Here is a 72,089-nt window from a genome sequence, read left to right on the forward strand (position 1 = left end):
AAAGAAAATGAGGGATTATAATAAAATGTATTATGTCAATCAATTAAAAAACACAAAGATCTTGTGATTTTGTATATTATTTCAACAACAAAAATTCGCCATGTCCAGAAGGATCAATGTAGGAAGTACATTATGCTTAAAAGCACTATAGACAATGAAGCAATATCATTATTAAATAGAAATCCACAAAATGACATAGAATCTAAATTCATAAATAGAAAGTTAACAAGATTGCTAAAAGACACAAATGGTAACACAATAATTGTAGGAGTCTTTAATGTTCCTCTTCCGGATAAATCTAACAGAGTTAAACAAAAAGGAAAACATGATGCTGAATAGATTGTTATAATGATTAGATTTTGCAAAAGCATGTTGTCTTCTGAAGAGTAGCATTAGATAATATAAATGTCTCAATGTCATATAATATTTTTATGAAAATTAGTCATATTCCAGAACACAAAGATAAAGAAATGTAATATGTTTAATATATTGAACATATCCCTTACATATTGCAACATAAAATTAATAATAACTATGGAAAGACAAGGAAAATATACGACTCAGAATGAGTGACAATATCATGAACAATCAGTGGGTATCGAACAACAATTATATAAAAGAAAACAATAAATATGAGTCAGAATGTCAAGTTTGAGATACAACTAACTAAAGAAGTATTCAGAGAGAAGTTCTGTTTGTGGAAAACTAAAGCTCAAAAGGTTCCATCAATGAACTTACTGTTAATAATCAGCCAATTAAAAAAAAAAAGAAATTATTTTTTACTCAATAAGCAGACTAAATTAGCCTTTGTAAAATATATTTGCAGAAATGTTATATTTGGGATTATGGTTTTAAAAGATTGCTCTATTGCAAAAATGAATAATATGTAAATAGATATAAGTGATAACATTTGTATAATCCAGTAGAAATGTTTATTGTATCTGGGAGGGGGAGGAGAGGGGAAGGCAATGAAATATGGAAACATGAAAAAAAAATTAAAAAAAGAAAAATTAAAAAAAGAAATAGTATATTAAGAAGTTGATACAAAACACCCTGGGTTCATGTTTTTCCACGATACACATAGCATTCATCGCAGCTATGTGGTACAGTGCTTTTTAGTACTTTACAACTTTATGATCCTAAGCATGTCCTTATCTGTCTTTGTTTCCTCAAATTGAGATAATAATAATAACTTTCTCACAGAATTTTTGTGAAGATCAAATGAATATTCTTAAAGTGCTTAGCATAGTGGTTGATATATGGTCGATTCTCAATAAATGTGTATTCCCTTCCTCTTCCTCTTTCCATGAGATGAGCGAGTTTAAAGAGAGGAAATAAAAAGAAACTAATAGAAACTACTATATATAGCTATATGACAGCAAAACTGAAATGTAAAAAGATACACATTATTTTCTATTAACTTAAAAATTATCAAATTATCAAAAATAGAGATTTTTAAAAAGCCAAAATTAGACAAAGGAATTAAATAAACCATAAGGAATTACTTGGGTGGGAGGAAAAACTGGGAATTGGCTCTCATTATTAAAAAAGGCAAAATGTTTAAAAATCAAGATAAATAATTATCAAAAATACATACTCAAAAACTAAGGGAAAAACTCTTTTTATAAAGTATAAATAGCTCTGACACTCAAAACATGGAAAGATAAAGTAAAGAAAGTGAATTATAGTCTACACTGATTAATAAAAATTTCAAACAAAATCTTGACAAATAAATATGGCAATATGTACAAAAATGTTCACTATTACAAAAAAATTGACACTAGACTTTGAAAGTTCACTAATTAATCCACTCATACATTTAAAGCTAATTGTTGACCAACAGTCTTCTCAATCTTCCTATTGATGTCTATCAATTGACAGGTCTATCAGGTCAAATGTCTCAGTAATTTCTCAAACCTCACTCAAAAAAGGCTGAGAGTTGCTGAGGTGGATTTCACATGCCACTCTCTGAGCATATCCCACATTCGGCATAACCACAGCTATGGCAAATTCTCCTACTCCTACTGATGGGTTTAGAATTGTAGACCTGAGGGAATAAGGGTAGTGCCTTTTCTGGGGTCTTAGAGGTAAATCTTTCAGTGGCTATTATTACTGTAGTTCACAAGATCCCAACAGAGTGCTTACCATTAACAATCACCCAGGATAGAACTGACCACCAATAAAATAAATAATTAATTAAAACAAAAAGTTTATGTGCCCATATCTGGTAAGGAAAATAGAGAACCAAAAAAAGTTAATGAAGAACTTGACAAAGTGTGTTATAAACCATATCAGCATGTTATTTGTAATTTAATGGTTTCTATGAACTGAATGAGACATCAAAGTATGAGAATATGTGAGTTTGAAGGAAAAAAAATCATTGGTCTATAATCAAGAAATACAAAAGGCTAAAGGTTCAAAAGCCTTCTATAATGAAGTTGACTGGTAAACAAACCTTAAAGCACTATGTAAGTGTCAGTGATAGGATGATGATTATTAAGATTGTATAGAAAGGATAAAAGTGAAAACCTGTGAAGAATTTGAGAAGATCCTATAATATGAATCAGTACAGGCTTTGATAATTAGTTACTTATTGTGAAGATAGGCATAAGGGAAGGAAGAAAAAACATGACAGAAAATATGACAGATCAAGAGATGAAAGAAGTTAGAGTGATACGGATTATTCAGAAGTATCACATCTCTATTTTATTAATATTTACTTAATACAGAGTGTTAGAAGGTACTTTGAATATACAATGAACAAAATCACATGGATACACACACAACTACTATATCTTAAAACACAAGATATGACTGGTTACTGATTTTGCAGTTATTTACAAATCAGTTGCCAAGTGTGAAAGGAAATTCTTTGTTCTCTATGTCTGTTCTGAGTTCACACTTGTGAAAAGGGAATTCTTTGTTCTCTTTGACTAGTTGGAGTTAAAACTTTGGTTAATGCTAAGTTAAGTACCTCAATAGATTGTGAAGATGGGATTGGCTCTCCTTTGTCTACCTTTTGATTGAATCAATACAACCTTGAACTAGGTGGAGAAGGTCTCAAACCACTTAGTGAATTCACACCCTACTTGGTGCTAGGTGAGAAGCCATCAAGATGCTTGGAGAACTCCACCCTTTTTTCTAACTAAAGCAACCAGAAACTTTTGAATTCTTTTAAGAGTTCACACACTTAGAAACATATGATTTCAAAGGTGACAACTCAGAAACCTGAATCCTAGGGGGAGAGTTAACACCTTTAGAGGTGATAAGTCAATCCCACAAACACTGCCCCTGAGCAGTGCTACACAATTTGGCTCCTGACTTCAACTTACACTATAACCTTTATAGTAGTACTATGAACTTGAGTAGAATTTTAATTTTTGTTCTACACAATGATATGACTTTGAATTGTATAAATATTAAATTTAATGGTTGAAGTTAAATTATGTGAAATAATGTTATGAAATAATATGGTCTCAGTTTATTTGCCAAAATAGAGGGCAAACTATAAAGTAGAGAAATGTGAAAGAGGTTAGAGAAAATACCTATACTAAGATCTACCCATTTAGAGCTAATCCCCAAAAGTGAAAATATCCTACTTAATCATAAAGTGGGAGGTCTGTGACTCACATGTGTGATAGTGGGTAATGAATCAGAATCGACTAATTTCCTTATAGGCAGTCCTAGAGCAGACCATCAGCTGTGATTGGTAGATGTGAAATTAGGGGAAGTGACACAAAAGAGATAATGTCTTTAAAAGTGGGGTTCAAATTCAAAGTGGGATTCTTGGAGCAGAGTTCAACTTGGACTTCCACTTCTGTTGGATGCAATTCTTCATGCTTTCAAGTTGAGGATGGTGAAGAAGGGCAGAAGGATCTGCTGACTAGACTGACAGGGTAAGTGAAAAAGCTGACTCTTAAATGCTGGTTTTTCTCTGAAGAGACAGGCCTCAGGAAAGACCTCTCCTCTTGAGAAACTGCCCAGTTCCTCGGCTTTGCCAAGGTTGGTTGAAACTAATTCTCCCTGCCCTAAGGGGCCAGGAGTAAATTACCTAGTGCTCAGGCTAGATATCTTACCTTTTCCTCGTTCTGATTTCTTGCTTCACTCTTTCTACATTTTGTAAATAAATTATAAATAAAAATGTCTTTGAAATTAAATAAATTCCTGATGACCGTGTTCTTAAATAATCAAGTACAACCCTCTAAAAATTAAACCCCTTTTCCCCCTTAACATCTCTTAGGAAAAATAGAAAGGGAGTCAGCCTTTTCACTCACCCAACCAAATAGTCCAGGAGTCAGAGTCTAAGTTGAAGTCACAATTCACACCACAGTCTCCAATGAAGTTCCCTTGAAGTAGTCTTCCAGGAGAGACACTCTCCACAAGACTCAACTTCATCAGTCTGACTCAGCAGAAGGATTTTGTGCTTTTATGGTGGTTTTCTGTTCCTGCCCCTTTTCACAGGAGCTAATCACAGTTTCAAAATTGTCAAAGAGAACCAAGAATTTCCGTTCACACTACTAAAAGTAATGGAGACCTTCTTTTTATTCTTTAGTAACTGAGTTTTTAGACTTCCTTGTAGGACAGAAAAATTCCTGAAGCCTGTCTGAATTTTGCAAATTGTAATTTCAAGTAGACAATATTTTTTCCTACCTTGGGAGGAACTTTTTATATCAAGCTCTGAGTTACTTTCTGCCCTTTCTGAAATGAAGTTTTACAAAGAGACTTTTGCTTTCAATTTTAGAGAGAGAATGACACATCAGTGTGCTTATAATGTTTTGCAACTGACTCTCCCAAAAAAAGTACACAAGACACACTTTAAAGTTTAATTTGCATTATTTTTTCATTACTTTCTTAAATGTAGACAGTCAAAAAACCAAGAAATCAAGTCTAGATTTTTAGAATTTTCTGATTTCTATGAGTGCTTATACTGAAATTTTAACAATCAGTTCCTGAGAACCAATTAGAGCTGGATCCAGCACACATCTGGACAGATGAAAGAGGATTAATGGAGAAGAAAGCAAGCAAAGCAGACAGACAGGAGACACTCACATGCTTGAGTAGCCTTTATACTATAGAGGTGGGGAGGTGCCAAGTCATTTTCATCCAGTCAAGAGCCCTTTTGAGACATGTAGCTGAACTGTTTCTCTTAGAGAGACCTAGGAAACCAATAAAATTCTTTAATTCTTTCTCTTCTGTCTCTACTTTTGTCCTCAGACGGTGAGAACTAACTCCATGGTTTCCCTGTTCTTTAAGTTTGTAATTACAGGAAACATATGTCCTCACAAGCATCTTACCTTTGATATAAAACTACTTGATTATCACTTTTTTTGTGACATTTTTGTATATATTAATTGGAAGGGGGGGGAGGAATATAATGGAAGACCAGTAAGTAGCTAGGAATACACATAATTAGAATGGGACATAAGGTCTAAAATAGCCTATATTTGATGGAAAAATGTTATCCACCTCCACATAAAACTGTTGGAGTCTAAATGTAAATCCAAGAATCCTTTTTTTTAACTTTATTTTTCTTGTTTTATTTTTTCTTTTTTGATCTGTGTTTTCTTTAATAACATGACTAATATGGAAATATGTTTTTCATGACTATACATGTATAATCTTATTGAATTGCTTGCCTTTCTAAGGGTGGAATAGGGGAGAGAGAGAAAAAGAAAGTATTTGGAGCTCAAATTTTTTAATAAAACAAATATTAAGATCATTTGCACATAATTAGCCAAAAACAAAATATAAAAACGTTTACATTCAAAAGAAAAATGAAATAAAAGAAACAGCCAGTATTTCTTTCTGGCTTAAGGGTTCTCAGAAGAGAGTCCCCTGAAGCCATGTAATACAACACCTAACCTTATTAAAAATTCCTGCTACAAATTACATGATAAATATTTGGTTGTCCTTTTTACATGTCAATAAAGAAAATTGAAGAATAAAAAATTGAAGACTTACTTTATGCAAATCACTATATCTACCTCTGGGAATACAAATAGAAAAGACATTCCCTACACTCAAAGAGCTGACAGTCTAATGAGGGAGACAACACATATGGAAGATTTTGGCTGTAAGTCAGATGGGAAAGTCCCATGGTTTTTAGCATACATTAACAAATCAAGTAAATCAGCCAGTCAATTAGTTTTTCTTAAGCATATATCATCAGATTCTGGGATAAATGCTTTGCATGAAGACTTCCAGTAAAGAAGCACCCTCTACTTTATAAGAACTCTTTCTATTCATATTTCTAATCATTGGGAGCCTATCCTAAAAAAACAAACAAACAAACAAACAAAACAACAACAACAAAAAAAAAACCCAAACCTCCTTATATTTAACTTAAACTGACCTCTGTATCTTCTACCTCATAGTTCCTAGGTCTGCTCTCTGTGGATAAATTGAACAAGTTGTCTAATCTAGCTACCATCTAGGGATAGAATAATCAGTCTAAAGTACTAAGGCTCTCAGCAGAAAGATTGGAAATAGAGTGTACAGGGCAAAAGTCAGCATAGCCTTACTTCTGACCAACTGCCATTAAGATGTTATAATTCCTGTCTCCTCAGCAGCCACATGTACCAAGGAACTGCAAAAGAAAGCTCATTACTACCAAAAAGTTCTTCCCACTGTCAAATAGTATAACATCAGAAATTGATTTAATTTTATCAGTGGAGAGGATAATAAAGAAAATGCATTAGCATTCGCTTTGCTACCTGGTCTAAGCACTATGTGACTTTCCATCTAACTTGCAAATGAAATTTCCTATCTATGTTGACATCCTCCACCCAAATATACACTTCTCAAGGGCAGGGAGTGTCTCTGCTTTTCTATTTGAAAAAAATAAGTCCAGTTAATATCAGTCACAATATATAATGATATACCATTTGTTTCTTAGTAGAAAATGGACAGATTGAAGCATTGGCCCTTTGAGGACCAGCTTCTTGTCAGCATTTGGCACTCTTCTGCATAGGAAAAAGAAAAAAAAACCCTTCATGACAGGTAATCTATGTTATGACACATATCTTCATGGATAAAGAGTAGAAGGAAACTTCATCAGCTGATGAGTATACCAATGAAATAGCCTATCTTTGCTCACAAGTGAATATAAATGTCATAACAGAAATCAGACCTTAGGTGTTATATGTATATAAGCCTCCCATGCCTCAGAGGCAGAACTTCTTGGTTAAAGACTATGGCAAATAGGTGCTTAGATTAGGAATTTTTGTGTCAATGTCAATATTTGTATATTTCTTTCAAGGAGAAAATATTACATGCAGTACTAGAATATGTACAGAGTGAGTGAGAGGGCCAAAGGAAGGACTGAAGACCAAAACATATGAGGGTGGGTTCAAGGACATGTGATGTTTAGCCCAGAGAAGATCAATTAATAAATTAATAAAATATTTATCTAGTGCCTACTATGTGTCAAGCACTATGCTAAGCTATGAGGATATAAGAAAGAATCAAAAAGATGTCTTTAATGAGATTGCAATCAAATTGGGGAGACAAATATATACAAAACACACTAAACACAGGTCAAATAACATGTACAGTAAGAACTCATTTTATATGACCAATCTATTCCAAGAACTTTTGTTCTTGGAATATGTGAAAATATCACATAATAGGGAACTATATTCATTAATAAGTATTTCTTCTATGAAAATACCTAGCACTTTATGATTTTTCTAGGCTTATCAGAGTAATTGGGGCCATTATTAATAGTGTTACTGAAACAAAGAAAACCAGTGCTCTGACTTGGACATAACTTGTTCAAGAAAGAACACTGGACAAAAACTGATGCAAGAGCTAATATTTGACACAAAACCATGTAATGACTCACACTAATGTTTCTCAGAGTAAGGATGAATGAGATAGTGAAAACTGCTATATGACATTCGAGAAGATATGATTTAGAGCGTAATTGAAAATTTTATTTTACACGTTTTTCATTGCCATTCTTGAATTGAATTTACCTGAGTTAAGTTCACATATCATGGAGTGTCCAACTTTTAGTTAACTGAGGGGAGTCACTAGAATTCAGAAGAGTTGGGAAAGGATTCTTTTAGAAAGTGGAATTTTTATAGAGACTTATAGGATATAGGCAATAAAAAAGGGGAAAGGACCCACTTGTACAAAAATATTTATAGCTACTCTTTCTGTGATGGCAAAGAAATTGAGAGGATGTCCATCAATTGGGGAAAGGCTTAACCAATTATAGTACAGGTTGGTAATGGAATACTGTTGTGCTATAAGAAATGACAAGTAATATGATTTTAGTAAAAGCTGGAATGAACTGTGGGAACTGAAGCAGAGTGAAATAAACAGAACTGGGAGAACATTGTCCATAATAACAGCAATATTGGATGATGAATATCTGTGAAAACTTGGCTATTCTTAGCAATGCTATGACAGAGAATGCTATCCATCTTTCACATCAGTATATTTTCTTTATTTTAGTTGGGGGTTTTGGCTATGTATGACTTTGCTCTTACAACAATGGCCAAAATGGAAGTGTGTTTTGAATGACAATAAAAAATGAAAAAAAATATTTAAAGCAATCCAGAGAAGACAAAAGGGGAAGAAGAGAAGAGAGAGGATTCCAGGCATGAGAAACAGCCAGAGAAAATGTTTAACGCCAAGAGTTGGAGTGTGTTGTGTGAGGATGAGCAAGACAGTCAATGTCACTGGATTGTAGGGACCATGTGGAGGAGGTGGGATAAGTGTAAGGTGTAAAAAGATGGGACAAGGTAGGAGATAGCAGGTTATAAAGGGTTTTGAATGTATAACAGGATTTTTGTCTATGATGCTGGAGACAAGAGTAAAGGAAAGGAAAAAGGACAGATGAACAGAAAGAACAAGGTAAGCCTTTATCTGATATTTCTATTTATTTGTGATATTTATATTTCTCTTCCATGACTGAGGCAAGGTTTGTTGTTTGTAAAATGTAGCATTATCTTCAGTTTATGGCAGCCTCTATGATTGTCTATATGATTTCCTTTAATTTATTGTATAGGGTTGTATTAACTGGAGCCAATTCCAAGATGTATTGTCTACCTAATGTCAGAGAATTATTGAGCCTAATCTAAGCAGCTAGGTGGTGCCAGAGATAGTGTCCGCCTGGAATTAGGAGTTCAAATATATCCTCAGACACTTATTAGCAGTATGACCTTGACCAAGTAATTTATTTTTGTTTGCTTCATTTTCCTCATTTGTAAAAGGAATTGGAAAAGGAAATGGCAAACCACGGTAGTGTCTTTGCCAAGAAAATCCCAAGTCAGACACTATTGAAACAAATGAATAATAATAATATAAATCCAATCTATAAAGACATGATGATTCCTTAAATGTAAAAATAAATATAAATTTAAAAATGAAATGACCTGCCTGTAAAGTTTTGAGATTTTCACCACTAAACCTGCTCACAAACATGCTGGATGACCAGATATAGAGAATGCTGTAGGGAAAAATTATATTTGAGGTCAAAATGGGACTAATTCAAAGATTCTTAACCTGGGAACCATGGATGTATGAAGCTTAATTAACTGGTCAAAAAGGTCCATGATACAAAAAAAGAAAAAAAAAAGGTTAAGAATTTCTGTACTCAGTGAATTTTGAAGTCTAAACTTATGAGAATAGCATTTAATCACTGAAGAAACTTTAACTCTGAAAAACATTGTGCTCGAAGTTCCATGAAGATGTAGCCTATAGGGAATCTAGTAAAGGGGAAAAAAAAGAAAACCACATATGTTAACAGAATAAAATAAATTCATATCAAGATTCATGGAAAAGATAACTTCAAAGTAGTGGTTGGAGGAGGGGAAGGAAAGATATAATCGTTGATCAGAAGAAACAGGATATTCCCTAAAGATCATATAGTTTAATTCATTCTTCCTTCTTTTCACCTTTTCACTTTTTTTTCTAATACTTGTAGTAACAATTTTTTTTTAAACCCTTACCTTCTGTCTTAGAATCAATACCATGTGTTGGTCCTAAGGCAGAAGAGTGGTAAGAACTATTCAATAGGGGTTAAGTGACTTGCCCAGGGTCACACAGCTAGGAAGTGTCAGAGGTCAGATTTAAAACCAGAATTTCTTATCTCTGGGCCTAGCTCTCAATCCAATGAGCCACCTAGCTGCCCCCATTTAGTAGCAATTTTTGACAACTGTTCTCTGGCATTTTGAAATTCAGATACCTCCTTCCCTTCCTACCACCCTCTTTTAGGCAATAAATTGTCTGATATGTTATTACAGTGTTTCATGCAATACATGTTTCCATATTCCTTATGTTGTGACTGAAGATATATATTACATACATAATAAAAGAAATCATAAAGAAAATGAAGTGAAGAATGTTGTGATTTGATCTGCAATCAAATTCTAATAGTTCTTTCTTTGGCTGTGGATAGAAATTTTTTTTTGTTTGTTTTAAATCAAGAGTCTCTTGAGGATGTCTTGAAATTTTATTGTACTGATAATAGTTTAATCTTTCACAATTGATCATCATCTAATATTTCTGTTACTATATACACTGTTCTCATGGTTCTGCTCACTTCACTTTCCACCAGTATATACAAATCTTTCCAGGCTTTTCTGAAGTCATTCTGTTCATTATTTCTTATTGCACAAATTTTTCAATTATAACCACATACTATGGTATGTGTACTTAAGTTTCTAATACTTTGCCACTACAAAAATAGCTACTAATATTTTTGTAGGTCTTTTTTTCCCTTTATCTCTGATTTATTTAAGACAAACTCATAAGCAGTATTGCTAGGTCAAAGGGTGTACATAGTTTTATGGTCTTTGGGGCATGTTTCCATCTTGTTCTCCAGAATAGCTTTATCAATTCATAGTTCCAACAATAGTGATTATTATCAAAATTTTCTAAATCCCCTCCAACATTTGTAATTTTCCTTTTTGGTCATATTATCACTGTGCTAAAAGGGAGGTAGCAGCTTAGAGTTATTTTAATTTCCATTTCTCTAATAAATAGAGATTTGGAGAATTTCCTCAAATGACTATATACAGTTTTAATTTCTCCATCTGAGAAATAAATGCCTGTTCATATCCTTTTACTATTTATAAAGTGGAAAATGGTTTATCTGTTTGTACATTTGGCTCACTTCTCTGTAAATCAGAGAAATGAGGTCTTTGTCAGAAACAATATAGTTTTCCCCATTTGTGTTTTCCCCTTCTTATCTTAGTTGCATTGGTTTTATTTGTACAGTAACTTTTAAATTTAACATAGTCAAAACATATCCATTCTTCCTTTATTCATAAGTCTGACAGGTAATATTTTCCATGTTGCCCTAATCAGTTCATGGTGTCCCCCTTTATTTTAACATCATGTACCCATTTTTACTTTATCTGGGTGTTTTATGTGAGATATTTGGTCTATGTCCTGTTTCTGTCATATTGTTTTTCAATTTTCCCAGAAATTTGTGTCATGTATTAAGTTTCTTCCCCAATAGCCTGAATCATAGGGTTTGTCCAACAGTGTGGTTACTATGGTCATTAACTACTGTGTGTTGATTTCTTAGCCTATTCCATCAATCCACTATTCTATTTCTTAGGTAGTACTGGACTATTTTTTATCGATTTAATTAATTAATTAATTTATAATATTTTTCCATGGTTCCATGCTTCATGTTCTTTCCCTCTTATTTTCCCTTCCCCCTCACAGAGCTGATAATCAATTCCATTTGGTTATATATCATTGTTTAAAACCTATTTCATATTATGCATATTTGCAATACAGTGATCTTTTAACACCAAAAGACCAATCCTATCCCCATTATACCATGTGATTGATCCTATGTTTTTCTTCTGTTTCTACTCCCACAGTTCTTTCTATGGATGTGGATAGATTTCTTTCTCATAAGTTCCTCTGATACTTCCAGGGATGGAGCCAAGATGGTAGAGTGAACCAGAGCTGCTCCATGTCACTACAAGAATCCTCTCTGACCAAGATTAAATTAATGCCACAAAACAAATACAAGAGTCAAAGAACCAACAAGGAGACAGGATGAAACAGCTTTCAAGAAAAGAAAAACCCAAAAGGTAGGCAGAGAACATCTGGAGCACTGGAGTGAGATGTGAGCAGAGGCAGCAAGAGACTGTAGCAAGGAAGGAAGAGCAAGCCAAGAGCAAGCCACAACCCTTTTCCCTCGCCCCTCCCCCCACATCTTCTGTCCCAGGTTTGGAACCTAAGATCAAGACAACATTCAAATCCTGAGATCTAGCCTGGGCAAATAGTGGTGCAAGCCAACCCACAGCCCCTGAAATTTCAAACCTGTGGATAATTCTGGAATCATAGTCCAGAGCATTCTGGGCTCTAGTAGGTTGATCCATGTGGACCCAGAGCAAAGCCAGGAATCCAAGTCTGGGCTTGGGATAAGGACATAATTCACACTTTGGGGTGAGGACACAGTTCACAGGGTGACCCCCAATATTTTTGCCCCAAAATAAGGGCAGAGTTCCAGAACAGGGCAATCAAAGATGTGCCTGAATAGATCAAGTACAAAGTGAAACCAAAAATTTGAGCTAGAGTCTAGGGCTAGAATTTGATCATCCCCTGACCTGATCAAGTTCAGAGTGAGATCAAAAGTTTATGCCCAAACCTGAGGCAAGTCCTTAAGCCATCACCATCTCAGGGTTCAATTGAATCATTAGGGGGAGATGCTCTCAGAGCTCTCAGCTCTCAGACCATCAAATCAGCCTCTAAGAACTGAAACTGGTAAAAACCCAGAAAATAAACTAAAAATAGCATCAAGGAAGGACTGAAGTTCAAGACGGTATTCCAACTTCACAGAAAACAGAGCCTACCTATAATTAGATAGGAAAATGAGCAATAGAAAAGCACTTGACTCAAAAAGAATTTTTACAGAGACAAAAGAGCAAGGTACAGATACAGAATGGGACAGTGAAAGCAAATGGAATACACACAGAGTCCAAAAGAAAAGATTGGACACAGATTCTGGAAGAACTCAAAAAAAGTCTTTAAAAACTAATTAAGAGAGCCTGAGGAAAAGAAGTAAAGAGAAATGAAAAGTGATGCAAGGAGAAATGGGCCAATTGAAGGACAACCAAAAAGTGACAGAGAACAATCAATACTTAAAAATCATAATTGACCCTCTAGAAACTAATAATTTCATAAGAAATCAGGAAACAATGAAGCAGAATAAGTTCCTCTGTATTGTTCTGGATCATTGTATTGCCCTTAGTAGAAAAGTCTGTTAGTTACTCTGCACAATGTTCTTTTGGTTCTGCTCATTTTGCTCTGCATCAATTCCTGGAGATCTTTCCAGTTCACATAGAAATCCTCCAGTTCATTATTACTTTCAGCTCCCCAGATACCACAATTTGTTCAGCCATTCCCCAATTGATGGACACCCCATAATTTTCCAATGTTTTTGTCACAACAAAGAGCTTGACTATAAATATTTTTGGACAGATATTTTTCCTTATTATCTTTTTGGGGTACAAACCAAGCAGTGGTGTGGCTGGATAAAAGGGTAGGCAACCTTCTAAAGCACTTTGGACATAATTCCAAATTGCCCTGCAGAATGGCTGGATTAATTCAGAACTCTACCAGCAGTGTTTTAGTGTCCTAATTATGCCACATCCCTTCCAACATTTATCACTTTCCTCTGCTGCCATATTGACCAATCTGCTAGGTGTGAGGTGGTACCTCAGAGTTGTTTTTATTTGCATTTCTTTAATGAGAAGGGATTTAGAACATTTTTTCATTTGATTATTGATAGTTTTGTTTTCTTCATCTGAGAACTGCCTATTCATATTCTTTGACCATTTGTTGATTAGAGAATGGCTTGATTTATTTTTTGAAAATTTGACTTAGTTCTTTATATATTTGGAAAAGTAAACCTTTGCAAGAGTATTTTGTTATAAAGATTTTTTTACCAGTGTTTGCTTTCCTTCTAATTTTGTTTGCACAAAAAATTTTAATTTAATATAATCAAAATAATTCATTTTCTATTTTATAATGTTCTCTATCTCTTTCTTGGTTTTACATTCCTTCCTTTCCAACAGATCTGAAAGGTATACTATACTTACCTAATTTATTTATGATTTCACTCCTTATATTGAAGTCATTTGCCCATTTTGAATTTATCTTGAAATAGGATGTGACATGTTGATCTAAAATTGATTTTCTACATGCTGTTATCCAATTTTCCCAACAATTTTGTCATAGTTAGTTCTTGTCCCAAAAGCTGGGATGGTTTATCTAACACTAACTTGCTGAGGTCATCATTTACCCCTAGTATATTCAATTGATCTTCCCTTCTGTCTCTTAGATGGTACCATAGTGTTTTGATGACCAATGCTTTAAAGTACAGTTTAAGATCTGGTACTGATAGGCCCCCATCCTTCACATTTTTTTCATTACTTCCCTTGATAATGTTGATTGTTTCCGAAGCTTGTTGTGTTTTTTTTTTCTAATTCTATAAAAGTGTTTTTGGGGGGCAGCTGGGTAGCTCAGTGGATTAAGAGCCAGTCCTAGAGACGGGAGGTCCTAGGTTCAAATCTGGCCTCAGCCACTTCCTAACTGTGTGACCCTGGGCAAGTCACTTGACCCTCATTGCCTAGCCCTTACCACTCTTCTGCCTTGGAGCCAATACACAGTATTGACTCCAAGACGGAAGGTAAGGGTTTAAAAAAAAAAGTGTTTTTGGCAGTTTGATAGGTATGGCACTGAATGAGTAGATTAATTTGTGTAGGATTGTCATTTTTATTATGTTAGCTCATTCTACCCATGAGCAATGAATATATTTCCAGTTATTTCGATCTAGGTTTAATTGTATGAAAAGCTTTTTTTTTGTAATCATGTTTAAAAAATTTCTATATTTTCTTGGTAGATAAATTCCTAAATAATTTATAGTCTAGAGTGATTTTTATTAAATGGAGTTTTCTCTTTCTAACTCATGCTGCTAAATTTTGTTGATAATATCCAGAAATGCTGATGATTTATGTGGGTTTATATTGTACCCTGCAACTTTGCTAAAGTTGTTAATTATTTCTACTAGCCTTTAGGTTGATTTTCTAGGATTCTTTAAGTATACTATCATATCTTAAAAGACTGATAGTTTAGTTTCCTCATTACCTATTTTAATCCCTTCAATTTCTTTTTCTTCTCTAATTGCTACTGCTAGTGTTTCTAGTAAAATATTACTAATACAAAATTAAATAAGAGACATGATAATGGGCACCTTTGCATCACTCCTGATCTTATTGGGAAGGCTTCTAACTTGTCCCCATTGCAGATCATATTTGATGTTATTTTTCTTTAATTTTTTAATTAAATTAATTTAGAATATTTTTCCATAGTTACATGATTCATGTTCTTTCTCTCCTCACCTCCCTCTCCCTTATGATTCAATTGACTCTTAAGATTCTGATAGCTTAAAGACTTGCCTCAGAATAGAAGGGCCTTTCCTAAAAATAATAAACAGTATTTACCTAAAACCATCAGCAAACATCATCTACAATGGGGAAAAACTCAAAGCCTTCCCAATAAGATCAGGAGTCAAACAAGGATGCCCATTATCACCTTTATTATTTAACATTGTACTAGAAACACTAACAGTAGCAATTAGAGAAGAAAAAGAAATTGAAGGTATTAAAATTGGCAATGAGGAGACCAAGCTGTCACTCTTTGAGGATGATATGATGATTTACTTAAAGAATCCTAGGGAATCGACCAAAAAGCTAATCGAAATAATCAACAACTTTAGCAAAGTTGCAGGATACAAAATAAACCCACATAAGTCATCAGCATTTCTATATATTTCCAACATAGCTCAGCAGCAAGAACTAGAAAGAGAAATCCCATTCAAAATCACCTTAGACAATATAAAATACTTAGGAATCTATCTGTCGAGACAAACACAGGAACTATATGAACACAACTACAAAACACTCTCCACACAACTAAAACTAGACCTGAACAATTGGAAGAACATTAACTGCTCATGGGTAGGACGAGCCAATATAATAAAAATGACCATCCTACCCAAACTTATATATCTATTTAGTGCCATACCCTTTGAACTACCAAAAAACTATTTTACTGAATTAGAAAAAACCATAACAAAGTTCATTGGGAAGAATAAAGAATCAAGGATATCCAGGGAAATAATGAAAAAAAATACAAAGGAAGGTGGCCTTGCAGTCCCAGATCTCAAACTATATTACAAAGCAGTGGTCATCAAAACAATTTGGTACTGGCTAAGAGACAGAAAGGAGGATCAGTGGAATAGACTTAGGGTAAATGACCTCAGTAAGACAGTCTTTGACAAACCCAAAGACCCCAGCTTTTGGGACAAAAATCCAGTTATTTGATAAAAACTGCTAGGAAAATTGGAAGACAGTGTGGGAGAGATTAGGTTTGGATCAACAACTCACACCCTACACCAATATAAACTCACAATAGGTGAATAACTTGAATATAAAGAAGGAAACTATAAGTAAATTAGGTGAACACAGAATAGTATACATGTCAGACCTTTGGGAAGGGAAAGATTTTAAAACCAAGCAAGACTTAGAAAGAGTCACAAAATGCAAAATAAATAATTTCGACTACATCAAATTAAAAAGCTTTTGTACAAACAAAACCAATGTAACTAAAATTAGAAGGAAAGCAACAAATTGGGAAACAGTCTTCATAAAAAAAAACCTCTGACAAAGGTCTAATTACTCAAATCTATAAAGAGCTAAACCAGTTGTACAAAAAATCAAACCATTCTCCAATTGAAAAATGGGCAAGGGACATGAATAGGCAATTTTCAGTTAAAGAAATCAAGAATGAAAAAGTGTTCTAGATCTCTTATAATCAGAGAGATGCAAATCAAAACAACTTTGAGGTATCACCTCACACCTAGCAGATTGTTCAACATGACAGCAAAGGAAAGTAATGAATGCTGGAGGGGATATGGCAAAGTTGGGACATTAATTAATGTATTGCTGGTGGAGTTGTGAATTGATCCAACCATTCTGGAGGGCAATTATGCCCAAAGGGCAATAAAAGACTGTCTGCCCTTTGATCCAGCCATAGCACTGCTGGGTTTGTACCCCAAAGAGATAATTAGGAAAAAGACTTGTACAAGAATATTCATAGCTGTGCTCTTTGTGGTGGCCAATAATTGGAAAATGAGGGGATGCCCTTCAATTGGAGAATGGCTAAACAAATTGTGGTATATGTTTTTCATGGAATACTATTGTGCTAAAAGGAATAATAAAGTGGAGGAATTCCATGGAGCCTGGAACAACCTCCAGGAAGTGATGCAGAGTGAGAGGAGCAGAACCAGGAGAACATTGTACACAGAGACTGACACATTGTGGTACAAGAGAACATAATGGACTTCTCCAGTAATGGCTTTACAATGTCCCTGAACAACCTGCAGCGATCTAAGAGAAAAAAAAAACCTATCCTCAAGCAGAGGACAAACTGAGGGAGTAAAAACACCGAGGTAAAGCAACTACTTGACTACAGAGGTTGAGGGGACATGATGGAGGAGAGACACTAAATGAGCGCCCTAATGCAAATACCAACAACAAGGAAATGGGTTCAGAGCAAGGACACATGTGATACCCAGACAAATGGGGTGTCGGCTAGGGAAAGGGTGGCGGGGGGTTTGGGGGGGGAAAGAAAATGATCTGTTTCCAACGAACAATGTATGAAAATGACCAAATAAAATAATGTTTTAAAAACTAAAAAAAGAAAAAGACTTGCCTCAGGCTTGGGCATAAACTTTTGATCTCACTCTGAACTTGATCAGGTCAGGGGCTGATCAAATTCTAGCCCTAGGCTTAGGCTCAAGTTTTTGGTTTCACTTTGTACTTGATCTATTCACTGTGTACATGATCTTTGATTGTCTTGTTCTGGAACTCTGCCCTTATTTGGGGGCAAAAATATTGGGGGTCACCCTGTGAACTGTGTCCTCACCCCAAAGTGTGAATTATGTCCTTATCCCAAGCCCAGACTTGGATTCCTGGCTTTGCTCTGGGCCCACATGGGTCAACCTACTAGAGCCCAGAATGCTCTGGACTATGATTCCAGAATTACCCACAGGTTTGAAATTTCAGGGGCTGTGGGTTGGCTTGCACCACTATTTGCCCAGGCTAGATCTCAGGATTTGAATGTTGTCTTGATCTTAGGTTCCAAACCTGGGACAGAAGATGTGGGGGGAGGGGCGAGGGAAAAGGGTTGTGGCTTGCTCTTGGCTTGCTCTTCCTTCCTTGCTACAGTCTCTTGCTGCCTCTGCTCACATCTCACTCCAGTGCTCCAGATGTTCTCTGCCTACCTTTTGGGTTTTTCTTTTCTTGAAAGCTGTTTCATCCTGTCTCCTTGTTGGTTCTTTGACTCTTGTATTTGTTTTGTGGCATTGATTTCATCTTAGTAAGAGAGGATTCTTGTGGTGACAAGGAGGAGCTCTGATTCACTCCACCATCTTGGCTCTACCCTCAGAACTCCAGTACCAGATTTGTTTTAATGATTACCACGTTGTAATATAGTATGAAATCTGATATAATTAGGCCTCTCTCCTTCATATTTTTTCTTTAATTTCTTTGATATTCTTAAACTTTTGTGCTTCCAGATGAAATTTTTATTATTTTTCTTGGTTTTAGGTAAGGGAATGAAGGAGAATATATTCCTTAGGTCTGTGGTAGTGAATTTATGACATACATGTGGGAAGGGCTGCTCTCTTCCTCCTCTCCACATGTGCCTAAGAACATTTCTCATATCACCCACTCCTCTGCCCAGAAGCCCAATGAAAGGAGATCCTAATATAAAATATCATCCTGAATCTGTTTGCATATCTATTGAGTTTATGCTCTGTTCTTAGAGTGGAAGGAACACTATTTCACACATGCACTGTAGCTTTGTCTGGTGTTGTGGTAAATTTGGCTATCTTTGAATCCTTCAGTGTGCTCTTTTGGGAATGAACTAGCTGTCTTCATATGGGTAGGTTTGTAGCAGTTTTTCCCAGATGAATTTCCCTATCCCTGCTTTTGGTTTCCCTGTTGTCTCCTGTGTTAGAGTGTTCTTCATTGTTCTTTCTTTACATCAGATCATGTGGAAGTGGATTGAGCTAGCTTTGGACTGTTCTTCTACTCTGCCATCTAATTGCCTCAGGCTCTTTCACAGTGAGTTGGGCAGCTTCCCACTCTGCCCTTTCATTACCTCAGAGCATGTGGGAATATGAATGGCTGGTGTCAGGTTGCTTCTTCATTCTTTCATCTCATTTCCTTAAGCCATTTTGCATCTCCTTGGGCTGTTACAAACTCTACCTTCTTATTACCTCTGGCCACATGGATGAGGGTAGGGCTGGTATTGAGTTTTCCCACTGATTTGCTGGATTCATTGCCTCAAGTTGCACATAGAGCTGCTCCCAGCAGTTCAGTTTCCTTTCCTCAGACTCCATAGGACTGATCTTGGGCTGCTCCTCATCTGCTGCTTCATTGCATCGTGACCCTTGTCAGAGAGTATGACTGTGCTGGAATGTTCTCTGAAAGCTCCCCTTGATTCAACACTCACTGAACTATGCTCCCTTTTTACCAAGTAAAACATACTGCTCCTGCTTTTCTTTGTTTTAAGGTACTTTATTTTCCATTTTTGGGGTGTTTGAAGGGTTTAGGAAAGCTGAGAATCCTTTACTCTGTCATCATAGTTCCCTGCATGCATCTCTCCATTCTTTATCTTTCAAAAAATAGAGGACAAACTCTTACTGAAATTGACACAAAGTGGTAAATATGATCCGCATTCTGGAATAGACTATGTCTTATCCATTAATGAAGTTAGAAGGGAGTGGGGGGAAGGGGAAGACAGACAAGAGGGAAGCAACTCAGGGAGGCAGGTAAAAAAACAGGGAAAGAGAGAGAAAGATAAACAAGGGGAAAATAAGATGCAATGAAAAAGTATAATAAGTACTCATAATTCTGGATGTGAATAGAATGAACTCACTCATAAAATGTAAAAGAATAGCAGAGTGGATTAAAAACCAGAATCTCCCACCATGCTGTCTATAAGAAACTCATTTAAAGAAGAAAGTTACACGCAACATAAATTTAAGGAATGAAGTAAAATCTACAGTTTTTCGGTTAAAGTTAAATAAGCGAGTAGCAATTATGAGCTCAGACAAAGCAAAAGTTCAAATTGATCTAATTAAAGGAGATAAGGAAAAGAATTATCTTTTGATCAAAGGGACCATAGATTATAAAGTAATATCAATATTAAATATATGTGCAACAAATGGCAAAGCATATAAATTTATAAAGGAGAAACTACATGGGTTACAAGAGGAAATAGATAACAAAAAACATTAATAGGGACTATTAATCTTCCACTTTCAAAATTAGATGAATAAAACTAAAAATAAATAAGATAGAATTTAAGTTGGTGAATAGAATTTTAGAAAAATTATACTCAATAGTCCTCTGGAGACAAATGAATAAGAATAAAAAGGAATTTTTTTTTTTACTTTTACTCAGTAGTACATGACACCTGCACAAAAATGGATCATCTAATAGGACACAAAAGCCTCACAACCAAATGCAGAAAAGTAGAAATATTAAATACAGTTTTTTCATACCTTACTGCTATCAAAATTACACTGAACAAAGGGCTGGAGAAAAATAATTGGAAACTAAATAACATTAAATAACAAGTCGGTCAAAGAACAAATCATAGAAACAATCAACAATTTCTTTAAAGAGAATGACAACAAAGGGATAGAATAGCAAAAATTTGGGGATGCAACCAAAGTAATGCTTAAGAGACAATTGATATCTTCTTAATGTTTACATCAATAAAACAGAGAATACAAAGATCAATTATTTGGTTATGAAAATTTTTTAAAACTGAAAAAAGAATAAATTAAAAACTCCTGATTAAACACCAAATTAGAAAACCTGAAAATCAAAGGAGAGATTAATGAAATAATAAGTAAGAACAACATTGAACTAATAAATAAGATAAGGAGTTAGTTTTATAAAAAAAATAATAATTAATTAATTTGATAAAAAAGGAGGAAGAAAAACAAATTAGCAGCATTAAAAATGTAAACAGTGTGATTAAAACGATGAAAAGGAAATTAAAGCAATTTAAAGGAGATATTTTGTCCAATTATATGCCACTATGATAATCAGAATGAAATAGGTGAATATTTAAAGGAATATAAATTTTTCAGATTAAAAGAAGAGGAAAGAGAATATTTAAACAATCCCATCTGAGAAACAGAAATTGAATAAGCCATCAATGATCTCCCTATGAAAAAAGTCCCAGGGCCACACAAATTTACAAATTATACCAAACAGTTAAAGAACAATTTCAAAACTAAATAAACCATTCATAAAAATAGCTGAAGATTTCTACCAAATTCCTTTAATGTAACAAATCTGGTGCTAATCCTTAAACCACCAAGAACAAAAACAAAGAAAACTACTGATTAATCATCTAATAATTATTGATTTAAAATTTTAAGCAAAATACTAGGAAGAAGTTTACAGCAGCATAGCACAAAGATCATACACTATGATTAGGTAGATTTTTGTACTAGGAATGCTGGATGATTCAATAACAAAACCAATAGAAACTATATAATTACTTTATATAAACCATAACTCAAAACCATTTTTCACACAATTGGAGACATATCAAAAACAATTAGAAAAATGTTAATTGCTCAAGGGTTGGCTTAGCCAATATTTTAAAAAATGGCAATTCTTCTTAATTTACTTATTCTGTGCAATATCAAACAACCCAAAAATTATCTCATAGACCTAGAAAAAAATATCAAAACCAATAGAAATCACAAAATTATTTCAATAGACATAGAAAAAGCTTTTTTTACAAAATACAACACTCATTCCTACCAAAAAAAAAACAACACTAGAGAACATTGAAATAAATGTATCATTCCTCAAAATGATGGCTAACATCTATCTAAAACCATTAGCAGACATCATAATGGAGATATAATAGAAGGTTTCCCTATAAGATCAAGAGTGAAATAAGGATGCCCATTATCACCACTACTATTCAATATTGTACTAAAAATCCTTGCTATAACTATAAGAGAAGAAGAAATTGAAGGAATTAGAGTAGGCAATGAGGAAATAAAGCTATTGTTTTTTTTGCAAATGATATGATAGCATACCTAGAAAATCCTAGAGAATTAACTAAAATAAAACTAATCAAAACAATTAACAACTTTAGTAAAGTTGTAGCATATTAAATAAACTCACAAAAATCATTAGACTTTCTCTATTCTACCAATAAAGCTTAACTACAAGAGACAGAAACAGAAATCCTATTTAAAATAACCGTAGACAATATAAAATACCTGGGAATCTGCCTGCTAAGACAAACCTAGAAACTATATGATCACAACTAAACATCACTTTTCATACAAATAAAGTCAGATCTGAACACATGGGAAAACAATAATTATTCATGGGTTCACTGAGCCAATGTAATAAAAATGAATTCTTTCTAAATTAATTTACTTAATCAGTGTCATACCAATCAAAGTGTCAAATAATTATCTCATAGAGTTAGAAAAAAATAACAAATTTCTTTTGGAAGACTAAAAGACCTAGAATATCAAGGGAATTAACAAAAATATCTGAAGAAAACTGGCTTAACTGTACTAGATCTTAAATTATATTATAAAGAAGAAGCCATAGAAAGTCTGGTTCTGGCTAAGAAACAGAATAGAAGACTAATGGGATAGACTTGGAAATCAAAAGACAATGGCAAATGATCATATTAACCTAGTGTTTGACAAATGCAAATACCCAAGCTTCTGGAAGAACTCCCTATTTGACAAAAGTGCTGGGAAAACTAGAAAACATTACGATAGAAATTAGTAATAAACTCACATTTCATGTTATTTATCAAAGTAAAATCAAAATGAATAAATGATTTAGAAACAAAAGATGATACCATTAACAACAAAGTAGTTTATCTGTCAGATCTATGGAGAAGGGAAGAACTTAGGTCCAAACAAGATTTAGAGAACATAATGAAATGTTTTATTTAATGACTACATAAAATGTAAAAGATTATGCACAAATGAAAGCAATATATCCAAAATTAGAAAGCAAATATCAAACTTAGGGGAAAAAAACATTTAAAGCAAGTATCTCTGACAAAGGCTTCATTTTTCAAATACATAGAGAACTGAGTCAAATTTATAAAAATACAAAGCATTTTCCCAATATAGAGAGATGCTAGGTCTGAAGTCAGAAATATCTCAGTTTAAGTCTGTCCTCAGATACTTATTAGTTTTGTGACCCTTGGCAAGTCCCTTAATCACCAATATTATATTACTTTAGCATGATCCAAAGTCATTGATAGTCTAAAGTTGCCCACTGAACAATGAGCCAATGCCATCACCAGATCTCCCAAGCAAAACTGCAAAACAAGCAGGTTGTCGTTGGTTCCTATAACTGTAGAATGTCAAACCTAGAAAGGTCCTTAAAATCATAAAAATAGAAAAAAATTTTAGTGCTCAGTTTTTATATATTATCTATTTAAAATTTCCATTTAATAGTTGAAAAAATTGAAATTCAGAGAGCTGAAGTGACAAACAAGGTCACATAGCCAATAATAAGAAGTAGAACCAGTCCTTGAACTGAAAGTTCATGATTCTTATTCCAGAGTTCCTTCCACAAATCTATACTCAGGAGAACCCATTACTATACTTAGCTATCCTTGTGGGGATGAAGGCAGGTAGTGTTTTGTAAACTACAGGTATTACTATTCTCTCATCTTTTCATTGAAATAAAAACCTCAAATCAAAAGCATCTGTCCTTTTCCTTGTATATGTCAAAATGTAATTGGCTACGGTTGGGGTTTGTTGCCTTTATTACTTTTAATAGCAGTACAGCCACTGATTGCCCAAGCTGATGGTTAATTTAATTTCTGTCAATACAATATTGGGGCTGTCTGCATATTCAGGCCATGATTAACTGCAGCCGAGTCCATAACACTAGTGTTATTATTACTGCATTTAACTACCTCTCAGGAGAAGACAAATTAAATTATGTTGAAAATGCTGTTGATTATCATTACGAACTTATTTGTAGAGCACAATTACTGATCTGTTGTAAAATAAATCAAATTTTTTATCATCTTCGTATAAATTAAATTTAATGTAGGAGAATGGAAGTGGTGACTGCAAGACTTCAGGCAGCTTTATGTAAGTCAACCAAGCACTGAATTAAAATAATAATCACAGATGAACATTATATTATATTTTAATAAAGAGCTACTCCATGACCAACTGTGCCTCATAGATTATGAGATTTCAGCAATAAAGCAGCAAACTTATAGTGGGTAGTGTGCTGTTGACTTGAACAAAGGTTGAAACCCACAAATGAATTATTATTATTATTATTACTTTGCTATTAGGCCAATCCAATCCTCAATCACAATTCCTATAATTTAAGGAAGACCACTTTACAAACACAATTACATTAACAGCTTACATGTGATCATCATTTTATTTTTTCCCTTTCCTTTACAATTTACTTGGCCTTCAGCTTTCTCAATGTAATGTGCTATTCTAATGCCCCAGTTAGTCAGAAATCACTGTGCCAGAGAGAGATGGCATGGTGTGTCACCTTAACAACTAGAACTAGAGGAAAGCACTTTGGGCATATGTGCAGAAATTTAATGCACACTAAACACTCCCTATCACATTCTCCATAACATAATTACCTCTAAGAGAAGGCTAGGTCTCTAGTTACCAATTAAGATACAGAGAAGGCAATAATAATGCCTACTCTTCTTTGTATTAAAGTAAGGCAACAAGCTCCCCCTCTTTTAAATAACTAAGCAGCTCAAATTGCTGAATAATTTGAATACAAAAAATTAAGTGTCCAGTTCTCCCTCCCTCTTTTTTTTTAATGAAAGAAGAGACAATTCTGAGTGCTCTCCTCCATGAAGCATAATTCCAGAGGAAAAGTAGTGCAATATAAGATTGTCAGAGCTAGAGTCAGGAGACCTGGGATGACTTTGTATTTTTCTAGCTAAGTGATGTTGGGCAACTCACTTGATCTCCCCAGAAATTTGTTTCTACATCTATAAAACTGGGATAATAATATTTTACTACTAAATTGTGACCAAAACACTTCTTTCAGTTTTGATATGCTACAGATGTATATGTTAATATTGACATTTGATTTATTTGTATATTGAAAATTCTCTATAGGTAAAGGATAATTTTTTTGGTGAATTCCTGAAGAAGTCAACATGATTTGGGCAGCTCAGGACCTGGGTTAAAATCTGGCTTCAGATACTTCCTAGTTGTATGACCCTGGGCAAGTAACCTAACCCCAATTGCCTAGTCATTACTATTTATATGCTTTGGAAACTATGCTTACTATTGATTCTAAGACAAAAGGTTTTAAAAAAAAAGTCAATTTGACCCAATGGGAGAAGTGTGCTCCTTTAAAGTTCATCTCTGCCACTAAATTCCTTGTGTGACCCTGGGCAAATTAATTAATGTATCTGAACTGCTTTCATCATCTATAAAATGATGTGTTTGGGCTAATGTATCTTTGACCTCTAAATCTATTACCTCCTCCTTGAAGATCCCATACACCCCAATTCTGATGTATTGAAAGTTTAAAATCAAGTTAAATATTGTAAATTAATGGCTTAATTGGTTTAAAAATAGATCATTTGGCAAGTTGTTGTTGTTGATGTTTGTATTCATTAATAATACTAACTAAACTTTATGTAGCACTTGCTATGTTCCAGACACTATGCCAAGAATTTTACATACTTTATCTTAATTGATCTTCACAGCAACCTGAAGAGGGTAGTGCTATTATTATTCCCATCTTACACATGAGGAAACAGAAGCAAACAGGAATAAGTGATTTGCTCAGGTTCATAGAGCCAGTAAGTATCTAAGGATAGAATTTAACTCAAGTCCTCCTGATTCCTAGCTCAGTACTCTATCTACTGTACCATCTGGATACCATTATTATTATATTATATTAAAACAAAACATCATACCTTATATTTGAATAAAAGGGCTATCATATACATTATTTAGCTTAATTTCTCTTAAAATTGTGAGATAGATACAGAATAAATGATTGTCTATGTTTTACATATAATTCAAATAGATTTTCAAATTTTATTAAATGCTTATTACATTTAATAAGCACAATATGATCAAAGGGGCTTCAGATATGAAGTCAAAATCAAAATAGACACTGACATTGAAAAGATCATTGGGGCAAAGTAAAATATGGATTCTGTATGAATATAAAATATTATTAAAAAGTGTACAATTTCATGATAATCTATTCAGGAGACGATGAGGGCCTGAACAAAGTTTGTGGCCTTTTAGAGTCCAGCAATTTGGAGGTGGTATTGATAAGATTTGATAATTTAATCAAAAAGCTCTTAAAAGGAGGGCGATGAGTCAAGAAGGATTCTGAATAGGTGAAACTAGGTGATTGGAAAGGTGGCATTGCTATTGCTTTTGACAATTATATGGTATTTATGATGAAGTTAAGGTACCAAAGAAGTATCAAGGTAGAGATATCCAGCTGCCAGCTAGTGATGTAGAATTATAGTTCAGGAGGAAGATCATCTTGAGTATGTAGATTTATAAGACATCAGAGTAGAATAGATAGGTTCACCTATGGGAGCTGGTCAGAGAAGTCACTTAAATGTGGGAGAAAAACCAAAAGAGTGCTTACAAGAAAGGAACTCAGAAAAGAGAGTCCAAGAGGAAATAGTGATCAATAATGATCCATGTTCCAAAGAACTCTAAAAAGAAAAAAAAACTGAGAAAATTCCAATTAATTTGGATCAGGGATTCTTAACCTAAAGTCCATGAACTTAACATTTTTTTGATAATTGTATTTTTATATAACTGATTTCATGCCTTTTTAAAAAAAACCCTTCTGTCTTAGAAGCAATACAATATCATTTCCATTAAACTTAAGTGATTTGATCAAGGTCACATAGCTAGGAAGTGTCTGAGGACAAATTTGAACCTAAAAGTTCCTTTCTCCAAGCTGGCTTTCTATCCACTGAGCCACCTTCCTGAACCTTTTCATATGTTAGCTTAAGAAGGGGTTTATACATTTCATCAAACTGTCAAAAGATTAATAATATACAAAATAAGTGTGAGAATCTTTCCATTTAGATGACTGGTAGCTTCAATGAAAGTAATTTTATTCAAGTAAAGGAATGAGAAACCAAATTGAAAGTTGAAAAGTGAATGGGAATAGAAAGAAAATAATCTATTTTTTCTAGTTTTGCTAAAAGATATTTATATCTGGGTTTGTTTATGCTTTTTAGAGGACAATTGATTAGGAAATGGTTAAACAAAGTTTGAGATAGGAATGTAATGTAAGACATGAAGAATATCAATGAGAATCTAAATGTCTGTGGGTCAGACACATCAGTAAGGTCTGGGGTTCAAGTGCAAAGAATGAGATTATTCATACTGACAAACTCACATTCTAATCGGGTAAGACAACAAGTATGTGTATGTGTTTATACATGCATTTGCATACACACAGAAATATTTTACTAAATACAAATATATACACACAAACACATAAAGTAGCTAAATAAAAGGTTGGGGATGGAAACTAGTACTTGGAGATATGAGAAAAGGCTTCATGCAAAAGGTGGCATCTGAGGAGTATCTTAAAAGAAGGGGAGATCTATGAGGTGACAGTAAGGAGAGAATATATTTTAGGTACGGAGGATAATCAGGACAAAGAAATGGAGAAAAGAGATGTAAGATCATGACAGAGAGAAGACCATGTTGGTTGGATTATAGAGTATAGCAAGGAAAGTAAATATTCAATGAGGCTGGAAAGGTAGGTTGGAGAAAGGTTGTACATGATTTTAAAAACTAAATAGAGAAGATTACATCTTATCTTAAAAGTGATAGACATTGGAGTTGGCCAAGTAGAGAAGTCACATGCTTAGATCCATGATTAAAGATACATATATGTATATATATTTTATATCAATATGTAAATATAGAATGGACTGGATTGGAGAGAGATTTGGGGTTGGGACATAAATTACAAGGTCATTGAAATATAAATGAGAGGTGATGAGGGCATAAACTAAAGTGATGTGTGAATAGAGAAAATGATCACTATTATAAATGCAGAAACAGCAAGATTTGACAACTGATTATATAAGTGACTTTGAAGTTTACTGAGATTATGACTATGAACTTGGCAGTGTGAAGTGATGATATAATTATGATATAATTACCAGAGATAACAAATTGAATTAATTCATTTTGGGGTATGTAAATTATAGAGGTTTCTAGAATATCTAGTTTAAAATGTCCAATAGGCAATTTGCAATCTGAAACTGAATCTTAAGATTTGATATGTACATCTGGCAATCATCTTCATAGAATACATAAGAGCTTATGTATTATTATGTATTATCTATTAAGAGTTAAATACATAAGAGCTTATGTCACCAAAAGAACGGAATGAATATAGAAAACCATCAAATGATGTATAGGAACTGATGCAAAATAAAGTAAGCAGGGCCAGAAAAATAGCACTTGGGACAGGATCTCACACATAGGTGCTTAATAAATGCTTATTGAATTAAATTGAATTTAATTATTCAGGTTAATGAACTATAGGCTTTGGCATTCTAGGGGAAATCAACACAAATTTTGAAGTCTCCAAATATGAGATCAAGGGTTGAGTTGGATAGGAATGCTATAAATCAGGTGTGAAATTTTTCTGAGAAAAAGAGAGAATGAACTGCAACTGATGGAAACTAGACACCAACCTCTTGGTGGGGTTACATAAATGGACTGAGTGAATCTCAAAAAAAAAAAAAGGTTAGTGAATGATGAGAGGCCAGGGAGAGTCAAGAAATGGAAGTGAGAAACAAGGAGTATTCTTGGTTTTCTTTTTTTTTAAGTAATATTTATTTTTCCCCTATTACATGTAAAAACAATTTTAACATTCATTTTTCAAAGTTTTGAGTCCCAAATTCTAGCCATCTTTCTCTTCCTCCCTTCTCCCCTTCCTGAAATGCCAAGCAAATTAATATAGATTTTACATGTTTAATCAAGTAAAATATTTTTCCATTTTAGTCACTTTGTGGAATAGTTCTCAAATAAAAAAAAAAAGAAAGAAAATGAAATATTGTGTGTTTCAGCCTGCTTTCAGACCTCAGTTCATTTTCAGAGGGCAGATGGCATTTTTCATCATGAGTCTCTGGGATTGTTTTGGATAACTGTGTTGTTGAGAATGACCAAGTCATAATAGTTGTTTACCAAGAAATATTACTATCACTGTTTCCAATGTTCTTCTGATTCTTATTTACTTCACTTTGCATAAGTTCACATATCCTTGCTTTTCCAATTCACCAAGGCATAAGGTAAAAGAGGATAACCAGGTATTTGTCATTTTCTTGAAGGAATTAAATATTCAGGTATGCAAGAAAATGGAAAAAAAAGATGAAAGAAATAAAATATTTTTGCTAATTCAACATTATTAACATTATTAACAATTAACATAAAACAATAATAAAAATTAACAAATTATTTGTTATTATTTTTCAGAGACCATAGTGGATGAAGAGGACAAAGCAGCACACACACTAGGGAGGTATTTAGAGGAGGTAGATGGATTAAAGGCTTATGGAATGACAGTTGGGAGAAGAGAGAATTTGATATCTGGAGCACCAGGATCTGGAGGAAAAGAGGTTAAAGTCTGTTAGTCTTTGGATTGTAGAACCCAGTAAACAAAGGTAGCTCCATCTCAGAAGCTGATTAAAGCTGTGGTCCTACACCAAGCACCAAGAAACCTAGTATTTGGGATCTTGAGGAGTCTAAAGACGTAAAATAATCTAACACACAACTAACTAACTTTCTCCAAACCCACCCCTATATTAAACTTTAAATTGTCATCTTTCTAGTCAAACATTTTCAGAACTTAAATACCATCTTTGGTGCTTCTCTCTTGCTCACTAATATAATCATTGCTAAACTTTTTCATTTCTTTCTCTACATTACTTGCATCTGACCTTCTCTCTATGGTCATATCCATTAATCTAGTTTGGGTGCTTCTAACCTCTTTCATGGACAATTGTGATACTTTCCTAATTATTTGCCACCTTAAGTTTCTCTTCTCTCCAATTCATTACTAACAAGTAGCTGTCAAAGTGAATTCCTAAAGTACAAATATGATCTCATGACTTTCTTATTGCAAAAAGTCCAGTGAGTCCTTACTCTTTCTCTTTGTTTCATAAATCAATATAAACAATACCTTCTACATGAGATTTTTGTAGAAAGATGATATCTATAACTCTTAAAAATTGTTATCAGTATCATAGTACTTAGAAGAAGTATACAGAAAAGTGTCATAGTAAGCTGTTTAGGATTATATGTTAAAAATGGGAATTTTTACTAAAAGAAATGGGAAGAGAGAAGTAAAATGTGATAAATTATACCACATAAAGATGAATGGGGGAAAATACTATTACAGTGGAGGGCAGGATGAGTATGGTAATGGGTAATACTTAAACCTTATTCTCATTGGAACTGACTCAGAGAGTGAAGAATAGCCAGATTCTTTGGAGTTTAGAATCTTACTCTATAGAAAAGTAAAAGGTGAATAAGAAAGAGGATGGTATGGAGGGTAGTAGTATAAGGGAGAAAGAATTTGGTGGTTGATGATTGAAAAGACTCTATAGAGAAGTAGGAGGGGAATAGGAAGGTTGGTTGTGGAAAGGGAAGTACTAAAAGGGAGGAGGAAGAGGGGAAGTGATTAAAAAGCAAACCCCTGGTGTGGAGGGAAAGGGTGAAATGAGAAAGGGCAGTAGTAAAAGAGGAAATCAAGATGGAGTGGAATACAAGACAGTAATCATAACTGTGAATGTAAATGGGATGAACTAATCCACAAAACAGAAGCAGATAACAGAATGGATTAAAAACCAGAACTCAATCATATGTTATTTTTAAGAAATTTGAGGCATTTACACACAGTGTAAAAATAAGAGGTTGGAGTTCATCTGAGATAAAAAAAAAACAGGAGTTGCAATCATGATCTCAGACAAAGCTAAAGCAAAAATAGATCTAATTAAAAGAAATAAGTAAGGTAATTACATCTTGATAAAAGGCAGTATAGACAATGAACAAAAATATCAGTACTTAATATTTATGTACCAAATGGTTATAGCATCCAGATTTTGAAGGAAAAACTAAAGGAACTTAAGTAGGAAATAGATAGAAAAAGTATATTAGTGGGGGCCTCAACTTTCCCCTATTAGAACTAGATAAATCTAACCAAAAAATAAATAAGAAAGAAGTAAAGCAAGTGAATAATATTTTAGAAAAATTAGATTTAATGGATAACTGGAGAAAACTGAATGGGAATATACCTTCTTTTCAGTAGCACATGGTACATATACAAAAATTGTCCATATACTATGGCAATAATGGTTAACTTTTAGAGATGGAAGGCTGGACCCTGCCCCAATACCAGCCCCCAGACTGAATGCCATGCAGTTACCCCCAAGACCATGTGCTTTTCTCCCCTTCTTATCCCACAAAGGGGAGGGAGGAAGCACTCTGATGGGGCTGCTGGGAAGAGGGGGGTGTGTGAAGTGGAAAAATGTCATCTGGCATGGTGGAGAGGGGAAGGGGAGTAGCTCCACCAGAGTCCCTCTGCCTTTCTATTAACGAAATTGGGGGCAGGGGTGGTGAGGGAGGCCGAGGGTCCTCAGAGAGTGCTCTGCATGCCATCTTTGGCACCCGTGCAATAGGTTTACCATCATTGTACTAGGGCAACCAAATTCATAAAAGCAGAAATAATAAATGCAACTTTTTTCAGATCATAATGAGATAATAATTATAATTAATAACGGTTCACGGAGAGGCAAGTTTAAGATCAATTGGAACATTTATTCTAATAACCTAATTCTTCAAAACTGATGGATCAAAAAACAAATCATAGAAACAATTATTGATTTCATTGAAGAGAATGATAATGAGGAGACAACATATGAAAACTTAAGGGATATAGTCAAAACACTACTTGGGGAAAATTTATAGCCCTGATTGCATATATCAATAAAATAGAGACAAAGAAGATCAATGAATTGGGAATTTAACTAAAAAAAATTGAAAAAGAACAAATTTTAAATCCCCAATTAAAGATTAAATTGGAAATCCTAAAAATCAAAAGAGAAATTAATAAAATTGAAAGTAAACAAACCATTAAACAAATAAATAAGACTTGGAATATATTTTATGAAAAGACAAATAAAATGGAGTATTGGTTAATTTGTGTTTTTTTTTTAAAGAAGAGAATCAAATTACCAATATAAAAAATAAAAAGAATGATTTTGGCTCTAATGAAGAGGAAATTAAAGGAATTATTAGGAGCTATTTTGCCCAATTATATGGCAACAAATCTGATAATCTATGAGAAATGGATGAATGTTTATAAAAATATAAATTACCTCTACTAACAAAAGAATGAACAGAATACTTAAATAATCCCAACTCATAAAAATATATTGAAGAAGCCATTCATGAATTCCCCATTAAAAAAAAAATCCCAGGGCCAGATGGATTCACAAGTGAATTCTATCAAACATTTAAAGAACAATTAATCTCAATACTATCCAAACTCTTTGGCTAAACAAGCAAATAAGGAATCCTACCAAATTCTTTTTGTGACACAAATGTGGTGCCTAAGCCAGGAAGACCAAAAACAGAAAGAAAATTACAGACCAATTTCCTTAAAGAACATTGATGCAAAACTCTTAAATAAAAAATTAGCAAAGAGACTAAAACAATATATCATAGGAATTATTCACTATGACTAGGTCGGATTTATACCAAGAATGTAAGGCTGATTTAATGTTAGGAAAATCATCAGCATAATTGACCATATTAATAATCAAATTAAGAGAAATCACATGATTATATCAAGAGATGCAGAAAAAAATCTTTGACAAAATAAAACACACATTCTTTTTGAAAACTCTAGAAAGCACAGGAATAAAGGGGCCTTTCCCTAAAATAATAAAAGTAGTATAAATTTAAAGACATCAGCAAGTATCATTTACAATGGAGATAAGTTTTAAGTTTTCCTAATAAGAGCAGGACTGATGCAAGAATTCCCATTATCAACACTAATATTTAATATTGACTAGACATGCTACCTTTAGCAATTAGAAAAGAAAACAAAATTAAAGAAATAGGCAAAAAGGAAACTAAACTATCCCTTTGCAGACAAGATGATGGTATACTTAGAGAATCCTAGGAAATCAAGTAAAAACTAAATGAAATAATTAATTTAGCAAAGTCACAGGATATAAAAAATCATAAAAATCACAAGTATTTTTATGTATTTCCAATGAAACTCAGAAGGAAAAGTTAGAAAGAGAAAATCCATTTAAAATCCCTACAATTTAAAAATATTTGAGAATCTATTTTCTAAGACAAACTCAGGAATTATATAAGCACAATTAGAAAACACTTTTCACCCAAATAAAATGAGATCTAAACAATTGGGAAAGCATTATAAATTGCTCATGGGCAGGCTGAGCTAAAATAATAATGACAGTTCTATCTAAATTAATTTACTTATTCTGTGCCATACTTATCAAACTACCAGAAAACTACTATATAGATAAAAAAATAATAATAAAATTCATCTTGAAGAACAGAAGATCAAGAATATACTAGGGAACTAATAAGAAAAATGTGAAGGATGATGGCTTAGCACTACCAGATCTAAAACTATAATATAGAGCAGTAATCATTCAAAACAATCTGGGACTAACAAAAAAAAAATAGAAGGACTGATCAATGGGATAGACTCTAGGGGTAAATGATCTCAACAGTCTGGTGTTTGAAAAACCCAACTTTGAGGATAGTAACTAACTATTTGTCAAAAGCTGATGGGAAAATTGGAAAACAGTATTGCAAAAATTAGGTTTACATTAATATCTCACACCCTATACCAAAATATGGTCAAAATGAATATATGATTTAAATAGTGACATTATAAATAAATTAGGGAAACATAAAATAGTATGTATGTCAGATCTATGGAGACGGAAAGAATTTATGATCAAACAAGAGAGAAAATACTACAAGATGTAAAATGAATAATTTTGATTAAATTAAATTAAAACCTTTTTGTACAAACAAAACCAATGCAACTAAGATTAGAATAGAAACAACAAACTAGGGATAAATGTCTCATTTCTCAAGTATATAAAGAATTAAGTAAAAATTATAAGAATCCAAGTCATTATCCAATTGATAAATGGTCAAAGAATAGGGATAGGCAGTTTTCAGATGAAGAAATCAAAGCTATCAATAATCTCATGAAAAAAAGGTTCTAAATCCCTCTTGATTAGAGAAATGCAAATGAAAACAACTCTGAGGTATCACCTCACACCTAGCAGATTGTTCATTATGCAAGTAAAATAAAATGATAAATGTTGGAGGAGATGTGGCAAAATTGGGACACTACTGCATTGCTGGTAGAGTTGTGAAACAATCCAAGCATTCATAAGAGGGCAATTTGGGATTATATCCAATGAGCTTTAAAAGAATGCATACTTTTTTAGCCAGTAACACCACTTTTGGGTCTGTATTCCAAAGACATAAAAAATGAGCAAGGGCTTGTTTGTACAAAAATATTTATAGCAGCTCTCATGAAGAGGAAATTAAGGCAATCATTAAAAACTACTTTGCCCAACTATATGGCAATAAATATACCAACCTAGGTGATATGGATGAATATTTACAAAAATATAAATTGCCTAGACTAACAGAAGAAGAAATAGTTTTCTTAAATAATCCCATATCAGAAATTGAAATCCATCAAGCCATCAAAGAACTGCCTAAGAAAAAATCCCGAGGGCCTGATGGATTCACCAGTGAATTCTATCAAACATTCAGAGAACAGTTAACCCCAATATTACACAAACTATTTGACATAATAAGCAAAGAGGGAGTCCTACCAAACTCCTTTTATGACACAAGCATGGTACTAATTCCAAAGCCAGGCAGGCCAAAAACAGAGAAAGAAAACTATAGGCCAATCTCCCTAATGAATATAGATGCAAAAATCTTAAATAGGATACTAGCAAAAAGACTCCAGCAAGTGATTAGAAGGGTCATCCACCATGATCAAGTAGGATTCATACCAGGGATGCAGGGCTGGTTCAACATTAGGAAAACCATCCACATAATTGACCACATCAACAAGCAAACCAACAAGAACCACATGATTATCTCAATAGATGCAGAAAAAGCCTTTGATAAAATACAACACCCATTCCTACTAAAAACACTAGAAAGCATAGGAATAGAAGGGTCATTCCTAAAAATAATAAACAGTATATATCTAAAACCATCAGCTAATATCATCTGCAATGGGGATAAACTAAACCCATTCCCATTAAGATCAGGAGTGAAACAAGGATGCCCATTATCACCTCTATTATTTGACATTGTATTAGAAACACTAGCAGTAGCAATTAGAGAAGAAAAAGAAATTGAAGGCATCAAAATAGGCAAGGAGGAGACCAAATTATCACTCTTTGCAGATGACATGATGGTCTACTTAAAGAATCCTAGAGACTCAACCAAAAAGCTAATTGAAATAATCAACAACTTTAGCAAAGTTGCAGGATACAAAATAAACCCACATAAGTCATCAGCATTTCTATATAATTCCAACACAGCTCAGCAGCAAGAACTAGAAAGAGAAATCCCATTCAAAATTACCCAAGACAAAATAAAATACTTAGGAATCTATCTCCCGAGACAAACACAGGATCTATATGAACACAACTACAAAACACTTTCCACACAACTAAAACTAGACTTGAACAATTGGAAGAACATTAACTGCTCATGGGTAGGACGAGCCAATATAATAAAAATGACCATCCTACCCAAACTCATCTATCTATTTAGTGCCATACCCATGGAACTCCCAAAAATTTTTTTTACTGATTTAGAAAAAAACATAACAAAGTTCATTTGGAAGAACAAAAGATCAAGGATATCCAGGGAATTAATGAAAAAAAACACAAAGGAAGGGGGTCTTGCAGTCCCAGATCTCAGACTATATTATAAAGCAGCAGTCATCAAAACAATTTGGTACTGGCTAAGAGACAGAAAGGAGGATCAGTGGAATAGACTGGGGGCAAGCAACCTCAGCAAGACAGTATATGACAAACCCAAAGATCCCAGCTTTTGGGACAAAAATCCACTATTTCATAAAAACTGTTGGGAAAATTGGAGGACAGTGTGGGAAAGATTAGGCTTAGATCAACACCTCACACCCTACACCAAGATAAATTCAAAATGGATGAATGACTTGAACATAAAGAAGGAAACTATAAGAAAATTAGGCGAACACAGAATAGTATACATGTCAGACCTTTGGGAAGGGAAATACTTCAAAACCAAGCAAGAATTAGAAAGAAGTACAAAATGCAAAATAAATAATCTGGATTACATCAAATTAAAAAGTTTTTGTACAAACAAAACCAATGTAACCAAAATCAGAAGGGTAGCAACAAATTGGGAAACAATCTTCATAAAAACCTCTGACAAGGGTTTAATTACTAAAATTTATAAAGAACTAAATCAATTGTACAAAAAATCAAGCCATTCTCCAATTGACAAATGGGCAAGGGACATGAACAGGCAATTCTCAGCCAAAGAAATCAAAACTATTAATAAGCACATGAAAAAGTGCTCTACATCTCTTATAATCAGAGAGATGCAAATCAAAACAACTCTGAGGTATCATCTCACACCTAGCAGATTGGCTAACATGACAGCTATGCAAAGTAATGAATGCTGGAGGGGATGTGGCAAAGTGGGGACATTGATTCATTGCTGGTGGAGTTGTGAATTGATCCAACCATTCTGGAGGGCAATTTGGAACTATGTCCAAAGGGCGATAAAAGACTGTCTGCCCTTTGATCCAGCCATAGCACTGCTGGGCTTGTACCCCAAAGAGATAATGGACAAAAAGACTTGTACAAAAATATTCATAGCTGCGCTCTTTGTGGTGGCCAAAAATTGGAAAATGAGGGGATGCCCTTCAATTGGGGAATGGCTGAACAAATTGTGGTATATGTTGGTGATGGAATACTATTGTGCTAAAAGGAATAATAAAGTGGAGAAGTTCCATGGAGACTGGAACAACCTCCAGGAAGTAATGCAGAGCGAGAGGAGCAGAACCAGGAAAACATTGTACACAGAGACTGATACATTGTGGTACAATCGAAGGTGATGGACTTCTCCATTAGTATCAATGCAATCCCTGAACAATCTGCAGGGATCTAAAAAGAAAAATACTACCCACAAGCAGAGGATAAAGTGTGGGAGTAAAAACACCGCTGAAAAGCAACTGCTTGACTACAGGGTTGGAGGAGATAAGACTGAGGAGAGACTCTAAATGAACACTATAATGCAAACTCCAACAACAGGGAAATGGGTTCGAGTCAAGAACACATGTGACAACCAGTGGAATCATGCGTTGGCTATGGGAGAGGGAAAGGCGGGGGGGGAGGGGGGGGGAGGAAAAGAAAACAATCTTTGTTTCCAGTGAATAATGTATGAAAACGACCAAATAAAATAATATTTAAAAAAAAAAAGAAAATGGTAAAAAAAATATTTATAGCAGCTCTCTTTGTGGTGGCAAAGAATTGGAAATTAAAGGGATGTCCCTCAGTAGGGAAATGGCTGAACAAACTGTGATATATGATGGTGATGGAATACTACTCTGATATAAAGAATGATGAACAGGATGAGTGCAGAGAGAACTAAAAAGACCTATGTAAAAACTGAAGCAGAGTGCAAAAAGCAGAACCAGATTATTATACACAGTAAGTACAATATTGTGGAATGATCAAATGTGATAGGCTTTGCTACTATTAACAATGCAATGATCCCAGACAGTTCTGAGGACTTATTTCAAGAGAAAGGACTGTTGGAGTAGGAATGCAGATAAAAAAACATATGATTTGTCATTTTTTAAATTTCAGTTTATTTGGAGGGGTTGGGTTCTGTAAGATCATTCACTTATGAAAATGAATAATCTGGAAATATGTTTTGCATGAAAGTACATGTATAATCCAGATTGAATTGCTTATCAGCTCCAGAATGGAAGTGGGAAGAAAGGGGGGAAATAATATGAATCAATATGACTTTGGAAAACTTATGTGGAAATTTGTTACTAAAATAAAAGTATTTTTAAAAATAAAACAACTTCTCTTTCAAATGCTTGAAGATATAGATATGGTCTGCTCTCCAGTTCTTTTTCTTCTCTATAGCATATATTTAAATTGAAGCTTTTATATCATGGACCCCAATTCTTTCATTACATTGATCATGATCAAATGGGTTTGGACCAATTTGTCAATCTCCTCTCTAAAATGTACCTCTCTTACCTCCACACAGTTTTCCAAAAATAGTTCAAATATGGCAGAATATAAAAGAAACCATTCTGGTTAATGAAGTTTTACTGAGGTGATCTGATCCTGAATTAGCTTATCACATTAACTCATTTTTAGGTTTCAAAATCTATGTAATAAATAGATCTTTTCACATTAACTATTCTGTAGCAATATGTAATTTGTGCAATTTGAATTTTTAAACTTAAAGAAAAGGACATTATTTTCTTCTCAATTAGATTTCATCCTTTTAGACTCATTCCATTGCTCCAGCTAGTAAAAAAAAAAAACACTTTTATTTTGTGTTAAGATCTAAGGCAATTGTTAGTACTTACAATTTATTTTTGCACATTTGTATGTTTTTAAATGGCAAAGAGAAAGCAAAAGTCATTTTGCTTATGCTTAATTGTTCCTCTCCACTGAGGACAATAGAAGAAGAAATGTACTCTAAAGAAAGTTTCCAGGTAAGGAAAAAAATCAAATTATGAGCATTTAGTGCTCAAGAGGATCAATGTCTTCAGAGGCTATAGAATACTGAATTTCAGTTAGGAAAGTCATCTGAGATCATATGATTCATCCTTGTGCCTAATCAGGAATCAACTGTACAATAACCTAATTAAATAGTCAGTCATCCTACTCTTTGCCTTCCAAAGTAGCCCATTCCATTTTAGGATACTTTAAATTTCTTTAGAGCAATCCTAAATATACCACTCTGATTGCTATTGTTTCTTAAGTCAAATTCAGAAATTTAGAAAAATAATATTCAATTCAGGCTACTGTTTTAGCTTGTCAAAATCTTTTTTTTTTAATTTTCTCCTCATTTTTCACCTAACTGCTTTACTTTTGGACTTTTACTGTGTTCCCTATTGAGTTTCTTTTCCTCCTTCCCTTCTCCATCTTTGCAGCTTCTTTTTGTATGTTGTCTTCCTCCTGTTAGATTGTAAGCTCTTTGAGGGCAAAGACTACATTTCTTTGTTTGTTTGTTTGTTTCTTTTCTTTTCTTTTTTCTTTCTTTCTTTCTTTCTTTCTTTCTTTCTTTCTTTCTTTCTTTCTTTCTTTCTTTCTTTCTTTCTTTCTTTCTTTCTTTCTTTCTTTCTTTCTTTCTTTCTGTCTTTCTGCCTATCTGTCTTTCTGCCTATCTGTCTTTCTGCCTATCTGTCTTTCTCTTTCTTTCTCTTTTCTTTTTATTGTATTTGCATACTGAATGCTTAGCAAAGTGTCTGGCACATAGTATGGGTGTAGTAAATGCTTTTTGATATGATCACTCAAATGATTCTTTATCATCTGGTTCATTAATTATACTTCCATAGTGAGCTAGGATACATATTAAATGGAATTATTTTGTTTTTTTATCATCAGTGATTTAGAGTAATCATTCGTATTAGCATTTTGTGACCTTTCTCTACAGAAGTTTTTTTCTTAAATTCTTTAATCAATTACTTATTGAGAAATGTTTCATGATCTCATGTTTGTGTTAATTCCTTACATATCTTAGATATTAGATTCTTATCAGAGATTTTTAAACAAATGATTTTAACCAGTCAGTGATTTCCATTCTGATTTCTACTTTTAATAACTTTGTTCATATGAATAGATCCTAGCTTTATGTGATTATGAAACTATTCATTTTTTGTGATCTCCTCTATATTTTATTTGGTTAAGAATTTTTCCCAAAGCCACAGTTTTAAAAGAGAACTCTATTTTTCTTTAGTCTTTAAAATGTTGCTTTTTTTTTTACAGAATTTTGAACTATTATGAAGCAATAATTATTAAAGCTATCTAGTACTGGCTAACAAATAAAAAGGTAAATTAGTGGAACAAAACAGATATACAACAAACAGTAGTAAAGAATTATATTAAGCTTGTATTTGACAAAAGTATACATTTAAATTTGGGGGATAAAACTCACTATTCAGTAAAAAATTACTGGGGAATTTGGAAAGTAATTTTGCAGACCAATATTTTAGATTATATGCTAAGAAAAATCAAAATGGATGTATTATCTAGAAATAAAAGGAGATATCATGTAGATTTACAAATTAGAACTGGGAATATATTACTTATAAGAAACATGGACAGGAGAGGAATTTATGAGTAAACAAGAGATGGAGATCATTGTGAGATATAAAATATATAATTCTGATTACATTAAATTAAAAGGGGGTTGTACAAATAATTATAGTGGAGTCAAGATTTGAAGGAAAGCAGAAAATTAGGGGGGAAATTTATATATGTTTTCTCCAATAGAAGTCTTATTTGAAATGTATAGAGAGTATTGTCAAATCTATAAAAATCTTTTTGATAAATGGGCAAACGACATGAAAAGACAGTTTTTGAATAAAAAATGAAAGCCACATATAGGAGTATAAAAATTCTCTAAATCCTACTGATCAAATAAATGCAGATCAAAACAATTCTGAGATGTCATCCCATATCTAGCAGATTAGCTAAAATGATGAAAGGACAAAAGTTGGAGGGAATATGAAATGTAGGGAAGCTAATACATTGTTGGTGGAATTGTGAAATGATCCAACAATTTTGGAGAGCAGTTTGGAATTTTGCTCATAGAGTTATAAAATTACTCTTAGGCCCAACAATCTCATTGCTGAGTTTGCTTACTAAAGAAATTAGAAAAAAGGAAAAGAATCTATAAGTTCCAAAATATTTACAGCAGCTTTCTTTGTGGTGGTAAAAAACTGGTAATTGAAGGGATGTACATCAATTGGGAAATAGCTGAACAAATTGTGGTATGTGTTGTGAACAAATACTTTTGCTTCATAAATACTGTAAGCAAGTCAATTTAAAAAGCAATAATAACTTGGAAAGACATACATAAAAAAATAAGTGGGGGCAGCTGGGTAGCTCAGTGGATTGAGAACCAAGCATAGAGATGGAGGTCCTAGGTTCAAATCTGGCTTCAGACACTTCCCAGCTGTGTGACCCTGGGCAAGTCACTTTACTCCCATTGCCTAGCCCTTACCACTCTTCTGCCTTGGAACCAATACACAGTATTGATCCCAAGATGGAAGGTAAGAGTTTAAAAAATAAATAAATAATGAGAAGTGAAATGAGTAGATCCAAAGGAACATTATATACAGATTTAGTATTTGAAGAATGACTGGTGAATATTCACTTCCAGAGAAAGAACTGTTAAATAGAAACATGGAATATCTTATATATACATGTCTTTTTTGGTCATATAATGCTTTCTGTGATGTAGGGAACAAAGTGAAGGGTTGTGGTACCAAGGAATAAATAAAAAAAAATTTAATGTTGAAATCAAGAGGGAGGGAGGGACAGAGAGAGAGAGAGAGAGAGAGAGAGAGAGAGAGAGAGAGAGAGAGAGAGAGAGAGAGAGAGAGAGAGAAGCAGTATTGGTGGAAGTTATTTAGTAATGTGGTATCTGATGTAAGTTGTGGGTCAAATTGTATTTTTGTTCCTCAAATTGTTTTCCAGTTTTCTCAGAAGTTTTTGCCAAATAGAGAATTCTTCCTCAAGTAGTTTATATGTTTGGGAATATCAAACAATAATTAATTGAATTAAGTTGAATTCTCTATAAAGTAGTTCAATTGATTCACTAAGTCTAGAAATTATGAAAATACAAATTAAAACAACTATGAATACATCCTCACATAGATCAGATAGGCTAATATGACAGAAAAGGAAAATTCTAATTGTTGGAAGGAATGTGAGAAAATTAGGACACCAATGGTGGAGTTGTGAACTTATCCAATCATTCTGGAGAGCAATTTGGAAGTATGTCCAAAGGACTATGAGACTGTGTATACCCTTTGCAATATTCCTACAGGGTCTGTATATCAAAGAGATGTTTAAAATGTGAAAGAACCTATATGTACAAAATATTTATAGTAGATCTTTCTGAGGTGGCAAAAAATTGGAAATTAAAGGGATGTTCATCAACTGTTGAGTGGATAAATAAGTTTTGGTATAGTGGAATATTATTGCACTATAATACAAGTAGAAAACTTTCCCCAAAAGCATGGAAAGACAGATATCAACTAATGCAAAGTGAAATGAAAAGGACCAGAAAAAAAATTACCAGCAACAGCAATATTACATGATGATCAATTGTGAATGACTTGACTATTCTCAGAAATACAATCATCTAAGATAACTGTGAAGGATTTAGGATGAAAGATGATATTCATCTCCAGGTGATTTTCTACATTGTTTTTTTCATTAAATAGTCAAAATTTCACTGTTTTTTCTTAGTCTTTTCAAAGAAGTGATATTTATTTGTGTTTATCATTTCTATATTCTTTTCCTTTTTATCTATTTCCCCTCTATTTTTATTGATTAATTAGTCTTCTTAACTGCATCCTCAATTTATTAATCCTATCCTTTTTTCTATTTTTCATATATTTCTATGTATATATATATTCAGAGATATTTTTCCCCTCTGAGTAGAGGTTTAACTGTACACTAGAAATTTTTAAATGTTGTCTTACTATTATCAATCCAGTTTTTTCCATTCCTTATTCAGAATATAATTATCAAGCTTTCATTTAGGTTTGCATTGTTTGTTTTTGTTCCTTGTGTTAATTGGTATTTTTATTATGTTATATCCTATAAAGAATGAGTTTAATATTTATACTTTTTGAAATTCACTCCTCTGTATCCCAACCCATGATCTAATTTTTAAAAGGCATCATGTTGAGCAAAGAAATAGAAATTTTCTTTACTCTTGCCATTCAGAAGACACTATCAGTATTTCAGATTTACTGTCTTCCTTATAGCTTCATTTTGTTTTATTTTTATCTCATGTTTAACTATTTCACAAAGAGGAAGAATAATAAGGTCTCCTATAATTGCTGTGTTTTATTCTATGCCTTTTTGCAAATCAATTAACTTTCTTTTATGAATTTAGATGTTAAAACATTAGTAAATGTACATTAAGTGTTTATAGCATTTCAATGTTTGTTATCTTTAATCATACAATGATTTCCCTTTTTATGTATCTTAATCATGAGAATTTTTTATTTTTTTACTCATCTGACAAGCACAAAAACATTTACTGACTTTGGAATAATTTTCATTCTTTAGTTATATTTTTATATGCAATCAATTGTCAAGTTCTATATCTTAACTAGTCTTCAACTGTTTGCTTATTTTTCTATTTTGTTTACAGTTAAAATTATATTCAAATTTAAAGGTATAAATGTTAAGCTTTTATTTTCTACTGTTCATTTCTCTTATTTTGATTTTAACTCCTTTTTTCTTTTAAGTCAGCACTTTATCACTATAATTAATTTTCATTACCCTAGTTTGGTGCTAATCTATTTTCACATTTAACTTCCTCCCACTTTGAAAGAGTTACATGGTACAGTGGATAAAGCATCGAACTTCAAGTCAGGAATATATAGTTCAAATCCAGCTTTAAACATTTTTAGACCTGTTATCAAAGAAGCATTTATAGCCCACCTTGGTTGAGACCTTCCAAATGCAACTTAAGCTCTAGCTAGGAGAAGCCTCAGGTCTAGTTTATGACAGGTTCAGCATTACATGGACTTACTGTTATTGTCCCCTATCACTTGGATTTAATTTTGAATCAACATGAAATCCTTTCCCAAGAATTTCAATTGATAGGAGAGAAGGAGGAGATTGCATGAGGAAATTGGGACCTTGATGATATGGAGAGATATTTGGTATCAAGGAATTAAAGGGGCACAGGACAAAGAGGAACTGGGCACTGAAGTCCACCCTTCTCTACTTCACAATGTTGCATATCTTCCTACTTTGGGATCTCGACAGCCTACAACCTAGTTTGAACATCCATTGCCTCTTTCCTGGACCACATATTGCAATAGCTCAGTAAGATTGCCTGTTTTCACTTTCCCCTTACCTTATAATACATAGTATCAGAATGATTTTTCCTAATGCACAAATATGATAACATCCTTTTCCCTGCTCAAAAGATCAAATCTCTTCATTTCCTACTAAATAAACAACAAATTCTTTATTCTCAAAGTCTCCCATTAAATAACTCCAGCTTTCATGTCTTTTCATGTCTGATTTGATTTTTCCTCATTTATTCCATACTCTAATCAAACTGAACTTTCTTGCGACTATATCTTTTCCCATTCCAGTTGCTGTCTAGACTACCTTACTCTCCAACTACTCGGTCTTTTGACATCCTTCAAGATGGTTTGAAAGAAGATGACAAAAGATTTTATTATATACTTAACTGGAAGTGACCTCTCCTTCATCTGATTTATAGCACTCTGATATCTTGATCAGATTCAAATGAATGTTATACTTAATTATGAATGTCTCATAGTAGATTTTAAATTCCTTATTTAGATTTTCTCACCCTCAGATCCAAGCACAGAATGAGGACTTAATGTATGATTATTATATAAATGAACTGACTTTGAATGAAGGTACACAAAAGCATACTGATTTTTTCATGTGCACATTGAATGTGTGAAGGGCTTTTGGAGTACAAAACTGAAGATACCACATTGAGAAATATGTGGCCTCTAAGATGAGACTATTTCAAAAGGGGAATGATATAATTTTCACAATACACTTACATCTCTCCACATTCTCTACTGGTTAATGACAGTCAGACTCTCAAGTCAACAGGGGAAATGGAGCTGCACATAACCTAACTCCAACTCTTGCTGTTGTAATACTCAGACAATTATGTTATTATTTCCTGGGATGTGTTCTGAACAGCCCTTTGAGCATGAGGGCCAGATTAACTTAGCACTCTGTCACAAATTGGAGCTGACATGCCATTCATGTTAAACCTTTAAGTGGTAAGAAAAGATTTCATTTTAATATAACAAATGAAATATGCAATATTTTTCCTAATGAAATACTTACTATTTTTGCCTTAACTTCAAAAGTGGGAAAATAAGGGTAAATAAAAATACTTCAAACATAGAAAGAAACACCTAAATTATGCCTTAGAAATAGAAATTAATGGCTTTTCAGTCTTATAGAATATGGATGCTCACCATATCATTTCATAAATGAATAAACAGACCCAGAGGAGGGAAATGACTTCTCTAAAGTCACATAGCCACTTAACAGGCCACAATTAATATTCTGCATGTTTTATTCCCATTACAATGATTTTTCTACAATGTTATAAAAAATATTGCCACTATTAGCATGGTGTAGGCTGAGATTTTTCTGACCTTTGATAATCAACTTCTAGATCTATGAACTAACCACAAGACCTTGGACAAACAATTTTGACTCCTCTGGACTTCACAATGTCTATCTAGACAATAAGGGAATTAGACTAGATAATCTCCTAAAATCTCATTTATCTCAGGCTCTGATCATATAATCTCATAATTTTATTTTCAATGTCTACATCAGGATTTTATTTTATATTTATTTTATATATATTTATATTTTAATGTCTACATCAGGATTAATTTCCCTAATTTCAAGTGTTCTATTAAACTAAGAGCAATGGGAAGCACATGCTGGTTTTTTCTATAAATATAGAAACATTCAGGTAAAAATGACTTCTTTGTACTTAATAATCTAGTAACATCCATTACTTTAAAGTTTCACTTCAAGGTATAGAATTTTCCTCCCCACAACACTACCATGATATAGGTAGTGCCAATTGTTTTTTTTCTTCCACCTCATCTAGAAATATCTGAATAGGCACAATGTAAATTAACCATTCAGATCACCAACAGAATTTTCATTGGACTTAATATTGATATTATTGACTTTATTCCATAAGGAACATAGGTTCATCATGGAGCAAATATTATACAATACTTATGAAGAGCTTGATGCTAAACTGGAAGTCTCCAGTCCATTAGATAAATATATTTTATGGATGATATATGGAAAAAAACATGGATGAAAACTTCATGGAAGTTGTACATTCTTTGTTTTGAACAGAACCAATGACATCATGGGGTGATGTCTTCACTTGTGAGTGAATTGTATTTAGGTGAGGTAGAATTGAATAAAGTCATGAGCTTCACTGTCTTCCAGATTCATTGAAGTCCAGTGGCAAGACAAAAGTCAGGATGACTGTTAATGGCTTGAGATGTAGTGGATGACCTTTCATCTTGATGTCTTGCCAGGCTATAGGCACTTCACATAATCTACTTCATGAATATTGGGAAAAAATGTTCTCAGTCTTCTACTCCACTAGGGGAAGTTTTCACCTGCTTGGGATAAACATCCCCTTAAATCATAGGATTGGGGGCCAGAAGTAAGAGACATGGATAGGTTGCTTTCCACTTGGATAAATAAACTACATATACCAATGATATAATAAAACTATCAAAGGATTTTTATTACTACTACCAATGACAGTACCAAAAGTATAAACATAATAATTCATTCTATTCTTAAACTATAATGGCAACTATAAAAGTGAAGCAGGAATAGTGGCCAATGATAACAATGGTTATGACAGGCTCTGATAATAACACTAATCAAGATAGCAACATGGCCAATGTGATGAAACTACTCCTAGAGAATTAAGAAATAGACGTAGTACTTAGTTGCATGCTGAATCTCTTCGAAACTATCATAATTAGATTGACATAGAAAACTGTGCAATGGCTATCATTTGCCCATCTTCTAATAAAAAAAAGAATATGAGATTCATTGGGACAAATCAGAAATACTTAAACTCCATCAACCAAAAATGTTTTGAGACAGGTGATTCTGACCATTAAAGAGGGTGAAATATATATGCACATGAAATGTACTCGAGACAGAAATATTTTCATTATGTATCTAGGCTATAGCATAATAAAACTGGAAACAGAACTCACTGTTTATAAGCAAGGGCTTCATGCTCCCTTTTATGATTATGATGGTACCTTCAGCTCTGTCACATATTGCTTAGCAGTTCAGGGAAATCATAAAATAATAGCTTCTTTCCTAAGCTTAGATAGAAGTATTAAGAAATAAAACTGAGAAAGTACTAAAATATGAAGAGGAAAAATTTAAAGACATTGATAACATTGAAAAGCTTCATTTGATAAAACTAATTTGAAAATAAATGAAAAAAAAGAACACTGTCTAAAATGATTTAAAAAGGAGATGGGAATACTTATATTTCCATTTGGAATTTTACCATGTTTTGTGAGACCAATTATACTAACATCAAGTAATCTTAAAAGCTGGCCTTTAGAAATATACTTGTACAAAAATATTTATAGCCACACTCTTTGTGATAGCAAAAAAATTGGAAAATGAGGGGATGTCCATCAATTGGGAAATGACTGAATAAATTGTGGTATATGTTGGTGATGGAATTATGCTAAAATGAATAAAGAAATGGGGGATTTCTTTGTGAACTGGAACAACCTCCTGGAATTGATGCAGAGTGAAAGGAGCAGAACCAGAAGAACATTGTACACAGAGGCTGATACATTATGGCACAATCGAATGTAATGACTTTTCTATCAGTAGCAATGCCATGATCCAGGACAATCCAGAGGAACTTGTGAGAAAGAGCACTATGCATATCCAGAGAAAGAACTTTGGAACCAGAAATGCATTAGAAAAATATATACTTGATCACTTAATGGGATAGGGAAGTGATTAAGGTTTTGATGTTAAAGGATCATTCTACTGCAAATATGAATAACATAGAAATAGGTTCTGAACAATGATACATGTATGATCCAGTGGAACTGCTTGTCAGCTTTGGGAGGGGGGGAAGAGAGAGCTGGGGGAGGGGGATTATGAATGATGTAAAATCATGGAAAAATATTCTAAGTAATTTTTTAAAAAGCTGGCCTTTACCATAACAATCGCAAATTTTCCCTCATTAATTAACAGCAAGTATAAGAACATTTCATTACTTGCACATAGCAGTATATATGGAAACTTTTGCCATAGCAATAAGCACTAACATAATGGTAAAACTATCCAGGATTTCTTTAAGGATAAGGATCAGACATCACCATAGCAAAATCAACTTTCAAGAGCTATTCAAAATCAATTAAAGAATAAAAATTACATATGCAAAAAGGAACCAGTAAAAGAAAAGAATTTTGGGAATTCCAGATACTTTTAATTAGCATTTGAAAGCAAAAGTTACATTGTTAATATGATACAAGGAGTCAAAGCAATACAACAAACCAGAGAATGAGTACAACATAAATAAAAATTTGTACAGCAGAGACTTGAAAAGTTAAAAAAAGGGGAAAAAAAGGAAAGAAAAAATATCCCAAGATATAATCAACCCCTAAAAAGGAAAGATGTTGAAAATCTCTGGTAATTTATATGATTGCAAAAAGTCCAATACAATGAAAACATGTTAGATCAAAGGAGAAACAAAAAGCTTTCACACTTTTAAATGTGATGAATTTCAGAAGGGTTACATCAAAGGAAGTGAATAAAACTGGCAGAAGTGGAAAAGTTATTGGGTCAGATCTGGCTCAAACATTTCATGGTACTTCATGAATTACTAGCAAAATACCTTATCAGTTTTCTCTCAGACATATATTGATCCAGTTCTTTTTAACAGAAGACATCACACATCCATTAAGTTCCAAAGGATAAGCACACCAATGATCCATCTAGATCAAGGATGAACACGTATAAATATGGGTGTCTCTACTAAATAAAAGCATTCACAACATTTTTTTAAAATTTTGTAATCAATTGCAAGAAAATAATCCATTGCCTGAGAAGGAATAAAGAGGTGTCCAAAAACAGAGCATGAGGTAAAGAGCAATTTAACAACAATTCAGTAATTGAAAAAGCTGCTCTAAAACAATGTAACATAAATATTGCCTTCATTGATCATTGCAAAGCCTTTGACTCCATTGCATCCTGATGGATTATTCATTTATTTCAACTTCCCCTTTATTTTATATTTGCCTGGTCTATTATATGTATATTATATTGACACAGAGAAGGAATATAAAGTCAGGACTCATTACTCTAATTAGAAGTTCTCTTATAGCCCAATGCACTGACTAGCACTTTGTATCTTTGGGGAAATTCCCCTTTTAGAGAAGCAGGGTAAGAATCAACAAGGCGTGCTCAAGTCCAAAACAGTGGTGTCAGGACAGCAGCAGTTGGAAGGAACACTAGGGGTATTTGAAGGAACTAGGGTTGAATACCATTTACAACACCTACTATTTTTGTGACCTGAGACAAGTCATCAGAAAGCCTTGTCTTCTACAAGCTAAACATCTTCAGTTTCTTCAGCTATGTCATACCTACCAAGATTTTTAAGATTTGATTTATCTTGGATGCATCCAGCTCATTGATACTCTACCTAAGAAGCAGTGTCCAGAGGTGAAAATAGAACCCCAAAAAGTGATATCATGAGGCAGAGTACAGCAAGAAAATTATCTACATTGTTCTGAATATAAAATCTGTCTTAATAAAACCTAGGATTATATAATCTTGATTTGATTGATGCATATTAAGCTTGGAGTCCACTAATACATTAATAGCTTTATCAGAAGAATTGCTCCCTAGACAATTCTCCCCTCTCTTGTATATTTAAAGTTTGTTTTCTTAACCCAATCATACAATTGTATATTAATCGTTACAGGATTTAATTATATCAGATTTGTATTGGTGTTCTTGACCATTAAGATATTTTTTGAATTCTAACTATTTTCCAGTGTGTTAGATAAATGCTGAAGATTTATGTTACTAACTTATTTGATTAATTCACTATTCATGCCCTTTTTCTACAAATCACTGGTAAAGAGCATGAACCTAAGACTGGAACATCAGGATGTATGACTATAACAAAAGCATTTCCCTGTTCCCTTTACAAGAAAGAATTATATATATATATATATATATATATATATATATATATATATATATATATATGTGTGTGTGTGTGTGTGTGTGTGTGTGTGTATGTGTGTGTGTGTGTATATATGACATACACACACACATATATATATAATCATATGTTTTGCGATTTTTCCCGAGTTCAATCAGACAATAAATCATTCAAGAAGCATTAAGTAGCTACTGTATGCCAAGTCCTATGGTAGGTCCTAGGGATACAAAGACAAAAATGAAACAATTCCTGACATAAAAGGGCTTAAATTATATGAGGAAAACAAAATGTACACATATATGTTAATATAAAATAATACAAAAGCAGTTTGGGGGAGCATCAGAAAAGGTAAATTGGGTAGGTATCCTTGAGTTGAGCTTTATCCTCGAGTTAGGGATTCTAAGAAATAGAGATGAGGAAGTAATGCATTCCTTTTAAAATGGCAAGATGGCATGTAGGTAGGAGATAGAATATTCTTATGGGTAATAGGCCACAAATAAAGGGGATAAATGTGTAATAAGCCTGAAAAGACAGGATGCACTTGGATTGATGAGGGCTTTAAATGTTAAGCAAACAAGTTTACATTTTCTTCTGAGACATTAGGAATCAATCCAATAGACTACTTTAAATAGGAGAGAAGCAGGGTCCAAACTATGTTTTGGGAACATGACTTTAGTAGCAATGTGGAAGTTAGATTAGAGAGAGAGAAATCTGAAGTCACAGAAACTGTGTGGGATGCTTTTGCAAGTCTAGATGAGGAGTTTGTGAGAGACTGAATTAGAATGGTGGTTGTATGGATTGAAAGGAGGGATTAAATATGAGAGATGTTTTGAAGATAGAATCAACACGATCTGGCAGCTGGTTAAATAAAGGACATATAACAGAAAGGAGTGAAGTGACAATGATGACTCTAAGATTACAAATCTGAATTTCTAAAAGGATAGTGGTCCCCCAGAAAGAAATAGGGAAGCTAGGAAGAAGTATGAGTTTTTATGGAAAGAAAAGTTCTACTTTGGAAATATTAACTTTGAGATGCTATGGAGTGGTGCTCCAGAGGGAGTTTGGAGCTAGGTTGATAGCTTTTAGAGTCATCTACAGAGAGATGAAAAATGAAACCAATGGAGTTGAGGAGTTCACTAAGAGAAAGAGTGTAGAGGCAAGATAAAAAAAAGTTTAGTGAAGACCAAGAACATACTTCAAAATACTTTAAAATTAATCAGCATTAACATTTTCTCCCTCTATTTCTTAAGTCTAGATCACCAAAAAACAACAAAAGAAGCCCTGATTGGTACCACTGTTGATCACAAATTTAACAATTAACTCATAAGAGCTAATTGTAACTTCATTCCTGTTACAAAGCCTTGAGTGCTTTAACAGTTCTATGAAGGGAAGCAAAAGATACTGAAATGGATTAGTCAGACAAGTAAAAGAAGAATGAGGAAAGGAACAGTATCATGAATAACCAAGGAGTGAAGACAATACATGAGGAGCAGAAGAGAAGTAAAGGTGGTCAAATGTTACAGAGAGGTCACAAAGGATGAGAAGAGAGAAGAACCCTTTGGATTTGGCAATTAAGTGATAATTGACAGTCTCAGAGAAAGCAAATTCAATTGAATGGTGAGGTTGGAAGCCATATTGCAAGGGACTGGGAAACGAATGAAAGGAAAAGATAATATAGGTCATCAATATAGGTACCTTTTCTGACATTTGGTTGCAAAACAAAGAATCCTGGATGATCACTTGAGAAGATCTTAGGGAAAAGGGAAGAGTTTTTTTTATTTTTTTTTTAGGATGGGAGATTTTGGTATGATTTTAAATAGTACAAAAAGATACAGCATATAGGAAAAAATTAAACTTTAATTACAGGAACAAACTACTTGAGGATACAGGATGAGTTGGACAAAAGTAAAAGGGTTAGCCTTCTTGAAAAGAAAACTCGGGTGTTCATAATCAATCAATCAATAAGTATTTATGAAGTGTCTACTTTGTGCCAAGCCCTATGCTAAGTGCATAAGATATTAGGATGAAGAAGGAAAGGATGTAGATGATGTTGAAGGATTATAAAATGAAAATTAGAATAAAAGAAGGAATTTTTAACTAATGGACTTCATCTTCTCAACAAAGTATGAATTTAGGTCCTATGATAAAAGGAAGAGAAGAGAGGAGGGAAGTTTAGAAATGGCTGTCTGGGGGAACGCAAAAGACAGAATTAAAAGATTTTGGCAGCAACCCAAAAAATAACAGCAACCTCACCAATGATAATGATCATCATTTATATGAATATTTATAGTAACAAAGTCCCTGACATGCATTATTTCATTTGAGTATCACAACAATGTTGGGAGAGAGATATTGCAAATATTATATTTCCCATTTTACAAGTGGGAAAACAGAGACTTAAAGAGGAGAAGTGACTAGAAAGATAGCCAATCAGTTGATAGATAGCATATTCATGACCTGATTCTGGTTCTTGAGTTATAGTGGTCTATACAATACTACACTAAGACACCTGGTATACTAGTACATACATGCAAAATAAAGTGAAAATAATTTTGGCCAAGACATTATTTGCCCTACAATTTGCCAGATGCCAAGGCCAAATACCACCTGTCTCTGATTGGCCAGATCTCTAAGCCATCAAGGGTATATTTCACTGGCTCATTATAAATGGGAGAATGGCAGTCTCAGTGTTCACAAACCATTCACATTGGACATCAGAAGAAATGAAGCTATGCCAAAGGGAAGAAAAACAATCTTGCCGTAGGGAAATCCAGTACAATAGCAGCAATTGTAGGGAAATGTGCCATACAAAATCAGCAAACATAAAATGAATTGGCCTTGTCAGAAAGCTGGACATTTGGGAGACATCTAGTTTCTAAGAATATTTCATGAAGGTGAAATGGTGTGGATTATTCATATGTACTGTCAGGAGGACTCTTTCAAATATAACTAACTTAGAAGAACAAATTGTGAAGTGTGCAAAGCACTATATGAACATGAGCTTCCCTAAAGGCTACTTTTAAAGACCTAGTTGGCAGCATATTTTTATAGAGAGAACACTGGTCTAAGTTAAAGGAACTGAGAGTCCAGCTCTGGCAAAGTAACTACAGAATCACAGACCCAAACTTGAAAGAGAACCTCAAAGCCTTCCAGGAGTTGACTGAGAATTTTGTACCAGTACCTGACCAAAAACCTCATTCATAACAGGAGTTCTAAACATTTTTTGTGCTCCACCCTGCCCCCTCATAAGTGGAGCCTATTGGCCCCTTTTCAATAAAATTGGCCCCTTTTCAAGCTAGCACTTATATAGTACTTTAAATTCTGTAAAACATTTTACATATTATTTCATTTTATCCTCATAACAACCCAATGAGGGAGTTGATATTATTTTCATATTATAATGAGGAAACTGAGAGTGAGAAAGGCTAAGTGACTTGTCTTGTGTCAATTAGCAAGTGCTTATATGAGGCAATATTTGAACTCAGTTCTCCATGGCTCTAAGCCCAACATTTCAAGTCTATCTGTAATTATTCTCAGAATTATGTTTTAAATGCATAAGATTACAAAAGAAAGTCATCATATTGATATAATTACCATGACATTTGGAGGTGGGATAGTAGTTCCTTAATCCCAGATGAAGAACCTTTGCTCTACAATAGCTGGCAAATTCTCATCTATTTTTTCCCTTGAAGATCTTTATCAATAATTCATTTTAATTCAATTCAACAAATGCTTATTGAGTCACTTCTGTGTGCAAGGCTTTGTGCTAGACTGTAGAGATACAAAGACGAAAGTAAAATAGTGCTTGCCTTTAAGGAGCTTACATGCAGGGAAATGTAGCATTTGCATAAGTAAGAAAATTTTAAATCTATACCAATCAACATGAAATACTCTTCATAGAATGCTATTAAGTCAATAAGTCAGGAAGCATTCTAGCATGAAGTGGTACATAAGTTGTGATTTTATTTTTTAATTAATTATTTAGTTCCAAATTCACTTCCTCCTCTTTCCCTCTTTCCTAACAATTGAGAGGGAAAGAAAAATAAAATTCAACATGCACAAATTATGTCTAATTTTTTCCACAACACACACACACACACATAAACACAAAAAAGAAAATATGCTTCATTCTGAAGTACCACCTCACACTTATCAGATTGGCCAATATAGCAATAAAGGAAAGTGGTAAGTGTTGTAGGGGATGTGACAAAATTGGGAGACTAATGCATTGTTGGTGGAGTTGTGAACTGATCCAACCATTCTGAAGCACAATTTGGAACCAAACCCAAAAGGCTATAAAATTATGTGTACCCTTTGATCTGATAATACAATTATTGGATCTATATCCCAAAGGCATAATAAAAAAAGGGGAAAGGACCTACTTTACAAAAATATTTATAGCTGTTCTTTTTTTGGTGGAAAAGAACTAGAAATTGAGTGAATGGCTAATAATTGGGAATGGTTAAACAAATTGTGGTACATGTTGGTAATGGAATACTATTGTGCTATAAAAAATGATAAGCAAGATGATTTCAGAAAAAGATGGAAAGATCTGCAGGAACTGATGCAGAGTGAAATAAGCAGAAGTAGGAGAACATTGTACACAGTAACAGCAATATTGAACAATGATTATATGTGAAAACTTGGCTACTCTCAGCAATGCAATGATCTGGGACTATCCTGAAAGATTGATGTCAAGTAATACTATCTATCTCCAGAGAAAGAACTTTTGGAGCTGTCTTTCCCATTGGTATATTTATTATTTTATTTTGGGGTTTGGGTTATGTATGAGTTTGCTCTTACAACCATGATCAATATGGAATTGTGTTTTGCATGACAATTAAAAATGAAAAATGAGGAGGCAGCTGAGTAGCTCAGTGGATTGAGAACCAAGCCTATAGACAGGAGGTCCAGGGTTCAAATCTAGTCTCAGACACTTCCCAACTGTGTAACCCTGGGTAAGTCACTTGATCCCCATTGCTTAGCCCTTACCACTCTTCTGCCTTGGAACCAATACACAGTATTGATTTCAAGATGGAAGGTAAGGGCTTAAAAAAATGAAAAATGAATGAGCTCATAAAAAAAGAAAAGAAAATATGTTTCAATATACACTGAGTCCTTCAATTCTTGATATTGGGGAAGAGAGCATGTTTCATCATGAGTTCTTTGAAACTGGAGCAAATTAATTACTTAACTCTTTCAAGTTGGTTATCTTTACATTATTTTTTTTTAAGTCACTTATTTTCTATCAAAGTAACAACTCTAGGAGAGAAGTGCAAGGACCAGGGAAATGGGGTTAAGTGACTTTCCAGTGCCTCACAGATAGGAAGTGTCTGAGGCCAAATTTGAACCAAAGTCCTTCTGACTCTAGGTTTCACTGTCTATCTACTGCACTACCTAGCTGCCATAACATCATTATTATAGAATAGATTGTTATTTTGATACTGCTCACTTCACTCTGCATCAGCTCATACAAATCTTTCTAGGCTTTTCTGAAACCAGCTCCTTCTTTGTTTCTTACAGCACAATAGTATTCTTTCACATTCATATTCCATAAGTTGTCCAATCCTTCCCCAATTTATAGGCATCCCCTTATTTACCAATTCTTGGCCACCATAAAATAGCTATGATAGATACTTTTGTATTTACCAAGTCCTTTTCTTTCTTTGATCTTTTTCAATCATAGACCTAGTAGTCATGTTACTGGGTCAAAGACATTAGAGGATAGCTTTTGGGGCACAGTTCCAAATTTCTTACCAGAAAGATTGGATTAGTTTACAATTCCACCAACTGCGTGTTACCAGATTTGTTTTGCTGACCTTCCTTCTAGTATTTGTCATCTCATTTTTTTTGTCAATCTGATGCATGTCCAGTGGTACCACAGATTTGCTTTGATTTTAATTTCCCTAATTAGTAATAGTTCACAGCATTTTATCATATAGCTCTTAATAGTTTATTAATAGGTTTATTATTAATTTTCATTAATACTAATAAATAATAAATTAAATAAATAATTAATAATAATAAATTAAAGAAACAATAAATAATTTAATACATAATAAATAAAATTAATTAAATATTAATGGATTTATTATTTATTATTAATAGATTAATAGTTATTAATAGATTTTTCATCTGAAAACTGCCTATTCGTTTCTTTTGATCATTTGTTAATTGAGGAAAAGCTCTGATAAATTTGACTCAATTTTCTATGTATTTAATAAATGAAAATCTTATCAGGGAACCTTACTATATAGATTTTCTCCCTTCTTCCTGGATTTTTATTCTACTTTTATCTGAATATAAAATTTTTAATGTTATGTAATCAAAATTATCCATTTTAACTCTTGCAAACCTTTCTATTTGATGTTGTCATGAACTTTTTCCACATATGCAGATTTGAAATATAATTTCTTCTATGATCAATTAATTTACTTGTGATATTTCCTTTTGTATCTAAATCATACACCTGCTTTGAACTTATCTTGATATATGGTGTGAAAATAGGCCTGCCAGTTGGTGTAGAGGGGAGTGTGTTGATTGAGCTATATCTTCACTATTAACTCTCACTTCCCATGTCTACTCTGCCTTTTCCTGAGCTATGTATTGAATGAAATCATGAATTCTAGAAGTAGGCTATAAGGAAGTGAATCTGAGACACAGGGGACCCATTGAATATGAAATGGAGATAGGTGATAGAATGTTGTATATGGAAAATGGAGAGTGAGCCAATTTGATAGAAGTAGAGTGTGTGAAGGGTACTAATATGAAATACAGCCAGAAAGATAGGTGGGAGTCATATTGTGGAGGACTATAAATTTGAGGATGAGTATTTTACCTTTCATACTAGGTGACAAGAAGCCACTAAAATTTCCATCAATTTCAGCATCATCCTTCCCAGGAGAATACATCAGTTTTTGTAAGTTAAATTAAAAGAATACAGTTCTGCTAATGTGTGCATTTAATTTCTTTTCTTTTTATGTTTAGTATTACTTGTGTAAGTATAGAATATTAAGGAGATTTTTTTTATATACTCCCCTTTTGGGGAAGGTCCTGGATATGAGCCATAAGAAAAATTATTCCCAGGAGTCTCAAAGTAGGGGACTTAATGAGGTAATGAATGTAAGAAAAGATAGGCTAAACTTTCTCTTTAAAGGCAGGTTTCCTTAGCACTAAACTTGATACAAACTGCATGCTTAACTACCTAGCATAAGGGAACCCTTAGTGGAAAAAGTTGTGGACACAATACCTCCTAGACCAATGGTGACTCAATTGTGGTTCCTTGAGGTTGTACCAGGCACCACATGCTCTATACTCTCTAGTTTATCAGAGTTTCTTCTAAAATTTGACACCCAGAATTTGACACCCCAGGTGTGGGAGAACAAGGAAAGAGGACCTTGTAATTATCATTTTCAGAGCCTAGAGAACATACTCTACTTCTCACTATTACCTAAGATTATAGTTGATTTTTAGTAACCATATTGTAATATTAAATGATATTGAATTCACAGCCCATTAAAATACTCAGAATTTAGGTATTCCATAAACATTCTTTTCCTAGCAACATCCTCCAAACAGCTGATGGCAGTATGCAGCAGGATCTAATGACAATCTGATCACATTAAGGAACAACAGCTTCAAGACACTGCAAGGAACCCAGTAGAGAATTGTAAAAAATAGACTCGAATACAGGACTACAATCCCCACAAGCCTTTGCTCCACTTCCCCAGAATGCCTTGTAATCTCACCTGGGCTGAGATCAAGAAGGTATTTAAGCTGATTCAAAGGCTTTTGAGAGGCTCTCGCTTGGCTCTTTTTGGACTTCCGTTTTGGAGCAGGTGCGTCTCTTGCATGATGTGAGGTTATTTTGTCTAGGCCTCTGGCCTAGGCACATATTTCTTACTTGTATATTCTTTAATCTTTAACCTTTAATAAACCTCTAAAAAATATAATACTTCTTGCAGAGAGAAACTAATTTCTACCTGCCTCAGATGCCTCAGTCTCCCCATATTCCCTAAATTTTAATCTTTACAGAATCTATATCATGCCAAGGTGGTGAAAAAGAATTTTAAAAGAATTATTCCTTTGCCATTCTAGGCTTGAGTTCACTTTCCCCTGAATTATGTATTTATAGGGTAGCATGTCATGGACATTTTAGGGAAATATTTTATACAAATTGTTCTTTCTATACAACCTTAGTAAAAACAAAATGACATTTCTCTAAAAGTTAATTAAGTCTGGATGACTAATTGATATTGACCAATAATCATGAATTAGAGCAATTCCTGAGATATTGTATTAGAACCCTCTTCCCCTTAAGCCCTCAAAATTAACCTTAGAGACATGAGAGGTAGGAGCCATCCTGTGGAGATCTTGCCTGCCAATATGATTAGGGCTTGGGAGTGTAGCTCCAGAACATGTTTTATAGATATATTTTAAAACCCAGGTTCTGTGACTTCAAATCAATATTTTTTCTTCTGTACCACACTGTCACAAGTGAGCTCTGGACCTCTAGCTTATCAAAATTCATTTTCCCCTTATTTTTATAGAAATAAAAACTAATACCTATGGAGAAATTATTTGCTCTGTTACATAGAACCAGATTGTCAGTCAGTAACAGGTCTTGAGGATATAAAAGGTCATCAAGAAGCTCATATTCTAATGGAGGAGACAATATGAAAACAAACTACAAACAGAACAATTAAAGATAATCAATTGAGGAAAGGCTTTAGGGCCAAAGCCAGATCTAGAATTCAGTTCTCCTATTAATTTAAGTGATCTTTAGAGTTCCCAGTATTATCTCCTACCAGCATCCTAAAGCATGGAATGATTCTTAATTCTGTTGTAGGGTATTTTTTTCTTGCTTTGCAAATCATGGCTGCACGGATGCTTCTGCTGCTTAGTGGCAACATGCAGGAAGGCAGCTGGAAATCTATTTTGGAATATCATCCTAGAATTCTCTTCTGTCATCACTTGCCACCTTTGCTATACCTGGTACTTTGACGTTTATATTTTTAAGCACTTTAGGCTAAATTAGTGTTCTCAGGTGCAGAATCTTACCCTGTAGAACACCTGCAGATGCAAAAATAAGACATAAACAAAAATTCCAAGTATTACATAAGACACATTTGAAAAGAAATAAAAACTGAATCTAAAACAGCTTCAATAAACAGCACATAACAATGAAGAGTCCTCTATTCAAAACCTTGAAAGATGACAAAGAAGCTGAAACAGGATTCTAATACAGTATCTTTTTAAAAATGGAATGTTTTAACAATATTTTCTTTGTATATCATCTACATTTCCAATTGTATTTCTTCCCTTCACATCTTTCCAAAGATCCATTTCTAATAATAACAAAAACAAGAATAGAGTTCAACTAAACCAAGATATCAAAAGAATCTGATGTCATATGTAGTGTTTTATATTTTTGCAAAGAATGGAGATGGGGGAGCCAGAAGTGAGAGGTGTCTCTTTAAACTCTTTTTTAGGATCAAATTGGTCTTTATGACTTTACAACATTGAATTATACTTGTTCTGTTATTGTTTTTTCTTTCCATTGACACGGTTATAGTTATAAATATTATTTTCCTTTTTGTTTCCTTAATTTCACATTACTTAACATAAAAATTCTCATACTTCTCCGTATTTATCTTACTCATAATTTCTCATATCATAGTAATAAGCCATTAATTTTACATGCCACAAATTGTTTAGCCATTGCCCAATAGATAGACATCTATTTTGTTTCCAGTTCTTTGAAAACACACGCACACACACACACTGCCATGTATATTTTCAATATTTTTATATTTAATACATCTGGGACATCTCTTTCTTTTTTATTCTCTTCAGAGTATATATATCTAGCAGTAGAATTTCTAGATTTAAGAATATAGGCATTTTAGAAATTCTCTTTGACTCATGCCCTATACAAAGATAGGGTCAAAATGAGTGGATTTAGCCATGAAGAGTGATACCATAAGCAAATTAGAGAAGCATGGCTGTCAGATCTATATATAAGAAAAGACTTTATAGCCAAACAAAATATAGAGAACATTATGAGAAGAACAATGTTGATTACATTAAATTTAAAAGGGTTTGTACAAACAAAAACAATGCAACCAATATTAGAAAGGAAATAATAAAATGAGAAAAAAATTACAGCAAATTTCTTTGATCAAGGCCTTATTTCACAAATTTTTAGAGAACTGAGTCAGACTAAGTCATTTTTCAATTGACAAATGGTCAAAGAATATGAATAGGCAATTTTCAGATGAAGAAATCAAAGTTACCTATAATCATATTAAAATGTTCTAAATAATGATTAATTATAGAAATGCAAATTAAAACAATTCTGAGATACTACCTCACAGCTATCAGATTATCTAATATATCAGTAAAGGGAAGTCATAAATTTTGGAGGGGAATTGTCAAAATCAGGGCATTAATACAGAGCTGATGGAGATGCAAACTGGTACAACAATTATGGAGGGTAATATAGGACTATAACCAAAGTACTACTGCATACTTTGATCTATTATCACTACTAGGTCTACATCTCAAAGGTTTTAAAAAGTGGGGTGGGGGAAGGACCTATTATACAAAAATATTAACAGCAGCTATTTTGTGGTGGCAACAAATTGGAAATTGAGGAGATGTCCATCAAATAGTGAATAGCTAACTAAATTTTGTTATATGATTGTAATGGAATATTATTACACTATAAGAAATGATGAGCAGGATCATTTCAGGAGAAAAAAAAACTGGAAAAGACCTACATAAATTGATGAATAGTGAAGTAAGTAGGACAAGGAGAATACTGTGTACAATAACAGCATTACTGCATACCATCAATTGTGAAAGACTTAGCCATTCTCAGCAATACAATGAACCAAGATAATTCTGAAGTACTTATAACAAAGAATGCTATCCACCTTCAGAGAATTAATGGAGTCAAATCAAAATCAAAAGATTCCATTTTTAATTTTATTTTATTTGTGTGTTTTTATTTAAGGGTTTAGTTTTATGTGAGTATTCTCTCACAACATGACCAATATGAAAATGTTTTGTATGATCATACTTGCATATCCCAGATCAAATTGTTTACCATCTCAGACAAGGAGGAGAAAAGAGACAGGAGACAATTTGAATCTTATAATTTCAGAAAACATATGTTAAAAATTGCTTTTACATGTCATTCAGAAAATAAAATATTTTTTAAAATTAAAAATCATTTCTCTTTTTATATTGCTTTCCATAATGATTGAGTCAGTTATGACTACAGCAACAATGCATTAGTGAATTCCAACTTTTGATAGCACTTTCAATATTGACTGTAAATATCTTTTGTCATCTTTGACAATTTGTTGTGTGTAAGGTTAAATTATAGGGTTGTTTTGATTCTAATTTCTCTTAGTGATTGGAATATGCTCATTGCTTATAAATATCAGACATCAGAACCTTATCAAATGTATTGGATACAAAGATTTTTCCCTTAATTAACTGTTTTCCTTCTTGTATTGGTTGCATTACTTTTGTTCATGGAAAAGCTTTTCAATTTCATACAAGTGAAATTAAGTACTTTATCTTTAGTAATCATTCCAATCCCTTTTCGTTGAGGATTCTCACCACCACCGTAAACACCTCCCATTTTCACTACTCTGTCACCTTCTATAGTTGTGAAAAGAAACTGAGTATTTTCTTGTCTGTTTTTAATAATATGATCTATAATATTCACATTATATATTAATTTTCAATTCAATGTTGCATGTTATGTTTTTTATTTCAATATATTTATAATATTTGTATTATTTATAATGGAATACATTATATTAAATAATGTTATATATTAATATATTATAAAGTGCTAACACCATACATATAAATACATATGTATATAACATAGAAATTGTATGTTTATATTTGTGTTTACATGTGTATATGTTCACACATGCATATTCTCTTGATTTCTAAAATTTTCTTCCTCCACATAAATTTTGCATTATTTTCATCTAGTTCTATAATATATTTCATGGATTACATAGTATTAGATATGTAAATTAATTTGAGCATTATTATTTTTTAAAAATTAGCCATTTTGTTATCCAACCATGAATAGTAAATAGTTCCTTCCAGCCATTAATATTATTCTTTATTTCTTTTTGAAGAATTTTGCAACTTTATTCAGGTGTTATATTTACTTTAGTAGACTGACTCCCATATATTTTATGCATCAGACTTCTTTTTCTATCATTGCCTATTGAATTTTATTATTACAATAAACAATGCTCTTGATTTTGCTTGGGGGTAGGAAAGGAAGGAACATAGCTCATAACTTCAGAAAAACTTTCAATATTCTCAATTAATTTATTTAATGATTTCATAGGATTTTCTAAGCAAAGCATGATGCTAGCAACACAAGATAGTGAAAAGAGCGCTAACGTTGAAGTCAGAGAAACTGAGTTTGAATTCTGTCTCTGATCATTATTAACTGTGTGTCCTTGTAAAAGTCATTTTGTCTTTTCTGAGATTCCACTACTTAAGATCTCTACTTAGTGTTCATTATATAGTTTTTATTTCTGAAAACAAAACCCTATTTTTAATTCCTCTGGTCTTCTTGTGACTTCATTTTTTTAATTTTATTGATTTTTTTCCTTCATCCCCTATTAAAAGTTTATAAAATGTGTTCATCTTTCTTTTAAAAATCACTTTTATTGTTTCCATAATATTTTCTAGTTTTCAATTTGTCCATTTCTCTTCTAATTTTCAAGATTTCCTCTTTTCTGCTTATTTGATGTTTCTTTGTTTATACGTTTAATCCTTACCTTCTGTCTTAGAATCAATACTGGGTATTGATTACAAAGCAAAAGATTGGTAAGGGCTAGGCAATGGGAGTTAAATGACTTGCCCAGGGTCACACAGCTAGGAAATATCTAAGGCTAGATTTGAACCTAGTACCTCCCATCTCTAGGCCCAGCTCTCAATCCACTGAGCTAACCAACTGCCTCCTGTTTCTTTATTTGTTATCTCTTCCTTACCAGTAATTATCACAATGCCTTGTACATAGTAGGAACTTTAAAAAAATTCTTGTTGACTTTATATTTTTATATAGCATGTTCAATTTTTAAAGAAATAGTTTTGTTCCTTAGGATGGCTTTATATGCATCCTACAAATTTTGATATGAATTTCCATCATTATCATTTTCTTTTGTTTAGTTAGAATTTTGTTTTTTATCTTGATCCAGTCTATGCTTAATTTTTTTATTAATTTTTGTTTATATTTTATATTCCTATAATATTTTCTCTATTCTGTGCTCACTTGTCCCATCTAGCCTATTTCTAAGATCAGAGACTGGTAGATTCATGTTAGTCTAGTCCTTTATTCTCATAAAAAACAATCACTCTTAAATTGTCACACTTAGACAAACCTAGATACTATAGGATCACATCTACGAAATGTTTTTCACACAAATAAGATCATATCTAAACAACTGGAAAAACATTAATTATTTATAGGTAGGTCAAACCAATATAATAAAAATGACAATTTACCAAAATTAACTTATTCAGTGCCATACCAATCAAACTACCCAAAAATTATCTCATAATGCTAGAAAAATAATAATAAAAATGACCCAGAAGAACAGACATACTAGGATATTAAGATAATTAATGAAAAAATATGAAGTAAAGTAGCTCACCTATACCTGGACTAAAACTATGTTACAAAGCAGCAACCTTCAAAACAATCTAGTACTGGTAAGAAATAGAGTGGAAGACCAGTGGAATAGATTAGGTATTTAATACTCAATGAACATGATCATAGTTACTAGTGTTTGGCAAATCCAAAGAAACAAGTTTTTGGAAGAAAAATTCCCTGTTTGACAAAAACTAGTAGGAAACTAGAACACAATATGGCAGAAATTAGGCATAAACCAACACCTCAAACCACATACCAAGGAAAAGTAAAAATGAAGACATAATTTAGAAATAAAGGGTAATACCATAAATAAATTAGAACAAATAAAATGGCTTACTTATCAGACCTATGCATAAGGTAAGAAATTTTGGTCAAAACAAGATATAGAGAACTTTATGAGATATAAAGTAGATAATTGACTACATTAAAAAAAGTTTCTGGACAAACAAAAATAACCAAGTTTAAATGGCGAATATATATTTTAAAATCTTTAAAGCAAATCTTTCTAACAAAGGATTTATTTCTCAAATATATAGAGATCTGAGTCAAATTCATAAAAATAAAAGGCATTTCTGTATTGACAAATGATCAAAGGATATGAATTGGCAATTCTCAGATGAAGAAATTAAAACTATCTTTTGCATATTTAAAAAATCCTTCAAATAATTATTGATCAGAAAAATGAAAATTAAAAAAAACTCTAAGGGACCACCTCATACCCAACACACTTGGTAACATGACAACAAAAAAAGAAAGAAAATGAAATATTAGATGTTGGAGAGGATGAGGAAAAAATGGGACAATGATATGTTGTTGTTGGAGCTCCAAACTGATAAAACCATTCTAAAGAGCAATCTGGAACTAAACCCAATGGACCACAAAACTGTGCATACTCTTTGACCCAGCAATAACACAAATAGTTCTATATTTCAAAGAGATTAAAGATAGGGGAAAAAAAACCCATCTGTACAAAGTATTTATGGCAGCTTTTTCAGTGGTGGCAAAGAACTGGAAGTGGGTGGGGTGGCTAACAATTGGGGAATGGCTAAACAAGTTGTGATACATGCTTGTAATATAATACTATTGTGACATAAGAAATGACAAATAAGATGATCACAAAAAAACCTGGAAAGACTTACATGAAATAAAGTAAGCAGAATCAGGACAAGCAGCAATACTGCACCGTAGGAGCACTAATATATGATGATCAACTGTGAATGATAACTATTATCAATAAGACAAGGTTCCAGGACAACTTTAAGAGACTCATGACAAAAAAAAAAGGACATCTACCATCATAGTCAAGGAACAGATAGAAGGAAAAAGGAATTTATATTTGTAGAAATATATGTGTTTTTAAGCATTCATTACATGATTAATATACACAGGAACTAGAGAAACAAATTTTAAAAAGAGCTATTCCTACCCAGAGAGACAGGGGAAGAAATAATGAGGAATAAGAAGACCAATATTATTGCACAATAGAACCATTATATGGCAAACCTATGGCATGCAGAATCCTCTCTGTGGGCATGAGTGCCATGGTCTGTCAGAGTTATTTCCTAGAAAGGCAGAGGGACTTGAATGGTGCTGTTCCCTTTCCCCTTTCCACCATGCCTCCCAGCCCTTCTTCCAATCATATCCCCATCAACCCAAGTGATCAAGTATTTGTTTTTCTTCTGTGTTTCTATTCCCACAGTTCTTTCTCTGGATGTGGATAGCATTCTTTCTCATAAGTCCCTCAGAATTGTCCTGGATCAGTGCATTGCTGCTAGTAGAGAAGTACATTATGTTCAATTGTACCACAATGTAACCATCTCTGTGTATAAGGTTCTCCTGGTTCTGCTCCCTTCACTCTGCATCAATTCCTGGAGGTCAGCACTGTATATTAATATTTCAAAATGAAAGAAGGAGGAGGAGGAGGAGGAGAAGGAGGAGGAGAAGGAGGAGGAGGAGGAGGAGGAGGAGGAGGAGGAGGAGGAGGAGGAGGAAGAAGAAGAAGAAGAAGAAGAAGAAGAAGAAGAAGAAGAAGAAGAAGAAGAAGAAGAAGAAGAAGAAGAAGAAGAAGAAGAAGAAGAAGAAGAAGAAGAAGAAGAAGAAGAAGAAGAAGAAGAAGAAGAAGAAGAAGAAGAAGAAGAAGAAGAAGAAGAAGAAGAAGAAGAAGAAGAAGAAGAAGAAGAAGAAGAAGAAGAAGGAGAAGAAGGAGAAGAAGGAGAAGAAGGAGAAGAAGGAGAGTAAGAAGCTGAAGGTAGATTTACCTTAGTGATAGTTTACCCTAACTATGGTGTCTCCATTTAGCTGGCAGCAGAGCAGGGCCCCATGTCAGTTCAAATGTGGACTAATATACTCTCCTGACTCCTCCCTCCATAGTAGCATTGTTCTCTGAAGCTCTGGCTGGACATAGCACCCTGGTGGAGCAGGCTGATGCAGCAGGATGTGGTCACAACTAGGACTTCAAAAGATGTGGAGGTAAATTTCCTCACACAAGTGCAGATCAATAGAGGGGAAAATTGGAGTGATTTTGTCATTTGTATATACATTATATACTATAAGCCTCCTGGGCAGAAAGAGAAAATAGATAGGGAGCTTGTGATACAGATCACAAGCCTGAAACAGAAATGTAATATACCATTAATGGGGTGAGGATGTCTTAATTCTAATTATTGAAACATTTGTTATAGTTCTCTGAAAAAAAAAAGGAGGCATCAATAATGTTTTAACTTGCCTAAATGGAAAACTTCATTCTTTAAAAATAAGAAGAATGATAAAGGGGAATTTTTTTTCTGCATTTAATTCTCACAAAAAACAGAAGGTATTCTGTTTTATGATTGATAGTTGATGTCTAATCTGTATATCTAAGTTAGGAACTTGGACTTTAAAAGAGAATGGAGGCTAGGCAAAAGACAAAATCTGGAAGTCATATAAAGAGCTATTGGCCAGATGTATAGGGACTGGGTTCCAGGAATGAAGCCAGGGAATCACCTCCTCCCACCCCATGGCAGTCAAAGTAGGTAACAGTTTGAGCAGTGAGGAATTTCAACACTAAGGTAGAAGCTGACAGCATTGGATCAGTAGCAGTAGTGACATAACAAAAGATTTCTGGACCAAAAAAAGAGTTGCTGAATGACTATCTCTGCACTTATCAATGCCATTCCTAGATTAATTATCTTACTTCTGCTTTTTTTTGAGTCATTGTATTTAATTCTTCCCTCTGGTGCCAAGTAAAGAAGATTAATTGCTCTTCTACATGATAGCTCTTCCAATACTGGAAGGCAATGATCATATTCATCCCCCACCCTTAGTTGTCTCTAATTCAAATTATATACATTAATTTATTCAACAGTAATTCTAAGTATCTATGATGTGTCAGATGCTGGACTAGGCACTGAGGATTCAAAATTTAAAAACAAAATGGACAGTGCCCTTGGAAAACTTATATGCTACTGGACAGGAATGACATCTACACTGAGAAGCAAATATAAAACACATGCAAAGTAATTTCCAAGGGAAGGAAAATTGATCCTTGTGTAGCATGTTCTTTTTTTCAAAGTTGACTTTTTGAACCCAGGTATAGGTTTTGACATTTACTTTACACTGATTCCCTATTTCATTTCAAGACTTCACTTGATAGCCATTTAATACTACAAAAATCATCCTGGGAAAAGCTAAATCCTAGAAATAATTCTAACTCAACTGAAAATAATTAAAATTTACAAGGAAAAAATGCTATTAAAAAGGAATAATGATTAAAAACATTAAAATTACGCCCATATGTAACCTGATATGCATACATTAATAGTTGTTTCTTTAGTTCTTTCGAGTTTGAAAATCACTTTTTTCATAACAACTCTGTGATATAGATATTACATATGTTGATATCCTCATTTTACTGATGTGGAAACCAAGACCCCAAAAGATGAAATAATTTAGATCATAGGACTCAGAGTTATATTTAGACTTTAGAGTTCATTTGGTCCAACTCACTCATTTCCTCCTCTGAGGAAGAAACTGAGGCTTAAAAAGATTTTCTAACTTCAATGTTATCTAAGTCTTTACAGGTAGTAAGTAAAAGATACAGAATTCAAGCCAAAGTAGTCTAACTCCAAATTCAATCCCTTTTCTTCATACCATTTTAGGCATGAGGGTCACTGTGGGCCAAGGATCAAAGGAGGTAATAGCTGGGAAATCATTCATAAAGAATCAGGCACTCTATGAATGGAAATAATTATTGCTAAAATTAAATTCAAAGACTATATAGAAAGGTGTTAGTCATGAAAAGATAAGGAAATGTCATACACCAACTCATTTTTTTTTCCTCTCAGAGGTATATGAACTTGAGAATTTTCTTTTCTCCTGTATTCTCAAAGGAAAAATAAACCAACTGCAGTAGAGCACACAGGAGATCATTAGTAAGATGATGAAGACAGACTTTAGGTTGCTACAGAACATCCTTTCTGGTAGAAAATTAATTTGGCCTACTTTGTTGCCAAGAGATGTTTGGAAGAGAGCCAAAGGACTTCTGGCAATAAGTCAACAGGAAATAAAATAAACACAAATTACAGATTCTTGTCAGAAATTTAGGATCCTGATGTCTTGGTTTTTTCAAAGACAGACCTGTTTCTTTTAAAATAATCTTGGGAAATTTACACTCAAGGTAGCAAAAGAGGTGGGAGGTCAACACTGAGTTGCAAAAGGTGGTAAGTAGCTAAGCAAAGATGTTTGTGACAAAATAAATGAAAGGAAAGATAAAAAATGATGGCTCAGAGAAGATTTAGTGAAATGAGCAAGGTCTCATTGCTATAGTGGTAAAAATGAATTTCTTAATACATTTAAAATGGTTCACGCTCAGCCTTGAAATCAAGTCTTCTGGCTTCATGGTCAGTGCTCTTTCCATTGTGCTCTTTATCTGAATTTTTTTGTTAATTCCATCTCCATTTTCCCACTTGAAAAACAAGATACCTCAAGACTTGGTGGATAACCCTGTGAAGTGTGCATATGTGGGTTGGGGAGGTAGCCTTATAGTTTCTTAATACTTGAATATGTGACAACCATTCTGGAGATCAATCTTGAAACATGCCCAAAGGGTCACAAAACTGTGCATACCCTTTGACTTAGCAAAACCACTATTAGGTCTGCATGTCATATGAAGATAGGAAAATTATAAGATAGGGGGAAAGAGTAAAGATAAAGGAAGAGAACTCACTGGTACAAAAATATTTTTCTTCTTTTTATTTTATTTTTAATTAATTAATTAATATTATTCTTCAATGGTTATATGATTCATGTTCTTTTGCTCCCCTGTTCCCTCCCTTCTCCCAGAGCTGACAAGCAATTACAATGGGTAAAAAATGTATCATTGTTCAAAACCTATTTACATATTATTCATATTTGCCATAGAGTGATCTTTTAATACCAAAACCCTAATCATATCCCCAACAAATGACATGACCAATCATATACTTTTCTTCTGCATTTCTACTCCCACAGTTCTTTCTCTGGATGTGGATAGTGTCCTTTCACATAAGTCCCTCAGAATTGTTCTGGATCACTGCATTGCTGCTATTGGAGAAGTCCATTACATTCGATTGTACCACAGTGTATCCTCTGTGTATAATGTTCTCCTGGTTCTGCTCCTTTCACTCTGCATCAATTTCTGGAGGTAGTTCCAGTTCACATAGAAATCCTCCAATTCATCATTCCTTTCAGCACAATAGTATTCCATCACCATCAGATAACCACAATTTGTTCAGCCATTTCCCAATCAATGGAGACTCCTATCATTTTTCAATTTTTTTCCACCACAAAGAGTACAGCTATAAACATTTTTGTGCAAGTTTTTTTTTTCTTATTATCTCTTTGGCATAGAAACCCAGCAGTGCTATGGCTGGATCAAAGGGCAGACATTATGTTAAAGCCCTTTTCATATGATTACAAATTGCCCTCAAGAATGGTTGGATTAATTCACAAATTCACTAGCAGTGTATTAGTTGTACAAAAATATTTATAGCATCTTCTTTTGTGGTGGCAAAGAATTAGAAACTGAACGGTTTGCATGAGTTGTGGAATGATTGAACAAGTTGTGGAATATTATTGTAATGGAAAACTATTATGCCAAAAGGAATGATATGTGATCATAAAAGACCATATAAAGTGATGCAAAGAGAGTGAGCACAACCAGGAGAATGTTGCACACAGTAACAACAAGAATGTATGATAATCAACTTTGAATGACTTAACTTTATCAACAAGGCAAGAATCCAGAACAACTCCAAGAAACTCATGACAAAAAAAAGATATCCACTGCCATAGCAGGAACAGATGGAGCCCAAATACAAATTGAAACATACCATTCTTTACTTTATTTCCTCCATGAATTTTTTTGTAGTGAAAGCAATATTCATCGGCTTTCACAACAAGATGAACATGGAAATGTGTATTACATGATAATATATGTTCAGCCTACATCACATTACCTGATTTGGTGGATGAGAAGGGAGAGGGAGAGCGAATATGGATTGCAAAATATCAGAAAATGAATATTGAAAATTTGCTCATGTAATCAGAAAAAATGAAATTTATTATAATTTGTAAAAACTCTATGTATCATAAAGCAAATTTGTCAATTCAGTTCAATTTGGCAAACATATATTAAGTCACCTACCATTCCATATTTTATGCAAGGTACTAGTGATATGAAGATAAAATATTAAAAGATCTTGCATGCCATTTGAGGAGGGGGGGTGAAGCTGGGTAGCTCAGTGGATTGAGAGCCAGGCCTAGAGATGAGAGATCCTAGGTTCAAATCTGGCCTCAGACACCAGCTGTGTGACCCTGGGCAAGTCACATGACCCCCATTGCCTAATCCTTACCACTCTTCTGTCTTAGAAACAATATATAGTATTGGTTGTAAGACAGAAGGTAAGAGTTTAAAAAATATTATTATTATCATCAGGGTACCTAGAAGAAGTATACTTAGAAGGTCCAGTGCCAAACTGTATAGGATGATATGTCAAAAAATATATTAAAAACTAGGGGTAAAAAAGAGGATAATACTAAGAGAAAAGGGAAAAGAGATAAAATTGGGTAAATATTTCATAAAGAAGTACATGGGGGGTTGGGGGAAGATAAGGTTGGCTACAGGCAATACTTAAATCTTACACACCCTGAAATTGACTCAGAGAGGGAAGAACAATCAGATCCATTGGGGCAGAGAATTGTATCATGCCCTATAGAGAAGTAGAAGGATAATAAATGGGTTGGTGGGGGTTAACTAATAGTTTACAAATTCTAGTACTAGGTCCAAGCAATTGATTGATTCTCATAACTAATACCTTCAGACAATAAGACTTAAGAAGAGACATAAAGATAAATAGAGTTGTCTCTATGAGTCATAAAATCTGAGGACTCTGTTATTGACATAAATTCCTAGAAAAACAAATGCTATTTCCGCTTTTACAACTGACTATGATTGTTTGCTATCTTCATTCAGAATCAGGAGATAGTAAAGATGTGTACTTAACATAAGGTTTATAAAAGGAGCTCTTAAACTAATTCTCTCCTTGTCTATCATTGCTTATGCATAGTTAATTAACAACTGGGACTAGCCTTTCTAACATTCTAGTTACTACTTAAAGGATTACATAAGCTAAGTTAGTTTTATACTAAATGATATAAAAAGAAATGAACTGAAATAAACACAAGTTAAGCTCTTCATACCACGCTCCTCAGAGGCATCTCCCGCCTCTGCTTCCTCCTCATGTCTTGCTTTATAAAGGGCCACCAGGAGTGGGCCAACTCTTTTCCAGCCAATAACTAGGTGCTCTTTAATCTTCAATATTTTTTTCAATCAGGTTTTATTAGAAAACTGGATGAGAGTATAGCTATATGCACCTCACCCTCTTAGAACCTTAAAATCTCATTGTCTTTGTTACCAGCTCCTTAGCTCTTGTGACTTCTTGAATTGGGATAATGGGAAATCAATTGATTATGGTGTCTTGTGACTTGATCAGTTGCCCTGAGAGACAGACAGACAGATGGTCAGACACAAAGACAGAGATGGAGACAGAAACAGAAAGAAAAAAGAGACAGAGAGAGAGGAAGGAAGGATGGAAAAGA

Source organism: Monodelphis domestica, chromosome 1 (genome assembly GCF_027887165.1).
Source record: "Monodelphis domestica isolate mMonDom1 chromosome 1, mMonDom1.pri, whole genome shotgun sequence".
In the NCBI taxonomy this organism is placed as follows: domain Eukaryota; kingdom Metazoa; phylum Chordata; class Mammalia; order Didelphimorphia; family Didelphidae; genus Monodelphis; species Monodelphis domestica.